This window comes from Ceratotherium simum, chromosome 21 (genome assembly GCF_057802395.1).
Source record: "Ceratotherium simum simum isolate JZ-2026a chromosome 21, ASM5780239v1, whole genome shotgun sequence".
NCBI classification, from domain to species: domain Eukaryota; kingdom Metazoa; phylum Chordata; class Mammalia; order Perissodactyla; family Rhinocerotidae; genus Ceratotherium; species Ceratotherium simum.
In genome coordinates this window covers 11786509-11856707 of record NC_141920.1, presented here as the reverse complement: position 1 = coordinate 11856707, position 70199 = coordinate 11786509, and the positions used below count along the sequence as shown (strand labels likewise).

Below are 70199 nucleotides of genomic sequence, written 5' to 3'. Positions count from 1 at the left end.
TTGACACCTCTCTTCCACTGCAGCCCTCTCATCTGGCAGATGGGACGGTCCCCAGAGTCAGAAGTGTAGCTGCTTTGGAGAGGGGTGGATTCTCGGGGGGCGGGGCACCGGGAGGCAGGCGGGGCTTGGCGTCGCCTCTGAAGAAGGGTCAGATTCGGACAAAGAAAGAGGAGAAGGCATTCCAGGAGGCGGGGGCGTGTGAGCGGGGGCGTGGAGGTGGGGATGGGAGACTCTTGTTGCCCGGGAGGGAGATAAGAAGAGATGGGACCGGGAGACGTGATAATGGGGGTGGGGTTGTGCTGGGAAGTGAAGGGGGAGGCCAGACCCAGAGCAGGGCTGGAAAAATCACAGAAGGACTTTAATAACGTTAATAACTCCACTTCCGAAATTGTTTGGCAAGAGCAGCTCATTTATTCTACCACCGACTCTGGGTTCTTGGCCGTCCCCGTGTACATGAGGGGGTGTTCGCCCAACAAGAACATTCTCGCTTGCAGATCATCTTCCAACGACATGAAAATTTTCGTAAATACTATGTTAGCAGTTGAATAGTGAATTGTGAAGTTTGAGTGGATTAATGAAAGATTTATTAATTTCGATTTAGCGGGTTTCTTTAAGTATTTTACAGGCAATAAAGTTCTTTTTCCAAATCTCCCTTGCAAATTTTCCACCTCGCAGCAGCCAAAATTTGAGGTGACGTGCAAAAATAGCTGATGTGTAATGATAGAAAGGGGTAAGTGAGGTTTAGGGAGAGTTCGCTTTCAAGGGGAGGATCAGGGCAGGCTCCCTGGAGGAGGTGGTTTTGAATCCGAGTGGCAAAGGATGGGAGAAATACAGACCAAGCAGGTGGGTTAGGGTGAGTGAGGGCCCTGTGTGAACAAGTACGAAGGTGGGAACAATGAGATAGGAGTTTGGACCCAGGGGGCTGGGCGGGTGCCGTGATGGTTGAAGCCACTGCAAGAACCACAGATGAGGTCCGTTGGGACAGCCAGGCCAAGAGCGCAGAGTGTGAAGAATGCCAAGATGACTTCCTCTGTTCTAATTGCTTGTGGGTGTGGAAGGACAGCAAAGAACGTGGACGCCTCGTCCCTCTGTTCACGGCCCTTTCCCCTCACCCCAGCGCAGTCATCTGTGGTGAAATATGAGAAGAAGCCACCTGTGTTGAGTGCCTACAGAATGCCCGGCCCCGCACAGAGGGCTTCTGGGGCGTCAGCTCATTCATTTCTTCCACCAGTTACAAGAGGGAGGTGTTATTGTGATGCCCCTTTTACAGAGGCGGCGGAGGCCCAGAGAGGTTAAGCAACATGCCTAAGGTCACACAGCCAGCAAGTGGCAGAGTGGGGCTGGAACCCAGACCTGCCTGAGCCCAAAGTCCTCACTCTAACCACTGCTCTGTAATGATACTCCTGTGCTCCCACCAGGCCTGTGACCCGAGTACCATAATCCTCCCGATTTGTCAGAGGGGTAAACTGAGGCTCTGAGCAGTGGAGTCACCTGCGTGAGATCATATAGCCTGAGGAGAGAAGCCACGGTTTGAATCCCCGGGTCCCATTGACCCCGAGCGCACTCTTCTTCCACCAATGACACAGCTGTTTGCCTTCCCGGCCTCTACTTCCTCATCTGAGAAGTGGGGTGAGGACAACGTCCACCCGATGGGTCCATAGGAGGGTCAGGGGAGTGTGTATCCACCACCTTGCTCAGCGCCTTGCACTTGGCAGTTGCTGTAAAAAGGACGGCTGTGATTCCTTGTGTGAGGGTGGCTGCACATTAAATGAGTGGATTACTGGACGGCTTCAGAGCACGCCCTGCGCACAGTAGGTGCTCAGGAAATGCTGTCCGGTGTATTATTATAGGACCTACCACAGGGGACGGCTGAGAGCCTTCCAAACCCGCTTCCTTCCCAGATCACGCCCCTCGTTTCTCCCTCATCCAACAGCTGGCCGTGGAGTCCAGGTTAGGATTTGGGGAGAAACTCCTCCCCATCACTCTGAGAGATGCTGAGAGCACTGGACAATGAGTCAAGATTTCTGAGTTTGAACCCGGGACCCACTGTGCAACCTCTGGCAAGTGCCTTGCCATCTCTGGGCCTCAGTTTCCCCTTTTGTCTGTAGAGCCTGGGCCAGGCTGCCCCGGGAGGCACCAGCCCCACACAAGGCCAGGGCGGTGCCTGCGCCCCCACTGGCCGCCAGTCCCACCTCCTGCCTCGGGAGCTGCAGGCCCGCCCGGCTCGGCCGTGAGGACCAACCAGCCAATCTGTTTACTGAACTGGCTGACCCCTTCCGGGAACTCGGCCCAAGCTTCCCAGAACTCGGATATTAATGACCCAGAGCCACATGACAGAGCATGACACAGCACTTTTGGGTACAAGGCAGGGCCCAGAGGGGCTCGTGGGGGGCCACGGCCCAGCCCCTGAGCCTGGCTGGCGGGTGACTCACCCTGGCCTCCTGCAGCTTCCTGATCCCGGCCATTCGGCTGCCCTGCCCCGTCTCCAGAACATTCTCACAGGCCGGGCCCCCCCGGGACCTCTGAACCTTTGCCCCAGTGACCTAGAAGAGGTCTCGGTGATCAGGGCTGCCCCCTGGGGTTCTAGATGCACTTATTAAGCACGTACTGTGTGCCAGGCACTGGTCAAATTCACATCCTGGTCTCACAACAACCAGATGGGGAAACTGAGGCTCAGAGAGGGGGAACGGGGCCCTGCAGCAGTGTGGGGCAGCCTGGAATCCAAACAGCTCTATGGGCCCTCGGCTGATCTCCTTTCGCTCCCGCCACAGCCCAGCAAGGAGGGGCCGTGTGGTCTGTCTCAGAGCTGGGGAAATCGAGGCACAGAGGGGCCGAGTGCCCCGTCCGGGGTCTCAGCACCGGTCTGCTCCAGGATGCGTGCTCGGCACCAGCGCCTGGCACAGAGCTAGCGCTCGGGTAACATCCGTGGACTGACGGGCGCGGGGCAGAGCGCAGGCTCCGGCTCAGGCAGAGCTGGATTCGAATCCTGACTGCTCTTCTCCGGCTGTCCGGCCTGGGCACGAGGCTGCACCCCGCTGTGCCTGGGTGATTGTGCAGGGTGGCCGTGGGGGTCCTGACCTCCAGGGCCGCCGTGGCGGCTGTGTGTGGTGTGTAAACAGCGCTGGACAAGCGGGATGCGCTCCACACTCACTGCCTCTCCGCGTCTCATCTCCTGGCTCAGGTCTCCGGGGCCCCACGCCCACCTCCTGCACCTTCTGCTGCCCCGGGGCAGAGTGAGGGCGGAGGTTTTTATGGGGCTGGGAACCAGACGGGCTCTGGGGCTCAGAGGGGCACCCGCCAGCGGCGGGAGTGGGGCCTCCTGGTTCCTAGCCCTGGAACTTCGGGCCGGGGGATGGGGGTGGGCAGGGCCAGGCAGCACTGTGACGCTCTTCCCTTCAGTCTACAACTGCTGTTTGAGCACCTACTGTATACCAGACTCCAGGGGACATAGCCCCGGACAAGGTCTCTGCCGGCATTCTGGTGGAGGAGAGGGGAGATCTGTGAGCAGACACAGGAATAGATAAGACAATCTCAGCCAGGGAGAGGCACCGTGACAGGGATAAACAGGGGTGTTTGGGGGCTGCATTGGTCAGGGAGGGCTTCCCCGAGGAGGTGACGTAGACGGACATCTGAAGGAGGAGAAGAAAAGGACGCTAGGGGAAGGGATCTCCAGCAGAGGGAACAGCAAGGGCAAAGGCCCTGGGGTAGGTTTGGGCTTGGAACGTTCCAGGAAATTTAAGGAGGCCAGGTGATTGGGGGCGGTGAGGGAGGGGAAAGTGAGAGAAGATGATGTTGCCGTGGTCAGTGGGGGTCAGATCGTGTAGGGATTGTGGGCCGAGCACCACAGCCAGGCCTTGAGTAGGGAGGGGACTGAGGTGACCCGAATTGATGGACAGCAGGCCGTCACTTACTGTGACATTCAGACTTTCTACCCACCTGACAGATGAGCTAACTCTGGCCCTGGCCCAGTTCCCCCGGAAGGTCAGTGGCAGGGTGGGGACGAAACCGAGGGGGGTCGACAGCCAGGACAACTGCCCCTAAGAAGAGGGAAGGAGGAGCATGGGCTGAGGAGTAGATGGGCCGTGGGTCAGCAGAGTGGAGGTCCCAGGGTCACCCTGCAGCCCCAAGAGCTGCGAGCTTCTTGGCAGAGGAGGTTGGGCAGAGGTGCTGGAAGTGTTCCTGGGAGAGGGAACAGCGTGTAGGGAGGCCCTGAGTAGGAGTGAGAGTAGGGTGTGTTTGGGAAATCCATCATTGCTCAGGAGTCAGGAGAGGGGAGAGGTGACGAGGTGATGTCATCAGGATCCCCATCCTGGGAGGCCTCGGAGCCCAGGGCATGAGACGGGATTTCATTCTGAAGGCCTACTGTGTGCCAGGCCCAGGCTGCACCCTAGGGACACCCAGACAGGCCCATGTTCACCCTCCTGAGCCCCACGGTCCAGAGGCGGGGGCAGCCTGGAGGGGTCAGGGCCGTAGGGGGAGAGCAGAGGGCCGTGAGCTCCCTCGCTCGCTTTTACAAGACACCTGAGCTTCAAATCTCAGTTCTGTGACTTCTTTGCTGTGTGACCTGGGGTCAGTCAGTTCACCTCTCTGAGCCTTGGTTTCCTCATCTGTAGATACCACCTGGAAAGATATTGTTAGCACCCAGTGAGATCATTCTTTCCTTCACTCATTCATTCATTCACCACTTTTTGAGCAGCTACTATGTGCCAGACACTAGACTGGGTGCTGGGGACACAGCAGTGACAAAATCTCCTGCTCTGGTGGCAGAGGTGGTGTGGAGTAGTGAGCAGATGAGAACACCGTCTCTGGAGCCAGAAGGCCTGGGTTAGCTCCTGGCCCACCACGTATCGACTGTGTGACTTTGGGTGAGTTGCTTTACCTCTCTGAGCCTTACCTGTAAGAAGGAATAACTACGGTACCCAGCTTGCACAGTCGTTGTAGGACATACGAGTTAGTACATGTAATCTGTGTAGCACAGAGTCTGTGCACAATAGGCGCTCAATAAATGTTCCCCACGCTTGGGGAGATAGACGATAAGCAGTCAGATGACGGGTCAGTGGACGAGATGGTGTCTGAAGTGGGAAGTGTCAATCCAGCTCTGAGCATCAAGTAGGCATACAGTAGGTGCTCAATAAGTGTTTCTCCTTCTTTGTCTCCTTTTGAGCCCAGCTTGGACTGTGATAGGGGCCTGAGGTTTGGGAGTCCGTGTGGACGACGGGAGGCCATCTCTGCTGATCCAGAAGCCCAGGGCTGAGCTTTGGGGCCAGGGAGGGCAGAGACACCCCCGCCACCCGCTTTGCCCCCATGCTCCCTGCACCCCGTCCTCAGCATTGCTGACAGCCCGGGTGGCTGGGGTGAGCCGGGGCCTGCCCGGCAGGTCCCCCGTAATAACACTCATTACACAGGTGTCTGGCAGCGCAGGGGGAGGCGAGGGCCCCAGGGGCTGCGTTCACATGGCACCCAGCCAGCCCACCCCGGGCCCTTCCTCATCCTTTAGGAGCCTGGTGCCCAGGGCAGGCGGCGGGCGGGGGAGAGAGGCTGGCGCGGGGCCACCTGGTGCCCGGTGCGAGGAGGGGAAGTTGAGGAGTTCGGGTGTCAAGGGCTGGTGTGGAGGACAGGGCAGAGGACACTGGGCAGAGGGGGCGTGTGTGTGCGCCCACGCGAGTGGGCAGGTGTGCACAGGGGCACAGTGAATCTGTATAGCCATCCAGGGCCCCTCCGGCCTGTCCATGTGGAGGTGAGGGTGTGTGTAGACGAAGCATTGGCAGCCTCCAGAGTGGGCTCGAAACCTCCAGCATCCATTTCACTTGTTCATTTAACCTCCGCTGGTAGGCGAGTGCCAGGCGGTGCCTGGCCTGGTCCCGGTGACGTCAGACCCAGTGCTGGGCCAGTCCTGGGCTCTGCTGTCTAAAGCTCCAGATCCGGGGAGAGACAGACGCCACACCAGGGAAGGGGACATGTGAGTGAAGCTTTGGTGGAGGAAAATAAGGCAGGATGATGAGAGAGAGAGAGCAGGATGAGGTCAGGGAGGACCCTTCTGAGGAGGTGACCTTGTGCTGAGGCCTGAAGGATGAGCTGCCATGGCAAGATCTGGAGGAAGAGAGTTCCAGGCAGGAGGAACAGCAAGTGCAAAGGCCCTGAGGCAGCACCAGCTTGGGACGTTTGCAGAGCATCAGGGAGGCCCTGGGTAGGGGAGTGAATAAGGAGAGAGGGTAGGAGACGTGGTCAGGTACGGGCAGGGCCAGCCATCACGGGCCAGGGTCGGGAGTGTGGATCTTACTCTGAGTACAGCGGGAAGCTTGGCACATGGTTGGCACACAGACGGAGGCTCCCTCAGGGCGAATGGGTTTAAAGAGAGTGGGGGCCGGGCGCGTTGGGTGTGGGAACCATCGGCTTTCAGAGCTACAGACAGGAACGTGGGCTGCTCGATTTCTGTTTGAACCTATTCCCCGGTTCAAACCCCCTGGATCCTGGAGCCTGTTATTAAGCTGGCTGCACCCTGGGGCGCCTGCCTTTATCCCCAGACAGGGCCTGGCCTGCCTGTCCCAAGGTCGACCCCGGCCCCCTAGATGGAAGTGGATGGGTGGGACTGGTGAGCCCCTGCCAGGCCCCTCAGCAGGGCCAAATCTACTTCTAAGAGCTGGAAGGAGATTGTGGAGCCATGAGCATCTCCCGTTTACAGACGGGGAGACTGAGGCCAGAGAGGGGAAGGGGATGTCCCGGGCCTCGTGGCAGGGAGCAGACAGCAGCGCCCAGGAAGTCTCTGTCGTAGCTCCTATCTCTTCCCACTCCCCCCTCTGTCCACTGGGCTCCTCGCAGCGTCCCTCTGGCCAGGGGAGCAGCTGGCATCTGGGCAAGGCCAGAGGGAAGAGCGGGGCCCAATCTGGAAGGCTCTCTTAATTGGGCCCACAGGAAGAACTGGCCCACAGTTGAGACCGTGAGTTCCCCGTCACTGGAGGCTTGCAAGCAGGCGCAGAGAACAGCCCTTCATCTGCTTACCAGGTTGCAGAGGGGTTTGGATGAACGAGGGATGACTTCCCTCCAAGCTCTGGGATTCCACAGGACCTTGGCCCAGTCCTTCTCTGTTCAGGCCTCAGTTTCCCAACTCTGACTTTTTTATATAATCAGAGTGACCTTGATAGAAGGACAGACTTGATCATGAGACTCCTGCACTCCGAGCCCTTCCTTGGCTCCTCAGTCCTCAGGAGACGGTCCAACCCTCCCCAGGGCCCGGAAGTCCTGCAGCCCAGGCCCCTGGGGCCTCCCTTTTGCTCTTTCTGCTGCGGTCCCTCGGACTTCCTCACCGGCATTCCAGGTCGCTGCCTTCTCCTGTCTGGGGACTTTGTAGATGCTGTGACCATCGGGTGCCAGGCCAAGTGCTTCCCATAATTTAAATCTCTCACCAGCCCTGTGAGGGAAATCCTATGATGGGACCCATTTTACAGATGAGGAAACTGAGTCTCAGAGAGGTCGAGTCTCTTGCCCAAAGCCACACAGCCCATGAGCAGAGGAGTCAGGATTTGAACTCAGGCCGTCTAGAACTTAACACCACTCTCTTTTCTTCTTTCCTGTGGCACTCACGTTCACCTTCAGAACTTTGCTCCACAGTTCCCTTCTCCAGGAAGCCTTCCCTGACTGCCCTCTGGTCCTTCTCCCGTGCCCTTCCTGGGTTTCACGTTGCTGTGCTGATCATGTTGCCTCACAATCCTCTCTCTCTTTTTACAGCTTTGTTGAGGTCTGACAGCCACGGCACGGATTCTAGTGTGCACATTGATGAATTTTGACACATGTATGCACTCATGGAGCCACCAGTAAACGTGTAAACATACCCATCTCCTTCAAGGTTTCCTTGTGTCATTTGTCCTTCCCGCCCCGCTCCACACTCTCCATCGGCAACTGCCAATTGGCTTTCTATTGCTGTAAATTAGTCTGCGTCTTCTAGAATTTTCAGTGAGTGGAATCATATAGCGTATTCTCCGTTGTTGGGCTTCTTTTCCTCAGCCTGATGATGTTGAGATTCATCTGTGTTATTACAACCGCTATCTTTTTAGGTGTCTGCCCCCCTCCCATCACTGTGAGCTCCGTGGGGCAAGGACTTTGTCTTACGTATCTCCATGTCCCCAGCTCCCAGCACAGGGCTGGGCACACAGGAGGCGCCTAATAAATGCTGGCTGGCTGGCTGGAAAGAGGATGAAGACGAGCCCGCGTAGGGGAAGGACAGGCACAGTTGCGTGGCAGAGAGGGGCCCGCAGACTGAAACAACAGCCCCTGGCAGGATCCGGAGGCCTCGTGGCCCCATCAGATAAGCGCATCCGCTCATCCCCATGGCCATCTCCGTGGCACAGAGATCTGAGTTGCACAAGGGTTGGGCCGGGGCCAAGGAGGCGCTTAGTGGCCCCTTTATCCGGCGTGGGCGTCCTGCTCCAGGTTCTGGGACAGCGCGGCCCACACCTCCCGGCAGGCGACACGGCCGGGGCTGGGGCCGCGGGCGGGGGGGGGGGGCAGGTGGGCGGCGGGCAGGGGAAGTGGCCGCCTGGCCCTCCCCAAACCAGTCAGACTCCTCTGCGGATGCTTCTGGAGGTGCTTCGTTGCTGAGTAAGGGAGAGCGGGAGGCCGAGGTGGGGGGAGGAGGAGGAGGGAGGCCTCCTTCAATTAGCGAGGGTTAGAGGGAATTTCCAGTTCGTGCCCTGTCAGGCCGGGCAGGGGTGCCGCGGATTACTCAGGCGTTTCCAGGTACCGGCCTCGGCCCCGAAGGCTCAGCACAGCCCTGAGGCCTGCGGGTCTCATCACCGACTGGAAACCCAGCGAGCCGGGGTGAGAAAACGGCGGGGTGGACAGAGCTCCACCCCGAGACAGAGCCGGCAACAAAAGCCAAGTGCAAGCACAGGCTTCCTGCTGATTTTATTGCCCATTTCGCAGACTGAAAAACTGAGGCGAGAGCTGTGGAGTTGGCTGAGGTCACACAGCGTCACCAGCGAATGGGGAGAGCTTAAGAACCAGTGGTCATTTTGGAGTGACTCCTTCGACAATAGCAACATTCTTCTGAAAAGTGCTTATTGGACACCTACTGTATGCCAGGCTCCATTCTCAGCTCTGGGGATTAAAAAAACCAGAGTCCTGGGCATATATTGTGTCGATCTTACCTCCAAAGGAAAAAATTTTGAGGGCAGAGACTGTTTGTGGAACTTGGTTTCCTCGTTTGTGGAAAGGAGGAGCTTGGACCAGGCTGGCGTTTCCCACAGTGGTTCTGAAGGACCCAGATGCTCTGGGACAAGAAGAGGAGAGACATGCGGAAAAGGGTTCCATGGTCCAATGAGTTTGGGAATTACTGTGTTTAACCATGTAGTGTTTGCTGCAGGATTTCTCAGAGTCTTTAATGCCTTAACAAGCGGAGTGAGCACCTCGGTGGATGGGTGTTCTCTGAGTCACCTTCTGAGGTTTCTGAGGAAACTTCTTCAGTGTTTTCCAGTCTTTGTGATTCCTGATTTGGATGCCACCTCCTCCAAGGGGCCTTCTCTGAAGCCCCATATGGACCTGAGTCCCCTCCTGTGAAGGCACCTACCTGGAGCTCCCTTTGACCTCTTGATATTCTCCACTTGAGTTGTAACTATCTGTTCCCATCACTAGACTGTGAGCTTCTCAAGGGAGGGACCAGTTATGATTCATCTCTTGGTTCTGGTACAGGGAACAGAATGGGTGGATGGAGAATTTAATGGGTGGAAGGATGAGTGATGATTTGATGAATGGGTGGATGGTCGAATTGAAGATTTAATGGCTGGGTACATGGGTGGATGGATGAGGGAACTGTTTATGGATGGATGAAATGGATGAAGAGATAGATAAATGAAATAATAGATGAATCAATGAATGAAATGATGAACAACTGAAATAATGGATGGATGGATGGATGGATGGATGGATAAAAAAATTAGTGGATAAATGGATAGATGGATGATGGATGGATGTTGAATAAATAAATGGATGATGGATGATAAATTATGAGATGGATGGTGTGGATGATTTCATGGTTGAATACTGTGAATTACTGATGGATGAATGAACAGATAAACATATAATTATATGAGTAAATAGATTAATAAATGAAATGATGGATGAATTAATAGATGGCTAAATGAATAAACACATAAAGGGATAAATGGATAGATGGATTGGTGATTTCATAAGTGAATGGATGGGTGGATGGATGGATGAGTGGATGGATGGATGGATGGATGGGTAGATGGGTGGGTGGATGGATGGATGAGTGGATGGATGGATGGATGGATGGGTGTATGGACGGATGGATGGATGGGTGGATGGACGGGTGGATGGATGGGTGGATGGATGGATGGACGGATGGATGGATGGGTGGGTGGATGAGTGAGTGGATGAGTGAGTGGATGGATGGGTAGGTGAGTGGATGGCTGCATGAGCAAACGCATGCAATATCATAAGGTCTGAACTGAGGTCAAGATGGGGGAAAGAAACCTCATCCCTCCCTGATGCGGCAGTTTGTCAAGTTTTTGGAGTTTGAAAGTTTAATGAAAGCAATGAACCATATCTCCAGAAAATTGCACATAGACATAGAACGCTGTCATCTGTTGTAAGAGGGTGGTGGTCATCAGGCTTAGAAGCCCCCTACAGGCCCCTCAGAGTCCTAGTGCAGAGCAGTTAGTTTCTCTTTATTCTTCAAGCCCTGACCTTGGAGAGGAGCCCAGGCCCAGAGGGATGACGGCAGCTGGGATGGGGACGTGGGTGTCCCAATGGGAAGGGCACTGGTGTATTATTTGTTCGTTGCACAGCATGGCTGTGACTTTTTCGGAAGCCTGTGAGAAGATCCCTGTGAGAAGACAAAGCTGCCTCTCACAGAGGCAAGTGTTTGGAGCTTGAAGTCAAACAGATTTCATCTTTAATCTCGTCTCTAACACTTACTGGCTGGGTGACCTTAGGAAAAGTACCTCACCCTCTGGGCGTCCTCTTCACCTACAAAACAGGGGCAGCAATAATCCCTCCCCTGTCGGGTTGTCAGTATGTAAACAGGTGTGTGAAGCACACGGCCTGGTGCGCAGGGCAGAGGGAGCGCTCCGTAGACGCTGGTGGTGGGGTATCCAAGACGCTGTCCTGTCCCTTAAAGAGCTCACAGTCTGCTAGGAAAGACAGAGAAGTGAACAGAGGGTGCCTTCCTCCACACAGGCTGGCTGGGGCCGTGGTGGGACCCCGAGACATCACGTCAGTGTCCGCTGGCGCTCAGCACCCGTTTACATTAAAATCTCCTTCTAGCCAGGGGCTGCAGAGACTGGAAAGCTACAGGCCGCATTTCCCAGTCTCCTGCGCAGCGAGGGTTCTGTATGCTCCTTCGGTTCCGCCAAGCAGATGCCCTCCCGTGGGATTCGGGAAGCAGGGGCCGTCTAGGTTTTGCCTGGACTCTCTTTCTGCCGATGAACACGGTCACAGACTGCATTTTCTTGCGGCAACATACACGCCTGGTTACCGGTTCCGGGGTCTAGAAGTGGTGGCCTCCCACTCTCCCGAGAGCTGCGACGGTGGCGTGGTCTCAAAGCCAACAGTTCCCGTGGTGGCCTGCGGATTCCCCACCGTCTGACTGGCCGAGGGGGCAGCTCCCGCGCTGGGCCAGTTCTGCATGTTGTTTTGGAGCCCCTCCAGCCCTCGAGTGGCTTTGCGAGCATCAAATTCCCTGCGTTCCATCCTTTCTGCGTAAAATACCTGGGGGGGTTCTAGTTCCTGCAGCTGTAGCTGACTCACACACGAAGGCCCCCAGGGACCTTGGGGGCCAGGGAAGGTTTCTGAAGCCCACGACACCTAAGCCGAGTCCTGAAGGGCCTTTGGGCAGGGTCAGTTAAGAGATGGGGCTGGGGGCGGAAAGAACACTCCAGGCAGAGGAACAGCCTGTGCAGAGGCTCAGAGATGGGAGGGAACACAGGCTATGGGAGACGTGAGGGTAGTTCAGCTGCCTGGAGTGTACAGGGCTCAGGGCGGAGGACATTGGACCCAGCAGGGCTTTGCAGGCTGGCCGAGGTGCTGGACTTGCTTCTGGAGGTGACGGGGAGCGAGACCTGCCAGCCGCAGGGGCAGTGAATGTGGTACACTGGATTTGGGGGTGAGGGAGGTACACTGGATTTGGGGGTGAGGGAGGTACACTGGATTTGGGGGTGAGGGAGGCCAGTGCAGCATAACCGGGAAGGAGGCAAGAGCAGTCACCAGGGCAGAGGTGAGAGGCAGATGGAGGTGAAGGACACTGAGGACGAGACTTCCCAGCCCTGGTGACCAGCTGGGTGGAGGGTGTGGAGGGGGAGGCATTATGGACGATGCTCGGGCTTCTGGCTTTGGCCATCAGGCAGATGGGGGGCCTCAGGCAGATGGGGGCCTCAGGCAGATGGGCCCTCAGGCAGATGGGGGCCTCAGGCAGATGGGGGACCTCAGGCAGATGGCGGGCCTCTACGAGGAGGGAAACGGATGCAGGGGAGCAGTCTGTGGGAAGCGGCTGAGATCGCTCTGGAAGCGTAGGTGTGGAGGATGCCTGGGGGCCATCCAGGAGTAGGCATCCAGGAGGCTTGCAGACCCGTGGTCAGAGAAACGAGCTGCCAGGGCGGAGACAACAGATTGGATGTGGACAGGGGCACACGACTTTGGGGAAACTAAGATTCCCAAGGAGTGTGTGAAATATTCATTCAACAAACACTGTGGGAGCCTGAGACGAGCCCTGTCTGTTCATTTCTGAGTACTCAGCACCCGGCCGAGGGCCTGGCGCCTGGTAAATAAGCCAAGGGGGAGCACGGGGCTGAGCCCTGGAGGATGGGCTGGGTTCCAGCAGGAAGACATGGGGTGAGGCCCCCATGGTCGACTGTGTGAGGCCTGGGTTTGAGCCCAGCTCCTGTGCATGCTCGTTGTAGTGCCCTGGGCCCGACATTCTCCCTCCCGAGCCTCAGTTTCCTCATCTGAAAATTGGCCCTAAAGGGAAGTGGTGGAGATTCAAAGTGATGCTCGTGGGAGCGTGTAGCTTGGAGCACAGTGGGTGGGCAGCGATGTGAACAGGCTGCTGAGGGCAGGGCTTTGGGGACTACCCGGGGCACAGAAAGAGTCACCTACTTCCCGGTGCTGCACGGACACGGGGAACGGGAGGGAGAATTAGGACCCGCCTGGCGAACATGTCCACAGCTGTGTCCCATGTGAAAGGAGACCTCAGTCCCCACCCAGGCCCCCCCACCCCACAGCCAGCTGGAGCAGGCGGGCGGGGAGCGCATCCGTGGGGTGGAGGAGGGGACCAGATGACAGGAACCTTCTCCACAGGCCCTGGGGCTGCTGGCGCTGAGTCTTGGCCGCCATCCCAACCCTCAGATCCTGACTCAGGATCAGGCTGTGATCTGCTCCTTCTCCGGCTGCTCCATCCGGCCAGGCGGAGGCTACAGACTGGAGGTCCAGGGGACTGAACCTGGCCCTCGGGTGGGTTTTGTTCAGCCCACACAGAATTTTTTAATGAATGAAGCCAACATTTAAAAATCTGTAGATATTACATAAAAACCCATGTTTTTGGCCCCCCTTGGAAAATCAGAGGATCTGAGGATCTGATTTTGCTGGGTCCCCGTTCCCAAGGGGCCACACTCAGCTTTAGACAGGGCACGTGCCCCAGTCCCCACCACTCCCTCTTGTCTCCCCAAAACTGAGACCAATGAATAGTAACTATTTACCATCTTACCCTGGCCCACTTCACCATTTAAAATCCCTGCCCGGCCCCTGGTGGCACTGAGTTTTCAACCCCCGAGTTACTCTCTTTTTCCTCCATCGCCACCAAGGCCTTGGCCCTGGTTCCAGCCCTGGGCCCCTAATCTGCCACCGTGAGCTCCTCAGGGTCACTGTTTGCCTCTCCGCCTGCCCCAGAGGCCAGCACCACGCCCTGGGGGATGGGGGATGGGCGGAGACTTGGCTGGGCCAGCTGGACCCGTGGGAGGCAGGCCCACATCTGCTGAGCTGTGTCAGCTGGGCCTGGTCACACTGCGTGGCTCATCCCTGAGGCATGTGGGACCAGGCGCTATGCTCAGCCCGGCCGGGGATGTGGGCTATGTCAGGGCCGCGCACGCGCAGCAGGCCTAATGTTTCAGCCGCAAACATTGGCTGAAAAGAGGGAAGGGGGAGGGGAGAGAGGCAGAGCCGCTTTAGCAGAAAGTGCCCCAAACACAGAGGCGGAAAGACCTGGCTTCACACCCTTAGTCGCTGTGTGACCTTGGGCAAGTCACTTCCCCTCCCTGAGCCTCCAGCTTGAGGTGGAGCCAAGGAGAGGCCCAGCAGTGGTCATGCGGCCAACGTGGGGCCGCCTGGAATGGAGAAAAAAAATCCCAGGCTTTGGGGTCGGGTCGACCTGCCGCTCGGGAGCCGGGTGACCCTGGGCAGGTCACTTCTCCAGCTGGACCCTGGAGCAAAGGTCATAAGCTCTGTTCTGGCCAAGCCCTCACCAAATTATTCTGAGGGAAAAAAGAATTCATTCAGTCAACAAATATTTACTGAGCACTTCCTGCGTGTCAGGCGCTGGGGACACAGAGGGACACGAGACAGTCAAAGGTCTTTGCCCCCCTGGAGTTCACACTTTTGTGGGGCGAGCAGACAATAAACAAGATAAATAGGTTGTATATTATATTTGAAAGGCTCAGTTCTACGCAAAGAAATGAAGTGGGAGGAGATGGGGTGTGCTGGGGATTTAAATAGTGGGGTCAGGGCAGCCTCGCTGAGCAGGTGACTTCCCAGCAACAATCTGCAGGAGGTGAGGGAGGGAGCTACCAGGGGGAAGAGTTTCCAGGCAGTGGGAACAGCCAGTGCAAAGGCCCTGAGGTGGGGTGCAGCGAGGAGGAGTCCTGTGTGGCTGGAGCAGAGTGAGTCAGGGAGAGTGAGAGGAGGGGAGGGCAGGGAGGGGATGGGGGCGCAACACACAGGGGTCGTTGTAAGGACTTTGGCTTTTTCTCTGCAGCAGGTGGGAGCCATGGAGGGTTCGGAGCAGCGGAGGGACGTGGTCTGACCTGGGTTTTCACAGGATCCCTCTGGCTGCAGGTGGAGAATGGACTGCAGAGGACAGGATGGAAGCAGGGAAGACAGAGGGGGAGGTGGCTGCAATGGTCGGCCCTCTGTTAATGATCATGTTCCCCCCTTGCTCTAAAGCCTCATGGCTCCCCATTGCCCCTGGACAAAGCCCAGACTCCCCGGCATGACATTCAAGGCCCCCATTACAACCCCAGCCTCATTGCTCCCCACCCCCAGCCCGACTAGATATTCCTCCTCGCTGCTCCGTGGGCTGTCCCTCCTCTGCCCGTGCTGTTCCCTCCGCCAGGAACGCCCTGTTGTCCTCCTTTGCGACCCAGCTGACGCGTGGCTCATTCCACCTGAGCTAGGAGTTAGAAAAGTGAGAGCGAGAGAGGAAGGCCTGTTCCCCAGGAGAGGCTGGGGAGGGCGGGGCTTCATCTCCCTCCTCCGCAAATACACCTCGGGGCCTCCGCCAGCAAGGGCGGCTTCAGCTGTGGCCCGCACACGCCTCCTGTGTGACCTTGAGCAAGTCACATGCCCTCTCTGGGCCTTCTGCTCTGTAAAATGGGACGGCGATGAGACTCCTCATAGGTGGTTCAGATGATGGTGCCTGAATTCGGGGGCTGTTGTCACCATGGGAGTGATGGCATCCTCAGAAGATGTGACTGCACAGGGTGGCCCTGAGCTGGTGCCAGGGATATCTCCAGGGAGGGATGCCCTTGGCAGCCCCTGGCATCTCCAACTTGGTCGCCCTTGAGTTGCCTAAGCACCCACTGTGTGTCCAGCCCCAGCTCTGTGCCCGGGTAGGGACAGAGGCCAGAAGGCCTGGGTTCAAGTCCCAGCTCTGCCACTTGGCAGCTGTGCTGTCTGGGCAAGTCAACCCTCAGCTTCCTCATCTGTGAAATGGGGAGAGTTAGTCTTTACCCCCTGGGTGATGAGAGAAGGGGTGAAGTGATGTGGATAATACATCCCACACACGGAGTCAGCAGTGCTGGCCATCACTGTTACTTCCAGTGCTGTTTACCAGCTGTGTGGCCTCGGGCGTTGCTCACCTCCCCGTGCCTCGGTGTCCTCCTCCATGGGATGGGGCGATAACCCTGCCCTCCCGGGTCTCCCTGAGGACTGAGCGAGTCCAGTGTGTATACGTGGTACCTGGACCGGGGCAGGCACTCGTGACATTTTGTAAGATTTCAGAAGTGGAATTGATTTAATTGGCACCGTGGGTCGTCGCTGGTCTGTGAACAGTCCATCTGAAATCCTTTGATTGTCCCTCTGGCCACACAAATGCCCACTTAGTTTAACTGAACTTAACAAAATCAATGAGATGACAAAGAAAATTCCCAGCCTCCCGCCATTCATGGCGACCCATCAGGGGACGAGAGACACAGGCGCATCCGATGAAGAGCACGGGGAGAGCTACGCGGTCATAGTAATGTTTCAGTGACTGTGACCATGCAGCCTGGTGACCTCGGGCAAGTCCCTTCCCTTCCCAAACCTTCACTCTGTTCTTCTCTGCGGTGGGTTTGATAGCCTCCTACCCGCCCTGTCTAGCTCGTAGGATTATAGTTTGGCTCAAATCCATCACGGCTATCACTTATTAAGGGCCTCCTGTATGCAAAGTAATGTTTGTCGTCTCCCTCTCCCTGTCCACCCCTCCCTCCGGGAGGGAAGACTGAGGCTGCCCGTTTCTTAGGGGAGGACAGTGCGGCTGGGGAGGAGGCTGGGGATGCGGCCGAGGGAGGGAAGGAAGTGGGGGGCTGGGGCCGGCCGTGCTGACGCAGCTGTGATGTCAGAGCCAGGCCGCAGGCGGTGGCCGGCCCGGGGCTCATGGTGTGCTCTCTGCTGGCCTGGCCCGGCGCCTGCCTGGGGGGGCCCGCTGCCCCTTAACCCCTTCCCGGCCTCCCTTTCCCAGACAGCCATCCCCCGGGCCCGGCCTTGCCCACAAGATTCCCAGATTTCACAACTGGGGCTGGCGCTGAATCATGTACAGTAAGTCCGGGGAGAGACACTCCTGCTGCCCGGCGTCCCCGGGACAGGACAGCCGCCAGGCTGCCCTCCCTCCCAGCGGGCTGAGCGGCTGCCAGGGAGCCAGGGAGCGGCCCTCGGGTGGCTGACCGGCTGGGGGCGTCAGGCAGGACGCACCACCTCTCTGGGCTGCCCCGGGAGCCGAGGGTAGGGTGGACTCTCGGGGACCTTGAAGCTCTGGGGAGCGGGGGCAGGCCGTGGTGGTCGCTGGTGACCCGGGGCAAGCCCCTCACTCTCTAAGCCGCAGTCTCCTTATCTGGAGAACACGGATGATCATACGACTGGCCTCACCGGGTCACTGCGAGGATTAAGTGAGACGGTCTGTGAGCGGTGCTTAGCACAGTCAGTGCTGGTAAATATTATTATTGTTGTGATGTCGAGCTCCTGCCGATGTTCTTTAAGACCCTGGAGAGGTTGTTCAGTCCTTTGGGTGACATTTCCCATGGAACACCCACCCCTCCCCTCAGGATATCATCTTCATGACATCAACACACACTTGTTGAGCGCCACTGTGTTCCGGGCTCTCCACCTGCTCCTGGAGGCTCAACAGTGAGCGAAACAGAACAAGCCCTCTGTTCTCACAGAGTCCGTGTGGTAGTTGAGGGAATCGGGAAGTTGAGGTCACTGCAGGGTGACCAGCGCTCTGAAGGAAATGAAGCAGAGGGTGTGATGGAGTGGCCGCAGGGCCCCTCTGAGGAGGTGACACTGGCACAGACCCGAAGGTGCCAGCGTGCGGGGGCGGGGCGGTGCCCCAGGCGGGGGAGCTGCAGGTGCAAAGGCTGGCGCCGGGAGCCAGGCGTGTCTGGGGGCTGCTGGGCCAGTGTGGCTGCAGTGGGGGCTGAGGGGCCGAGGGGTTCCAGGGGAGCTTGGAGGCTGCACGGCCCCTGGCCCTGGACCAGCTCTCCAAACCCCCGGCTCTTCCCGAAGGTGGTGCTGTCTGGAGCCTGGCCCGGCCCTGCAGGGCAGCCGCCTGACGAGGACCTGCCTCTTCCCATCTGGGGCCCGGGCCCAGGAGCTGCCTGCCCCCGGGGTCACCGTGCAGGGCTGGCCCCGTGCTGGGGCTGCAGCTGGGCCTCGGGCTCCCTCTGGGAGGTGGGGGTGAGCCCAGAGGGCTCTGGGGCAGGCGGCCTCGGGGAAGCCGAGGGTCAGACCTGCCGTGAGCCTCCCTGCCTCTCGCCTGCTCAGGCTCTGGCCTGTGCAGCTCGGAGCCTCAGTGTCCCCACCTGTGGGATGGGCACGCTGCTGCCTCATGGAGGGGTTAAACGTAGAAGACGGGGCTCCCACTTTAGCATCTGCCACTGCCCGGGGCTGACCCCTGCAAGAGGAGAAACGTCCAGGGGTCCGCAGAGACCAGGCTGTGTGTTCACGCCTGGACCAGGAGCCAGGAGGCGCGTGTGTGTGTGCACGTGGGGCTGGGTGTGGGACTAGATCAGGACCCAGGAGCCACGAAGGAGGGAAGAGGGAAGAGGGGTCTTCCAGGGGTGCGGGGCATTGGAGCCTGGTGCTGGGGCCCAAGAGGGGGCAACATGAGGCCTAATCAATACCCCAGGGGTGTTTTAGAAACCATTTATTTATTTCTAGAAAAGTCCTTCACCATTTCCCGTCAGGTCGTGGAGGCCAGGGTGGCTGACGGCGTGGGCGGCTGTGGCCTGACACGTCCCTGAGACTGAGGCAGCTGAGGAGATGGAGCGGCCGAGATGCACAGTGCCTGTGGGTGTGTGAGGAACAACCACAGGCCCTGCGGAGAGGCCAGGCTCTTGCCCCCACTGGACAGATGAAGAAACTGAGGCCCCGAGAGGGAGGATCATTGCCCAGTCCCCGTGGCCGGGGGAGAGACAGACATGAGACCGGAACCGGGCCCGTCTGGCTTGTGACCACCGACAGCCTCAGCCCCGCCTGGTGCTGGGGTCTTGGGGCCAGGATGGCGGTCAAAGCCAGATGTTTATGGCCTGTTGGGCCCCTACACATCTGGAAAGGAGCCGGCCTGGGGTTGAATCAGAACCAGGTGCGACCCCTCTCCATCCTCCTCCCGGCTGGGAGTGATTACCGGTCAGTAGCGCCCACTTCCTGCCACCTTTCATCAGGCTCCCGGAGCTGCCAGGCCGTCATTAACCCTCACGGCTCCCCTCTGAAGCGGGCACTGCAAGCAGACATGTTATTAAGCCATTTTTAAGGTGGGTAAACTGAGGCAGAGCCCATTGCAGCCTGGAAGCCTGTTGTACCCCATAACTCAGCTGCTGAATCAGCCTCCACTTTCTTCCCACAGGAAGCAGAGGGCTGGCGCCCAGATGCCCTGCAGCCCAAGGGCCAAGCTGCAGGCAGAGAGCTGGCAGGTCCTGGACACCCCTTGTTCCTGCCCTCTCACCTCTCAGAAGCACAGGAGCGTCGGCTTGGGAGCCAGACGGAAGGTGGCTGGGATCTGGCTCTGCTGTGTGACCCTGGGCAAGTCACTGCCCTGCTCTGTGCCTCCATTTCCTCCTTGGTAAAACAGGGATGATCAGGCCCACCTCGTGGGTTTGTCAGAGCAAAAAGCACGGGGCCTACCTCTGATCCATCTCCTCTCCCTCCCTGTGCTCTGGCTACGCTGGCTTCCTCACTGTTCCTTGAACACACCAACCCACTTCCTACCTCAGGACCTTTGCATGTGCAGTGCCATCTGCCTGGAATGTCCTTTCTTCAGATCTCCCCATGGCTGGCTCCCTCTCATCTTTCTCAGCTCAAGTGTCACCTCCTCAACCTAGAGTACCCCCCTCCCACCCCAACTCCTCCCTCTGTTTTATTTTTAATTTTATTTATTTATTTATTTTTCCCCCAGAGCCCCAGTAGACAGTTGTGTGTCATAGCTGCACATCCTTCTAGTTGCTGTATGTGGGACGTGGCCTCAGCATGGCCGGAGAAGCAGTGCGTCGGTGCGCGCCTGGGATCCGAACCTGGGCCGCCAGCAGCAGAGCACGCGCACTTAACCACTAAGCCACGGGGCTGGCCCTCCTCCCTCTGTTTTATTTTCTCAAAGCACTTGTGAAAGTAACTCATTTACCTTGTTTGTTTCCTTGTCGGCTCCACCAGAGCAGGAATTTTGGTCTGTTCCGTTCACAGTGTATTCCCAGAGCTCAGCTCAGTGTCAGGCACACAGTAGGTGCTTAAGAAACGATTGCTTTCTCCACCTCTTTCCTTGCTAGGTCCAAGATCAGCCACGAACTGTGTGACCCTTGGAACCCTTCCCCGGGGGGGGGGGGGGCGTGTGGACTGGGCACCATTCTCTTGAAGGACTCAGGCGGCTTTGAAATTGCCGGGACCTCAGCCTCATGTCTCCGCAGGTAACGGGGGTTGAGATCAAGAAGGTAGGTGAGGGGAGACCAGGGCCCCCCCCCCCGCTGGGTGCAGACGCCCCTCTTTCCTGCAGCTTCGACCCCTCCCCCGGTGCCCCAGGTTTAAGGACTCACTCTGGGCAGATCCCCGTGCCAGCCGCCCCCTCCCTTGGCACGTCTGTCAGTGCCCTTGGGGGAAAGAATTTGGAAAGGGGAAGAAGAGAAAGAAAAGAAGGGGAGTGCGAGGGGACGGTTCCCACACCTGTGTAAATAATTTGTCATCTTAAAACTCGTCAAATATGCTCACCTTTAATGCCCGGTTCTTGGGCTTGTTTTCCTTGGCAAGGCCCCCACGGGAGTGGAATTTCGGCCGAAGGGAGCCCAATTGTCGTCTTCTAAGCGTGTTCCCAGGCCGGGGGCCGGGGAGGGGTCTGGCTGACACTCCACTTCCGTCCCCAGAAGTACCAGAACGTTCCTGGGATTTAGGGAGCAGCTGCCAGTTCTGGAAGATGTCCTAGAGTTCTGGAATGTTGGAATTCAAACGGACTCCTGCCCATTTTCCAGAAGGGGAACGTGAGGCCCAGAGAGGGGAAGGGATTGGCCTGAGGTCACACAGCATGCTAGAATGAGCTAGAGTTGGCCAAGAGAAGGTGAAAAGTCTATAGACAGGTCAGTATCCATCTCCCACTTTTCAGGTAGTAGCACCCCAATTTCCTACTGGGAACTTCCTCTTCCCCCATCTCAGTCATGAGGTTTGGGTGGGATGTCCCAGGGCCCTGTCTCCTGGGGGGACGGGGAGGGGCACGTGACCAGTGATTGGCCCGGGAATGGGCATGTGCCTAAGCCTGCCCAATGAAACTCAGTCTTGGGACTTTGGTTGCTGAGAACTATTTGCGAAGGAGATGCAGGTTTTCTGTTGGATTGAGAGAGAGCAATGAAAGCCTGCAGCATCAGGACGACACAGGGAAAAGCCTGCCTGACAGAGACCAACACGGAGCAGGACAGGGTTTGAACCCCCAGATCCAGCCATACCTGAAATTAGACACCCTTGGGCTTTTCAGTGTCATGAGCTGCTACATTTCCCATTTTTGCCTGAACGCAGTTTGGGCTGGTTTCCTGTCGCTTGCAGACAGAAGGTTCTGACTGGCCCTGGGCCTGGAGGAGGGGCAGGGAAGAGAGTCTGGGCAGAGGACATAGCATGTGTAGTGACCCCAAAGCAGCAATGCCAAGGGACCTGCAGGTGACAGGGAGGAGGAGGAGGAGGCCCCCCAACCCAGGGCAGTTTAGGAGTCGGTCAGGAGGTCAAGGGGGAGAAGGGACGACCCCAGCAGAGGAACAACCAATGCGAAAGCGTGGAGGGGCGACTGTTAGTGAAGGCTGACTACGTGTCAGGCTCGCACTGGGGGCCAAGGGACACAGAGACGAAGAAGGTGAAATTGAATCCAGCTGCTCCGTAACCGCACCGGCTCCTCTGCTGACGGGGCTGAGCCGTCACAGCTCTGCACCCATGTCGCTGCTGTGCCCCACAGCGTGCTGTCGCAGACACTCCCAGTTGGTGACAGGAGCCACTGGGCCACATGACATCCTTTCATAGGGGCAGATAGAGCATCGACTCTCACTGGGTCATGTGGTGAGAGTTATTCCCTTTGGAAACCGTTTATAGTCCTCCCTTTACATCAAGGAGCATCTCTGTTTGGTGCTAACCTGTCTCTAACACCGAATACTCGCTAATCTTTGTGAAAAAGAGCAGGTCTCGGGCTCCGCACCTTCGGCACACAGTTTTGTCTGGCCAGACTATGTATTGGGCTGTGGCACACACAACAGACGGGCTTGGCTTGATGAGCTTCCACAGCCGTGTAATCAGCACCCAAATGAACAGATGGAAGGTCACCCCCCCCAGAGCCCCTCTGTCTCCCCTCCAGTCACCTCCCCCCCTCAGGGGCACCACTATCCTGACTTCTGTCACCATAAGTCAGCATCACATGTTTTTGAACTTTACATCTGATCTGTTTGTTTCTATAAATTTACCTTTTCCAGAACGTCATATAAATGGAATCCTACAGTGCGTTGCCTCTTGAGTCTGGCTTTTTTCACTCAGCAGCATGGTTTTGAGAGGCCTTCATTTCGTTGTGTGTTATCAGGACATCGTCCCTTGTCATTGCTGAATAGTATTCCATCGTATGGATGTGCCACAGCCTGTTTACCCATTCACCAGTGGAGGGATACTTGGGCTGTTTCCAGTTTTTAGTGATTATAAATAAAACCACTGTATACATTTGCAAACAGGTTTTGTGTGAACATAAATTTTTATTTATCTTGGGGAAGTCCCTTGAGTAAAATTGCTGGGTCATACAGTAAAGTGTATATTTGACTTAATCAGAAACTGCCGAACTGTTTTCCTATGAGTCTGTCCCCTTTTGTGTTCCCACCAGCAATGTGTGACAGTTTCGGTTGCTTCCCATCCTCGCCAGTACTTGGTATTGTCAGTTTTTAAAAAAAAAATTTAGCCATTCTCCTAGGTGTATACTGGTGTGTCATTGTGGTGTTAATTTGCGTTTCCCTAATGACTAACGATGTTGAGCATCTTTTTATGTGCTATCTGCCATCTGTATGTTTTCTTTGGTGTCGTAGTGTCTGTTCAAACTTGTTGTCCATTTTAAAAACCAGATTTTTTTTTTTATTAATGGGTTTGGAGAGTTCTTTGTATATTCTGGATGCAAATCCATCCTTTGTCAGATATGTGAGTTGCAAATATTCTCTCCAGTCTGTGGCTTGCCTTTTTGTTCTCTTAACGGGCAGACCCTAATAACATTGTTTTGTTTTCATTGCGGTGATTTTTCTGGTTATCCTTGATTTGTGGCAAGTGTTCTTTGCTTTTCTCAATTCTGGTGATAAAATCAAATGTTCCTTTTTAAAATAAATTTATTTAAATAAAAAGGTACGTCAACTTGAAGAAAAACCTTAAGTAATAGTGGAATTGGAATGCACACTGCACAAAAATCATACAGGCAGTTACTTGGATAACCAAAGCGTGGGCAGCTCCGATTCATTCCATCAACGAGCATCAGTTGAGCACCCACTGTGTGCCAGGCCCTGTCCTCAGTGCTGGGACACAGTGACGAACAAGAGGAACAGTTTCTGCCCTTTGGGTGATGGTTTCTCTCCAGCGAGCTCCTCTTCAACCTTCAAAAGCCCACTTGGATGGCCCTTCCTCTGTCCAGCCCTTCCCTGGAAAACTCAGTGCACCTTATTGCAATTTTCTGTTTGTGTGAGCGTCTTCCTGGGAAGGGGATATGCCTGGCAGCCTCCAGTCAGGTCACAGAGCCTAGTGCCTAGGTTCTCAATAAATAGCACCTCATGACATAGACACCATTATGAGATGCCAGAGACGAGTTTGCTGATTTGATTGATTGAAATCAGCCAGGTCCACCCTGGTGAAGGGGCCCAGAGCCGCTCGCCACTGCATTCTGGGCCCATGCAAAGCAAGGTCATTCTCCTTGGCCTCCCCTCCCACTGACGAAGACACCAAGAGAAGAAGCCTCCAAACCCACCACGAGCAGCTCCCTCCCAGCTCCCCACCCAGTGCCTGCGGATGCCTTCCTCAAGTGCCTCATCGATCCCATAAACACTTACCAGTCTTTCTTCACCCTGACCTGGCCCCGGGGACCGCTTCACTCCAGCCTTCCTCTACCCTTCCTCCTGCTCTCTCCACTCTAGTGCACCAGCCTGCTTCTGCTCCTCCAACACTCCGAGCTCATTCCCACCCCTGGGCCTTTGCACTTGCTGTCCCCTCTATCTGGAACCCTCTTTCTCTAGCTCTTTGTATGGCTGGCTTCTTCTCCACATTCAGTTCCGAGGTTAAATGACCCCTCCTCAGAGGCCCTCCCAGGCCATACTATCCAACACTCCTTCTACTTTTTATCCCATCATTCTGCTTATTTTCTTTGTAGCATCCAAGTCTCTCATTCCAGAGTTTATCTCTATGTTCACTTGTTTCTTGTCTGTGTCCGCATTCGAGTGTCAGTACCATGAGAGATTTTGGTCTGTCCTCTTGGTCTCCCCGGTGCCCAGCCCAGCACACAGTAGGTCCTCGATAGACATTTGTTGAATGAATGACAGAGCGCGTGAGCTCTCCCTTCTCAAGATGCCCTCAAAGCAGAGTTGAGCTACCAGCCCATGTGTCAGGCTCATTGCCCTCTGGGCTCCTTCAGGGTGGGACCCCGTGCCCTCCTCCTAGCCTCATGTGGGGGCCCCTGTGCCCAGCCCCGTGCTGAGTGCTGCCCGCTGGGTCCACCAGGCTTGTGTCCTGCCAGCGTCCCAGCCAGGGGGAGCATTCCTCCATCCTCGGAGCTGGCCTTTCAGAAGTTGTTCTCAGGACCTCACAAGCCATGGGCCGCCATCGGGGCTGGCGATAGCCGTGTGGGGCACAGGGACCCCACACAAAATCCCAGCAGCTCACTCCACGAGAGAGTCACTGCAGCTCCCTTTCTGTCCTGACTGTGCCATGGGGAAGGAGAGGCTCCACTTTGCGCTTGTGCGTCTACACCACCTTCCTCCGACCTGTCCTTTCTTTTCAGGAAACACAGGGTGGCCCCAACGCCAAGCCATCAGCGGCAGTGGAATCTGGCTTTGTTTCACTTCTTAGTATAATTGGCTGAACATCTCCAATTTGCAGCAAGGGCCTTGGGTTGGGTTTAGCTAGAAGCACATCCCTAAGAGAATAATTTGAAAGCAAGTGGTTTCTTTGGGAGGTGACCCAAGAAAACACTGGTTGGGGAGTGGAGAAGTGAGACCAGGAAGCCAGGGCGGCCAATGCAGAGAGTGTCATGGAGCGAGTAACCACTGTGGGCACCGGGGACTCGATCTGCTGCAGGATCTGGGAGATGGTGTAGACGGGGCACTTCTGAGTCACCCACCTGCGGGTGGGGGTGGGGGTGGGGGCGGTGAGGGGGCAGAGGGACGTGTCCACCCACTCCTGCTAGGCTTGGCTGAGGGCAGCTCCCTGGTGTGTTACTTCTCAACACTTCTAGCCTGCCGCAGGGGTCAGAGCCTGCAGGTAAAGAAGGGCAGAATTCACAGAGAAGCTGTCTGGTCCTGGACTTTTGTTTTTTGGGAGGTTTTTGATTACTGTTTCAATCTCTTTACTTGTGATTGATCTATTCAGATTGTCTATTTCTTCTTGATTCAGTTTTTGGAGGTTGCATGAGTCTAACACTTTACCCATTTCTTCTAGGTTATCCAATTTGTTGGCATATAGCTTTTCATAGTATTCTCTTATAATCCTTTGTATTTCTGTGGTGTCTGTTGTGATGTCTCCTCTTTCATTTCTGATTTTATCTATTTGAGCCTTCTCTCTTTTTTTCTTAGTGTGTCTGGCTAAGGGTTTGTCAATTTTGTTTCTCTTTTCAAAGAACCAGCTCTTAGTTTCATTGATCCTTCCTATTGTTTTTTCAGCCTCTATTTCATTTATTTCTGCTCTGATTTTTTTTATTTCCTTCCTTCTACCGACTTTGGGCTTTGTTTGTTCTTCTTTTTCTAGTTCTTTTAGGTATAGTGTTAGATTATTTATTTGAGAATTTTCTTGTTTCTTCAGGTAGGCCTGTATTGCTATAAACTTTCCTCTTAGAACTGCTTTTGCTGCATCCCACAAGTTTTGGTATGTTGTGTTTTCATTTTCATTTGTCTCTAGGTATTTTTTGATTTCTCCTTTGTTTTCTTCATTGATCCAATAGTTGTTCAGTAGCATGTTGTTTAGTCTCCACTGTCTCAGAAAATTAAAGATATAAATACCACATGATCAGGCTATTCCACTTCTGGGTATTTATCCAAAGAACATGAAAACACTAATTTGAAAAGATATATGCACCCCTGTGTTCATTGCAGCATTATTCACAATAGCCAAGACTTGGAAGCAACCCAAGTGCCCATCAACAGAAGAATGGATAAAGAAGATGTGATATATATATTTATATAAAATGGAATATTACTCAGCCATAAAAAAGACGAAATCATGCCATTTGTGACAACATGGGTGGACCTTGAGGGAATTATGCTGAGGTGAAATAAGCCAGACAGAGAAAGACAAATACCATATGATTTCACTCATATGTGGAAGGTAAACAAACAAACACATAAATACAGAGAACAAATTGGTGATTACCAGAGGGGAAAAGGGGAAAGGGACACATGTGCACAGTGATGGTACTGCAATTTTTAAGGGCATTCAAAGCCTTTAACAAGCAGGAACGACTCCTTCATGACCCACCAAGGTGGGTGTCTTGGGGGCAGTGAAAAGGCCACCCCATCCCCCCAGCCTGCCAGCCTCACACCCACCCAATGCTGCCCCGGATTCCTGGGAGTCTTGGAAACAGGCCCTGAAGCTTGAAGCCCTTTGTGACTTGGGGACTGTCACTTCACGTCTCTAGGCCTGTCTGTTAGAAGGGTGCATTCTGAAGTCAAATGAAAGAGAAAATGTGCAAAGAAAATAGCCAAGACAGTTCTGAAAAAGAAGAGCAAAGAGGGAGGACTTGTCCAGACGTTAGAATGGATAACAGAGGGACAGAAAATAAAACAGTATGGTGTTGGCACAGAAGTGGCCAAATACATCAAGAGAATAGAATAGAGAACCCACAAATTAACCAGGCGTCCCCTGTCCTGCCTAACGGACACAAAAGGATTTGAAAAGGGAAGATATCAGTTAGCATGGAGTTCTCTGGATTATGTCCGGGCTGGGGCAGTGGCCTCCCAACAGGCTCCCCATCTTTTTGGCCCTTCCCTCTGATCCACCTGCAAAGGCTCGGGAGAGACCCACCCTAACGGACCACACGCACCCCATGTCTACTCTGGAAATCTCAGAAGCCTCCAACGCAAGATGAGTTGGATAACAGGTGACGTGCAGAAGGACGCCCCCCTTTGTGGTTCTCCTTGATTCTTCTGATGACCCACGGAGAAAGCCTCACTGGTGCCGATGGCCTGACCACCTCTCCAGACCGTGCTCATCTCCTTTAGGAGGCAGAGCCGGCCTCAGCCCGGAGCCCTCAGCAGGCCACAGCATCCAGCCAGAACTTAATAATGTTGCTCCGTGAGCGTTGCTTTTAAGGTTACTTTCCATCGGTAGAAATGAATAACTTCTTTTCTCTTTCTGGTAGTAATACAAATTTTCCTTTAAAAGTCATTTTACTGACACGGTACAACGAGGTTGAACCTCCAAAACGTTATGCTAAGTGAAAGAATTCAGACGGAGAGGGTCACCTATTGCTGATTCCATTTCTCTGAAATATCCAGAATAGATCAATCCATAGAGACAGAAGCAGGCTGGTGGTTGCCAGGGGCTGGGGTCGGGGGGATGGAGAACCAGGAGCAAGTGCACCATGGGTACGGGCCTCTTTTTGGGGAGATAAAAATGTTTGGCAACTAGTTAGAGGCGGTGGTTGCAAAGCATTGTGAATGTACCAAATGCCACTGAATTGTTCGCTTTGAAATGGCTAATCGGATGTTATGTGAATTTTACCTCAATAAATTATTTTTAAAAAACCAACCAAGCAAAAAAACAAAATCAATTTACTTAATAAAAAGTACGAATGGCTTTAAAGATGACTTTTGAGCGAGGTTAGGAGACGCTGGCCAAGAGGATCGTTCTCATCTCCAGGCCTTGGCTCGTGGTTTGCCTGGGCCTGGAATGTCCTCGCCGCTCGCCAACGGGATCCTGCCCATCCCCGCAACCCAGGCCAAGCCTCACCTCTGCAGGAAGCCCTCCTTGATTACATAGGCCCATCGGGCGACCAGAGCCGTCAGGCGGGCCCAGTCCTGCAGCCCTTCAGACCTGGGTGTGAAACCCAGCCCAGCTGCTTACCCGTGGGGAGGAGTCTCGTAATTTTGGACACGTTGCTTAACCTCCGCAAGAGGGCCTCAGCCTCCTCACCTGTAAAGTGGGGGTTCATGAGAGTTCTGATCTCCTGAGGAGGAGTTACGACCTGGCAAGTCTACAGACAGGGCCTGGAGTGAAGCAGACGCCCCTGATGCACACCCGGTGTCTCGCCCGGATCGCAGCGTAATTGCATTGATTTGCCCCCTGTTTCTTGGACTGTGAGCGAGGCCCGGGCCTTCCTGATCTCTGTATCCGCGGTTCCCCCACAGGGCGCACACACAATAGGCCCCCAAGAAGGGCACGCTGACTGAGCCCAAAGGAATCCCAGAATCCCCCCTTCTCTCTACACCCACTGCCCCCACCCTGCCCAGCACCTTCGTCGCTCACCTGGACTGTAGCAGTTGCCTCCGCCCTGGTCTCCTGGCTTCTGTCCTGTAACCCCAACCCCATCAATTCCCCATGCACAGCCAGAGGGGTCTCATTGGAACCTAAGTCAGATCCTATCCCCACCCTGCTCAGAACCTTCCCGGGGCTGAAGTCCTCCCCGTGGCCCACAAGGCCTTGCGTGACCTGCCTCCCCCGCCATCCCCTCTCTGCCCTCATCTCCCCCCACTCTCTCCCTCTTGGCTCCAGCCCTGATCTTCTCTCGCTGTTGCTCTAAAACTCCAGGCCTCCACCTCAGGGATTTTGCACCTGTTCTTCCCTTTGCCGAGGACACTCTTCCCCAGATGTCACCCCCTGCTCACTTCCTCACCTCCTTCAGGCCTTGGTTCAAATATCCCCTGTTCAGGAAGGCTTTCCCTGGCTTCCCAGGTCTCGTTGGACTCCAAAGGTCTTTTCTTCCCCCAGGGAAGGCCGTTGGCTGGGGTCCTGGGCCCCGTTCTCCAGGCCTCTCTCTGGACTTGGGGCCCAGGGTCAGCCGTGGAGGCAGACAGTGCCCAGGCTGCACCTGGTGCAGAGGCCTCTGCCCGCCCCTGGGGGAAGGCGGCCCTGCCTGCTCACTGGCTCCCAGGGTGCAGGTGGGAAAACCCCATCTCCTCCTCCGCTTACCTGACTTACGCTGACTCAGACCCTCACCCCTGGCCAGAGGGAGCCCGCAGTGGCCCCACCCGGCCCCTTGATGGGAAACAGCGCTGCTAGGGCCTGGCTCGGCCAAACACTGACTCACCTCACCCCGCCCAGCCTCTGCCCCTGGAAGTCACACCTCCCTCTGGCCAGAGACGCTCCAGCCCGTCACTCCCAGGGGAGCCCTCCTCTGGGAAAAGCTTTTTCCTTTGCGCCTTTGCCCAAGCTGGGTCTTGGCCCTCACTGCCCATTGCCTGGGAGCCCTTCTGTTCCTTCAAGGCCCAGCCCGAGAGCCATCTCCTTCCAGGAAACGTCAGAGATTCCTCTGGCCAGAAGGGTGAAGGGGTAGTGGGAGAGGTAATAATAATGACAACAAATGCGACGACTGTGCAATATTAATAGTAACTAGCCATGCTTACCATGTGCCAGGCTTATTGGCTTGGCTCATTCAGTCCTCACAATAATCCCATGAGGTGTGGGCTTTGGTTTCCCAAGGCTAAGAGAGGTTAGTAACTCGCCCATGTTACCAGCTGGTGGGTAGGAGAAGAGGGATTTGAACCTGGTCTGGATGTCAAGCTGCCATTCTCACCCCCAGACCTGGAGAACCTGGTGGAGCCCCTGAGGCTGGAACCCAGTCAGCTGGGGAGAGATTCCTGGGGTCTGTCTCAGGGTTCTGCCCCTTTCCTGAGAGGAGTATAGGCCTCCTTGGGGGGGCCCTGCCTCCAGCACAGGCTGGTCCTCAGTCCCTCCATCGAGGTGAATCCTCAGAAGGCAGGGTCTGGGCAATCCACCGACAGTCGCTGAAAGAGCATTGACACATACAGAGCAGTGACCGTGGCCTGGGACTTAACCCATTAACCTCCCCAGCCACCTATGAAGTGGGAACAGTTACCAGCACCCATTTCACAGAGGAGGAGACTAGGGTCCAGAGTAACAGGATTTGCCCAAGGTCACAGAGCCAGGATATGGCAGAGGCTCAGTTCAACCCAGGATTGCTCTGACACCACAAGGCCAGAGTCCCCTCTACTGAGTGGTGACATAGCATCTCAGTGAAGAACAGGACAGGACCCAGATGTCCGGAGAGACTGGAACTTCAGTTCACATTCTCCTCTCCCTCCAGCATTCCACTGACCTCCACCCGCCCAATCATTCCTCTATCCATCCACCCACCCACTCATCCGCCTACCCACCCTCCCCCCACTTGTTTATCCATCCATCCATCCATCCACCCATTCATTCATCTATCCATCCATCCATCCATCTACCCACCCACTTATCTACCTACCCACCCATCCTTCCACTCGTTTATCCATCCATCCATCCACCCACCCATTCATTCATCTATCCATCTATCCATCCATCTACCCACCCACTCATCCACCACCCGTCCGTCCGTTATTCTCTCTCTCCCTTCCGTCTACCCCTCAACCCATCCACCCACATGCCCATCCACCTATCCTTCTATTCATCCACCTGTCCATTTTTCTACCTCTTTCACTTTCTATCTATTTGTCCTTCCTTTCGTCTATATACCCATCAGTTTAAACATCGTCTATCCATCCATCCACCCATACATTTGTCCATCCATCCACCCACCCACCCATTCATCCACACATCTGTCTATCCATCTACACATCCATTCATCCATACATCCCTCAAATGTTTATTTAACTGATGGCTGCCATGCTCAAGCCTTCAGATCTCTGTGCCTTGAGCCAGGAGAAACACTCCTAATTAGGTTTCTGTTTATTTGTTGTTCCAGGAAGGCTAATTGTGGGGTTTGTAAACAGCCCTTTGGTGGCTGGGGAGTTACTTAAGAGGACAGTTAAATAAACAACCGCTGGGTGGAAACAGTCAGTGCTGGTACACAGCGGGCCAGAGTCGTGACCTGCCCTGCACAGTGGGAGGAGGGCTGAGTTCCAGACAGTGCGGAGGCTCTGGGGTCAGAAAGGAAGTCAGAAGGATTGGAGCAGTGGCAATAACATCTAGCGTGTGTTGAATGCCTACTGTGTGTCAGACACTGGGCTAAGCACAACCCTTACAGCCACTCCAGGTGACGGAACCATGATGATCCCAGGTACGGAGGGGGAGACTGCGGCTCAGGGAGGGGGAGCCGTGTGCTCCTGCCACACAGCTGGGACATAGCACAGCCACGACCCCAATCTGTCTGTGTGCAGCAATGACGAAAATAGCAGCGAATAATTATATAGCACTCACTATGTGCCAGGCACTGTTCTAAGAGTCTTCTTTATCTGTATTTACTCACTAAATACTCACACAACACTATGAGCTTGGTAGTATCATCACCCCCATTTTACAGATGAGAAAATTGAGTTTGAGAGGCATAAAGTAACTGAGTAATAAAGATTACTCAGCTAGGAGGCAGCAGAATTTTTTTTTTATAGATTTCTGGACCCAAAGACCTACTCTTAACCATGTTATTGCAGTGGAATGCACCCTCCATGAATTTAACTTAGAAAGACCCAGCCATACATGGCTGGCCAAACATTTCTTTTAAATCATATTTTTCATCTCTCTATTTTATATATCTAAAAATATTATAAAATTATTCATAATAATTAAAATTTAAATTCTGTGTTTTTTATTACTTAGTTCAGGGGGTCAGTAAACTTTTTCTGTAAAGATACCAGATTAGAAATATTCTAGGCTTTGTGGGCTACGGTATGGTCTCTGTTGCAACTGCTCCACTCCGCTGTGGTAGCTGGAAAGGAGCCACAGACAATATGAAATTAACGGGTGTGGCTGTGTGCCAATAAAACTTTATTTACAAAAAACAGGTGGAGGGCCGGATTTGGCCCAAGGGCTGTAGTTGGCCGACCCCTGAGTTTGTGCATTATACTTGTATTTGTATTCATTAGACCATGTTCTCATGTCTTCTTATGAGTCCATAAAGGATTTTTAAGGATAATTGCAACCATTGCCGAGTTTCACCTCCAGGCCATTTGCTTACCACATGCCCCATACACCATTTCCCTATTTGTCCACTATTGACAGCTTCTGAAGGAATTTGCAAATTCCTAGAATTAATCAAATTCCTTTATTCACAAGGTCAGTAAATGAATGACCCCCGTGAGGGGCACTCAGCCTGACTCCCACCAGGGACATTGAGAGTACTAAGGGCCCTGGGAATTACTCTTCTCCACACCAAGTTCTGTAACCTTCTTGAAAAAAAAATCATAAAGTGAAAGTTAAGAAGTCCTATGGCTGGGGCTCTACTACTGTTTCCTTTTGGTGACAAGAACAGGGAAATGAAAGGATGACCGGTACAGAGATTACAAAATGTCCTCGGGGCTAGTGGGAACAAAACGGGGTAAGGTCAGAAAGATCCCCTTTCCTCTTCATCCCCACCCCTTCCCCTCAGTGTCTGTTCTCAGCCTCAGAAAAGCCATGAGCTTGGGGGAACAGCACATGGTCACTCCAAAGTTAAAAGACAAATGACAATCTGGGTAAAAATATTTGCAACATAAATTGTAGACAAATGATTTATTTCCATAATATACAAAGAATCTCTGCAGAATAATAATAAGAAAAACCCTAACCCACTAGAATAATGGGGTAGTGGACAGGAACAGGCAATTTATAAAAAATGAAATACATATGGCAAATAAACATGCAAGATGTTTGACCTTGCTGCTAATCAGGCAAATGCAAATTAAAAAAACGATTAGATAGCACTTTCTACTCCTTGGGTTGACAAAAATAAAAGATTGATAATGTAAAGTGTTAAGGAGACTGTGGGGAAATGGCCACACTCAGATACCGCTGGTGGGAGTGTAAATTGGAACAGCCTCAGGAAGACAATTTTAGAGTACCCAGTAAAGCTGCAAATTCGTATTTTATAGAGCTCAGCAGTTCCATTGTTTGGTGTCTTCCTTAGAGAAACATCCATGCACGGGCACGAGGAGTACTTGCCAAGAGGTCACTGGAAGCAGCGTGAATATCCATTGATTCGGGATGGGTTAAAACCTTTGCAGTGGTCGGGGGACTCCCCATCTTTTGAGGCAGAGCCTGCCCACCCACACCACTGACACTGCACACCTGCTAGATGCTCACTCTTCCCAGCCTCCCTTGCAGCTAGGAGGTGGTCACATGACCCAGGCTCCACCAATCAGACACGCCCACCCAGACTTGGAAGCAGGGACGGGAGGTGGCAGCAGAGATGTCTTACCCGACCCAGTTCTGTGGTGTGATTTGGGGCACCAGCCCTCCCGACCTTGAAACCTGGTTCTCCAACCCTCCCGGGCTCCCCAGATTCCCTACTGTAATTTGAACTTTTCGCTGAAGTATAGCATACAGACAGAAAAACGCACAGGTCATAAGTGATAACTTGACGAATCTTCGTAAGTGAGCACACCTGTGTAGCCAGCCCCCACATCAAGAGACAGGAGATTCCAGTCCCCCAGAAGCTCCCCTTGTGCCCTCTTCTAGTCACGACTTGCCTGAGCGCAACCAAGGGTAGTGTGTCTGTTTCTAGTACTTTACATAAATGGAATAAAACCGTAGGTGTTTGTGTCTGGCCATTTCTCTTCATGTTAATGTCTTCAAGATCCTTCCATGTGGTTGCAGATCATTCATGCTCATTGCTGGGCAATACTGCATTGTCTGAATGTGACTTGTCCATTCATTCCCTCCCCTACTGACGGGCACGTGGGTACTTTCTAGTTCGGGGCTGTTTATGAACAGGGCTGCTGTGAACATCCTTGTACATGTCTGTTGGTGAACAACTGCGTGCATTACTGTTGAGTACAGACTTGTTGCTGGGTCATATGCTAAGTGCATGCCCCACTTTATTAGAAATCGCCAGAGTTTTCCGAAGTCTCCGCACCGTTTTGCGCTCACACTGGTCACGTATCAGAGTTCCAGGTGGATGCCCCACCTCCTCATCGACTCTTGGTATTTTCCATTGTTCTCGTTTTGGCCATCCTGGTGTGTGTACAGTGGTATCGCTTTATGGTTTTCCTTCTCATTTCCCTGATGATCAGTGATGTTAATCTCCTTTGCATGTTCCTGGGTCATTTGGAATCTCCTTTTGCAAATTGCCTGCTCACGTCTTCACTCTTTTTGTCTACCAGATTGATTATCCTTTTTTCCCAAAGTACTTTTAATAGATTGATCCTCTAAGTTACTGTGTCAGCCAGGGTTCTCCAGAGACACAAAATCAGTGGGTTAAGCTCGTCCAGGGTGGAGGGCTCTGAGCGGCCCCAGGGCTCTATCCAGACCACTCTCCAGCAAGCCCTTTATCATTAGGACCAAGCAGTGGACACCCAGCCCCAGGCTTGTGCCGGCCCCGGCCCGCCAGCCAAGGCCAGCAGCACGGCAGAGGGGCATCTGGTCTTCACGCTCTTCACCTCCGAGTTGGAGGGTTGGCAGACTCTACCATCACTGTCTCACCTGAAGATAATAGAACAGCCGCTAGGGAGGCACCCAGAATAGACGCCTTCCCTCACCATCCCATCGACGCCTGCTAAGAGCCCTGTGGGGGGTATTGTTAGTCCCATTTCATGACTGGGAACACTGAGTGTCGGAGAGATGAAATAGCTTGACTCCAGAGCCTGCGTTCTTCACCCGGCAGTCTAGACCCTGCTCCTCTCGATCCCGAGGCTGGAGCAAGGTCATCTTTTTGAAATAACAGAGCCCCAGATAGGAAAGGACAATCCCCCCCAGGCCTTCATTATGCAAGTGGGAACTGAGGTCTGGAGAGGGAAAGGAACCATTCCCTGACTATGCAGAGCTGGAGCCTGTGCTGGGTCTGCCTGCTCCCAGGGCGCTCCCAGCTTTACTCCCTGATTCCCAGCCCCCTTCCCTCCCTTCACAATGACTTGACTGGCCTCTAGGCTGTTGCTCCAACATGCTAATCTCAATCCTGCCTCAGGGCCTTTGCACTTACTGTTCTCCCATCAGATCTGGCCCATCATTTCTTTCTTGCCTTCGTTGACCACTCCATCGATAGTAGCCCTGCATTCACTCTTCCTATCTTGATTTATTTTTCTGCCCAGAACTCCCCACCCTCTGACATTGTATTAGATATTTATATAGTTGTTTATTGTCCAACTCTCTGCCTAGCATATCAGCCCCTTGAGGGCAGGGACTTTATTCACAGCTGTTTCCCCAGTGCCCAACCCAGGGTCTGGCTCCCTATAATGCTCAATATATGCTTGTGGAATGGATGGATGGATGGATGGATAGATAGATGGGTGATGAATGGATGGGTAGGTGGATGGATGGATGGATGGATGGATGAGTGGGTGGGTGGGTGGATGGATGGATGATGGATGGATGAATGGACGGGCAGACGGAAGAATGGATGGACATTTCTCCCAGCATCACTTCCCACCCCTGGGCTCTGGATCCCCCACTTGGCTGTTCTGACTTGCTTCCTCTGGCTTCAAGCCCGAGCAGGCAGCTCTGGGGGCTTCCACAGGATCAGGCAGGAGTCGCTGTTTCTCGTCCTCCTCTGAGGCTGGGCAGACAAAGGCCTTTGTTCTCCCTCCCTGCCTGGCCCCTCTGCAGCCCAGGGCGGGAAGTTGCTGGCAAGTCAGCAGCTTAACTTTGCTGCAACTTAACTGAGGCTTGACCTGTCACGCTGGGTCTGGGGTCTCCTGTGGTCCACAGTGGAGCTGTACATGATGGGAGTGTGTCGGGGCACCGTGGCCTAGGCACAGAGACGATTCCCACCTGGGCGGACCCCGGAGTCTCCCAGAGCAGGCTGTGGTTTTGAAGGTGGGGGGAGCTGTAAGGTGAAGCTGGCCCGGGGCTCTCTACCGTCGGCCTGGGACTCTGTTCCTTCTTGTCCCCCGGTGTCGTCCCCACAGGGCGAGAGGTGCATGAAGGGGCCCTCACTTAGTGCTCACAGCGGTACCGTGAGGATGGTGCCATCACAATCCCCACTGCACGGAGGAGGAAACTGAGGCCCAGGGAGACTAATTAGCGTGCCCAGGGTCACTCAGCAGGGGCGGGAAGGCAGGGTGTGGACCAGGCAGCGTGGCTCAGGAATAACACGTCCCCCGTCCCCTGTGTCCCTGATGACACTCAGCATAAAACCCACAGTCCTTCCCGGACACTTTCCTGCCGGATGAGCCTGGATAGGCCTCTTTCGCTCTCGGGGTCTCGGTTTTCCTGCTCTGTAAAGTCGGAGGCTTGGCTGGGCCTGACTCAGATATTGCGGGATTCTCCCTCCCAGTCCTGCGGTCCCGCCGGGGAGCCCAGGCCCATTAGACAGAGCGGCAGACCGAGGCCCAGACAGGCGCGGGCATCTCCGCAGCCTCCCCGAGCTCGGGGGGATCGTCGCCGCCTCTCCGCCTGCGTCTCGTCTGGAGTTCCAGACGTCTGCTTGCCCCCCGCGGTGGGCACTGGGCAGGAGAGGGGTGTGGAGGAGCGGAATCTCGGGCAGGCACTGCTGAGCACTCAGGGGCGTCCAGGAGTGGAGACTGTGGGATGGGGGCGCTCTGCTTTCTGGGGTGGAGCCTCCCTTGGAAGCCAGACTGGGTGAGCAGCCGTTACCCGGCCGGACTGTCTCGGCCAGCCAAAGACAGCGGCCTTCTGCCAGTCTCCTCCTGCCCTGTCCAGGCCAGAGGTGGATCTCATTCAAATAAACCCCAAGGCCAGTGGGTCGTGGAAGCAACGACTGGAGAACTTGGCACCCTCAGGCCTGCCAACCTCACCAGAACGTCCTTCAGGAATCTGAGCAACGGGCTCATTTCCCTGCCTGCTCTGGAGCCCAGGTCCCACAGCCCGAGCAGGGAACACGGGCCTGGGACCTCGGTGTGGCCGTGGAGGCCGCGGGGCTGCTCCCTGCCTGTGTCTCTGGCGTCTTCAGCCTCCTCTCTCAATTTCACGCTGTGCACCGAGCTCTTGGTGATTCTCTGCACATACCGCGTGCTCTCCTGCCTCTGCCTCTGCCAGTGCTGTCTCCTCCACTGAGGATGCTGTCTCGGGCTGAAGTCTCCCAGAAACAGACCCGGAGACAGAATTCAAGGGCAAGGAGTGTATTTGGGAAGTGATCCAGGGAGCACCCGTGACAGGGTGGGTGAGCGAGACAGGGAAGGAGGCAAATAAGACACGTGTCAGGGGCCAACCTGGAGTCAGTGCCGGGGGAGGGGCTGAGAGATGCGGAGGATGCAGAAATTAGAAATTAGAAGCAATGAACTAGACATACATGCAGCCACATGGCTAGAGCTTAAAAACAAACAGCACTGAGTGAAAAAAGGGAAAAAAGCGGACCCACATTTTATTGCAGTATAATGTAAATTTACTCAGATCCACCATGAGACTGCTGTCCCACAGGTGGGGGTTCTCAAACCTGTCCACCCGGATCACCTGGTAACGGGTGCCCCCAGCCCCGAGGCCACTGCGGCAGGATCTCTGGGGTGGGGCTCAGGAACCAGTATTTAGAAATGTGTAGCCCAGGCTGAGAACCATGGAGCATGGGAGCACAGTGATCTCAATTCTTCATCCCGACGGGTAATTTATCCGGTGATGCTGTTACAAGGGCAATTGTGAGTTGAGGGCTACTGTGCGCCAGGCACTGGGCTGAGAACTTCGCATGCATTGCCTCACTTTAGTCTCAAATAGCCCTCGGTGGTGGGTACTTTTATTAGCCCCATTTCACAGATGGGGAAACTGAGGCACAGAGTGGCGGAGTCAGTGGCTGAGGACTCAGCCGTCTGGCAGCATGGCAGGCTTGTACCGGGCTCTGCGGTCTGACACCGGAGGCCCCACCCGCCCCCTCCTGCCGCCTCCACACTTGCCCTTTCTGGTGCCTTTTGACCTACTCAGTTCAGCAGCCGCAAGGAATGGGCCCACTCAGTTCCACCAGGAATTGTTGTTGATGTTGTTTTTCTCCATAAATCCCTCACAGTCTTTTTTTGTCTTTAACCTCAGCGTACAGACAAACCCACATAAAGGCTGGGCGGCTTCTGGAGGCGAGAGCTCCATTCCATGGGTCACAGCTGCGTGAGCCGTGTTTATTAGGCTTATTTTAAATCACCTCTCAACCCCCGTGAAAGGCAGGAAGTCTTAAAATTACTTCTCCCCAAAACCAGTGCTCAGAGGCGCCACCCTGCCCCGGAAGCTCTCTGACCTGCCTCATGAGGAATTATTAATTATGATTTGTTTTTATAATCGTCCACTTGGAGTGTGGGATGACACAGGCTCAGACTTGTCCGTGCTTTAAAGGAAGGAATCAAAGGTTCATGGAAATCAGTTATACTTAACTAGTGGAATGACTTGAGCTCAGCCCTAGATTTGCTGTGTGACCTTGGGCAAATCCCTTCCCTCTCTGGGCCTCTGTTTTTCTAGTTGTAGAAGGAGGAGTGTGGACTAATTTCAAACACAGGGTTGGAATATATATTTCCCAAACTGTGAATATGCCAGGGATGTATGAAATGGGTTAAAATTGTACATGGATGGACATTTTATAAGTTGTATTTCTTATGTTAACTTTTTAAATTTAACAGAGTTATAGCATTTCACTTATAAATACAGATGCTTTTGGTCGTTGGGGGGGGCCACAGGGAGAAGAAATTCTGCTTCACACAGTCACTCAGGTATCCTGACTGGTGGGGGCTCTGTCGTCTTCAGCAGGTAGCTTCCAAGGTCACCTTGGGGTCAACATCCAGCCGGAGAGAGGAGAGATGGTGGAGAAGGCACCCATCAACCCAGAGTGACACGTATACACAACATTGCCCTTCACATCCCATTGGCCAGAACCAGTCACACGGTTCCACCCAGATACAAAGGCAACTGGGAAATGTAGTCCTCTGGCTGGGTGGCTACTTTTCTGTAACTCTATACCCTAGAGGAGGAGGAGCATGACATCTCTGCTTTGGTATTCTCTTTTTAAATGAACAAGTTGAGGAACAGAGCTTTGCCACCCCACTTATCAGTGAATTAAAATACGATATACAATTTTCTACAAAGTGGAAGGAATAATTCAAGCCAGTGTTAAGGTTTACTACACAGCTAGAGGAATCAAAACTGTGGTACTGGCAGAGAGACAGACACGCAGATGAACGGAACTGAATAGGGAACCCACAAGTAGACCCACCATTTTTTGACAAAGGTGTAAAAGCAATTCAATGGAAGAAGGCTACTTTCTCAATTGGACCTCCATAGACAAAAAAAAAAAAAAAGAACCTTGACCCAAACCTTACACTTTATACAAAAATTAACTCAAAATGGATCATGGACTAACATGTAAAACATAAAACTATAAAACATCTATTTAAAAAAAAGTAGAGAAAATGAATCTTCAGATGTAAGGCTAGGCAAAGAAGTATTAGTCTTGAACACCGATAGCACGATTCAGAAGAGGAAAAATTGATAAATTATACCTCATCAGATTTAAAACCTTTTGCTCTGTGGAAGGCCCTGTTAAGAGGATAAAAAGACAAGCTACAGACTGGGAGAAAATATCCTCAAACCAAAGATCCAACAAAGGACTAGTATCTAGAATGTAGCAAGAGCTCTCACAACTCAGCAATTAAAAAAAATCCAATTGGAAAATGAACAAAGCCAGGAACAGACATTTCATTAAAGAGGATACACAGATGCAAAAAAGCCCATGAAAAGGCCTTCAACGTCATTAGCCGTTGGGGAAATGCAAATCGAGACCACAATGAGCTGTAACTACACCTATCCGAATGACTAAAACCCAAAACGCTGGCGAGGATCGGAGACACGGGATCACTCATGCATTCCTGGTGGGAATGTAAAATGGTACAGCGTTCTGGAAAACAGTTAGGCAATTTCTTAAAAACTACCATATGGCCCAGCAGCTGCACTCCTGGACGTAGAAATGAAAACTCATGTTCACACAAAAACCTGTACACAAGTGTTCATAGTTTGGATTCATAATAGGCAAAAACCACTCAGATGCCCTTCAACAGTGAATACTTAAGACACTGGCGCATCCATACCGTGGAATGCTCCTCAGCAATAAAAAGGAACAAAATATTGATACATGCAGCAATTTGGATGAATCTTTCAGGAATTATGCTGAGCACAAAAGGTCAATCCCAAAGGGTTATATGGCATGTGATTCTGTCTATATGACATCCATGAACTCACATAGTTACAGTCATGCATCACTTAACGACAGGGACATATTCCGAGAAATGCGTCGTTGTGCGAACATCATAGAGTGCACTTGCACAAACCTAGATGCTATAGCCTGCTACACACCTGGCTACATGGTACTTATCTTACGGGACCACCGTCGCTTGTGCAGTCTGTCGTTAATGGCAATGTCGTTATGCAGTGTGTGACTGTACAGAAACGGAGAACAGATGGGTGCTTGCCAGAGTCAAGGACAGAGTTGGGGACGGGAAACGGGTTTGGCTGTGAAAGGGCAAGGTGATGAATCCTTGTGGTGATGAAAATGTTGTGCACCTTGTATGAGCGTCAGCATCCTGGCTGTGATGCTGTGCTGTAGTTTTGAAAGATGTTATCACTGGGGGAAACTGGGTCAACGATACATGGGCTCTCTCTGTTTATGTCTTATAACTGCATGTGAACCTGCAATAATCTCAAAATAAGAAATGTAATAAAGAATACAAATACAAGGGTCGGCCCGGTGGTGTAGTGGTTAAGTGCACGCGCTCCGCTTTGGCAGTGGAGTTCGCAGGTTCGGATCCCGGGAGCAGACCTACGCACTGCTCATCAAGCCATGCTGTGGCAGGCGTCCCACATAAAAAGTAGAGGAAGATGGGCACAGAAGTTAGCCCAGGGCCAATCTCCCTCAGCAAAAAGGTGAGGATTGGCAACAGACACAAGGCTAATCTTCCTCACCAGAAAAAAAAAAAAAAGAATACGAATACAATTTTTTTATACCCAGACTTCTGAATATAATTGTATCTTTGGTAACATGGAGGCACCATCAGAATCTCAAACATTGGATGTCGTGCGGTGGTTAACTGTGTGGCTTGACAAGGGGACAGCCTGTGTTCAAATCTCAGCCGACAAGACCTCTCACCTACCTGAGCCTCGGTTTCCACGCCTGCAAGTGGGTGAGCACCGAGAGGCCCTACCTCGAGGTGTTGCTGCCAAGGCTTGATGAGGTGATCCTCGAAACACACACACACACACACACAGTGCGCATGCGCAGGTGTGCTCAGTAAGTGTAATCGTTACTCCTCAGGCTGTGGCCAGCGGAGGAGCAGACCTCCAGCCCTCCTCCGACAGCTCTGGGGTGGGACGGGGACCCGCCATCCTGTGGTTTGTTTTGACTCCGTTCTCATAGGGGAGTGTGTGCCAAACGGGCTGCATTGAGGGTGGCCTGGGTGGTTCTCGTCTGCCCTCCGGCCCCGGTGCGTTCTCTCATGGCCCTTTCCCAGTGATGAACACTGCTGATTTCTGGGGCCGCTCAGGTGGAGCAACAGCCCAGGGGCTAGCCCCTCTACGGCAGCAAGCAGAAGGAGTGGAACCAACGCTTCCTGCGTACCTACTGTGTGCTGACGATTGACGTGCTCCAACCCAACAATCTTGTGCCATGGGTGTTATGATTATCCTTACTTTGTACAGGAGAAAACCGAGGCTCAGAGAGGTGCATGGACTTCTCCACGGTCGTGCAACGAGTAGATGGGGGAGCTGGGATCTGCGCCCCCTGTCTGACTTAAATCCAGGGTCATTTTCACTGTGAATATTAACCTCACCATTTGTTAAGTGTCTACTCTGGCCCATGACTATGCTTAGCTCTTTATATTCGGGTATCATCTCCCCTCCCCATTTTAGAGAAGAGGAAACGGGGATTAAGAGAGATGAGTTGCCAAGATGGACAACAGTTCTCGAGAAAAGGGTCAACTGGCAGCTCTCCCCCGGGCCCCGGCCCCCACCCTCGGCTCCAGCTGGGCCCAGCCGGGACTGCTCACCCTGAGACCGAAACGCTGAGTCAGCAGACGCGGGTGCCCTGAGCTGCGGTGCCCCGGGCGGGCTGCGGGCATGCGGACTTCAGCTTCAGCGGCCCAGGGTCAGCCAGGACAGCCAGAGCTTCCCCTGGGGGCTTGGTGGGGTCCCTGGGAGCCACGGAGAGAGCTTCTCCCGCCTTGGGCCTGGCAGTGTGGCAGTTGGAAGTGGCTCGAGGTGGCGGTGGTGGGGACAACTTCCTTTTGAGTAATAACATTTACTGAAAAGCAATTCTGCTTTTAGCACCAGAAGTTCACCACCCTCACAAGCAGGCGCCTAAGAATACCTTCATTCAACCACAGTCAGAGAGGCGCACACATCCCCTTCTGCCTCACCTCCCGGAGAGTTTCGCATTTGGTGTTGAAGGGAAACCAGATACCGCAATTATTGGAGGAGGCGGGGGGCGGTGGGGTGCGGAGAGGAGGGTGATGCAAGGGGGGCCAGGTGGCAGCAACCACAGCCCCCAAGGTCTCCACAGGCGGCCTCCGGGCAGCAGCCCAACCCCTGGCTCTTCAGTTACTGGAAAGACATCGACAAGCTCAGAGTGAAACCAAAGGCTGACAATTTCTCTTCCTTTTACAAGAAAAAGAAAGTGGTTGTCCTTGAAGCCAGCACGACTTCGGAGGCCAGGGACTTGCCCTGGCCACTCTGCCAATAAGAGGCAGAGCCACAGCTGCCCGTCACCATTCCATTACTGCTGCGATCCTTTGAATGGCCCCTTTCGTCCATCACTGAAAATCCAGCCTGCACGTGGGAGGGGACGGTCTGAAACGTGGGAGCTCAGCCAGGCCCGGGCCGCTGTCGGACAGCCGAGGGCGAGGGGGAAGGCACGAGTGGGGAGGAGACATGGTGTCAGGCAGAGGCAGGAGGCTGCGAAGAGCAGCTCTAAGAGGTTCCCCGTCTCCCCACTTCTCCTGACTCAACCAGAAGCAGAGGCAGCTGAGGAAATGGAAAGACTCTGGGAGCCACACAGATGTGGTTTCAAATTCCACTCTGCCATTCACTGGCTGTGTGACCGTGGGCAAGTGATTCCCCTCTCTGAGCCTCAATTTCCTCGTCTCTAAGACAGGGATAGTAATAGGAAGTCAGGTCATGACCCTCCTCTGCTCAAAATCCTCACGTGGCTCCCACCTCACTTGGCAGAAAAAATAAAGTCCTTCCCATGGCCTGCCAGGCCTTCCAGGATCTGCCCTTCTGCTTCCCTTACAACCTCATCTCCTCTCATTCTCATTCTCTCTCATTCCGTCCTCTCCAGCCACAATGGGCTCCCTATTGTTCCACCAACATGCTAAATACACCCCTGCCTCAGGGCCTTTGCACTTGCTGTTCCTCTGCCTGCAGCATCCCTCCCCCAGATACCCCTCCTCACCCTATTTGGGTCTCTGTCTAAATGCCCCCAGGATGCCTGCTCTGACCTCTTTTAAATTGCCCCTCATTATTCTTTATCCCTTTATCCTGCATTAATTTTTTCCCACTACTTGACTTTATAATTTTGGGAGCTTATCACTCCCCACCCTCCAGACAATAAGCTCCAAGGAGGCAGAGTTCAGGTTTATGTTATTCTCCATCAAATCTTCAGAGCCTGGCACATAGTGAGTGCTTACCAAATGTTTATTGACTGAACCCGTGCAGGGCTGTGTGGTGAGGATGAGGAGTGATGTGTGTAGATGGCTCAGTTCCAGTGCAGAGTACGTGCTCACTACACGTTTCTTCTTTTTCTCCCTTCCCAGCATCAACCATGTGCCGTGTGCTCATTGACTTCCTGTGACAGAAAGATGCCTTTTACAGCTGCAGAACCAAGACCAGAGAGCCCAAGCGAGCGGCCTCAGGTAGCACAGCGGGGGGGAGGCTTTGAAGTCTGGTCTGTGGGACTCTCGGCTCCTGGATGATGGTGGCAGTGTCTGATGTGAGCTGGGCCTGGGTCTGGCTGAGGGAAATGGCTGGGGGGGCCCTTCAGACCCTTGAGAGGGCCGTGGGTGGGGTAGCGGGTGGGAGGAGCTGGCTCTGCCTTGGAGGGTCTCCAGCCAACACCGGGGCTTGGGACGGGGGTTCATACCCCAGCCCTGCAGTCCCACAGCTCCCACCCAGGGGCCCGGGGTTCCCAGAGAGGGGCTTTTCCAATTTTCAGTTTCTGGAAAGTTCTGTCCCGGGAAGAGCAGACGCTTGAGGAGCTGCTAGATGAGGCTGGAGCCTTGGAGACTAGGAGACCCTGGCTGTCCTCTGTCCCCGGCACCCAGCCAGTTCCCAAAGAAGAGGGACTTTCCAGAGAAGTCCGCCTCTTGGCTCCCTCGGAGCCTGCCCAAGAGACTGCAAGCCAAGGTTCCCCGGAGGCCCAGCCCTGCCTTGGTTTCCCTGTTTTTACTTCTTAGAGAGCGGAGGAGTCTGGGGGTGAACAGCCCTAGCACGAGTGCTGGTCTCCCCGGGCCCAGCGTGTGGGAGTCTTGGAGCCACAGGCTAACCTCTCAAGGGCCGGGGATGAGACCCTCCGCCCGCCCCTCCACCCCGGCCCTGGGCTGAGCTGGGCCTACGGCTGGTCCCGGGTGGGCTGGGCAGTTGCCCATGGGTCTCGCCTGGAGCTGGGGGTTTGCCTCTGCCCATCGGAGTGGCCTCAGCTGTGTGAGGACCCTGCCCACAGCTGCTGCAGCAAAGGGGATGCAAGTGAGACTCCAGGAGGAACTGCGTTCTCGCACGATCACAGGCTGGCATGCAGGTGACCATACCCAGTACGCCCCCAATAGCGGACCTTGCTGACCAGCTGCCCACAGGCCAAATCCAGGCCAGGAATATGTTTGGTTTGGCCCTTGAAGTATTTTTTAAAAATGTGAATTAGTTGCCAACATTTGAAAACCAGGAGATTTCACATAAAATCGATTTCTCTGGCTTTTCTTGAAAAGTGGGAAGATCTGGCTATGCTGTGGCCACATTCCTGCAGGGCCTAGAAAAGCCGGAGTGGGTTCTGGGTGTCCCTTGCAGAGTGGCACACAGTAGGTACTCTCCTCTGCAGCCTGGTCCCTGCTTAGCCTACTTTCCTCATCTACGTTGCCTCCTAGGGTCTTGAAGGGTGAGTAGGAGTTCACCAGGCAAAGGGGTGGAAAATCATCCTAGGGAAGCAGAGCAGCACGTGTCCACGGGATTCATCTGTTGAAGATTCACTCGACAAGTATGCATTGAATGCTTGCTGGGTGCACTGGGGCGTACAGCAGGAAACCGGACGTAAAGATTCCGGCCCTCCTGGAGCTCATGACCTCAGCGGCAGTTCTCAGTTGGGCACTGTTTCATCCCCCGGGGACACTGGGCAGTGTTTGGAGGTATTTGTGGCGTCACAACTGGGCGGGGGAGGGGACACCACTACATCTGGTTGGTGGCAGCCGGGGGGCTGCTGAACTGACGCTGAAGTGCACAGGCCAGCCTCCCAGCAGAGAGAGGCCTGGCCCTGGAAGTCAGGAGCTCGAGAAGCCCTGGTTTGGGGGAGATGACAGCCCGGACGAGCCAAGAAGTACATCACCGGAAGTCGGGGGTGCGGGGAGGTTTCTGATGGAGCTGATCAGAGGGGCCGTGGGGACAGGGAGGTTCCATCTGAGCAGAGACCTAAGGACGGGAAGGAGCGGGTCCTGAAAGGATCGGGGTGCTGCTGGCAGGGCAGCCCCGCATTGTAGTTGCTAGCTGAGCGGCCCTTTCCCTCTTTCTGTCCCTGCTCTGTCCTCAGCACGGCCCTGCTCGTGGAGTAGGGAGCCTGCTCGGACGTCACAGCCTGAGAGGTGGACCCAGGCCACCTGACCACTCTTAGCCCATGTCCTTGGGGCACCTGGAGGTGATGATGGTCTCTGAATTGCCTTCTCTCATTCAGTCAGTCAACAAACATCTATCAGGGGCCCTCTGTGGCCTAGGGAACGAAGCAACTTCTGGGTGAGAGACTTAGCACCAGTCATGGCGCATAGTAGGTACACAGAAAATACTGGTCGAATGAATGAAGAGAGGGAATAAATGAGTAAGCAAGCCCCAGTCCATGTAAGACAATGGTCACGGCCAGCAGTGATTGAGAGCCTACTGTGTGCCAGACCCATTCTGAGCCGGGTATGAGGGTTTCACAGAATGGACATCCTCGGAGGGAGGGACAATGGTTATCCCCGCATCCACGGTGAGAAGGCCGCGGTACAGAGAGGGGTTGTCAGATGTGCAGGGCCTCGTGACAAGGGGGCAGCAGGGCTGGTGCTGGAGCCCAGGCCTCCCGGATCTCCGGCTCACCCGCCGCCTTGGCGTTGTGTATGCTCTGACTCAGCTTATCATCCCCCCAACCCTGTGAGGTAGCCGGTAGCATTATCCCATTTTGTAGATGAGGAAACTGAGGCTCAGAGAGGCAAAGTGACTTGCCCAAGGTCACACAGCGTGTGTGTTTGGGTCTACGTTCCACACTTTTGACCACCCAGCCCTGCCCCCCGGCTGCCCCCTGGGGAGAGTTCATCAGACCCCAGGAGTCAGGGAGGGAAGGCGGGCCAGGGGTTAAGCCCCCGGGGGGCTGCAGGACCAGGCAGGAGGCTCTGGAAGAGGAGGGTCCCAGGTGGGTGGGTGGGAGCAGGTGGGCCTGGGGAGCCGCCAGCCTCCTGCCCCCAGGTGCAGGCACAGCTGCCAGGAGTCTGCTGAGAGGCGGCCCGTGGTGTGCGCCCGGCTGACAATGGCTCCTGTGTCTGCGCAGGTGGGGGGGCATTGTTCCCCGGGACGCCTTCCCGCCAGTGCTGGCTGCGGGCGGGCCTGGCCCGGGACACTTGGCACTGGGCTGTTCCGGGCGCCTGAGGGCGGTGTGTGTGTGCACGTGTGTGTGTGATGCTGGAGTGTGTGTGTGCACATGTGTGCGTGATGCTGGAGTGTATGTGTGCACACGTGTGTGTGTGATGCTGGAGTGTGTGTGTGTGCACGTGTGTGCATGATGCTGGAGTGTGTGCGTGATGCTGCAGTGTGTGCGCGATGCTGGAGTGTGTGTGTGTGCGCGCATGTGTGCATGATGCTGGAGTGTGTGTGTGCTCATGTGTGTGTGTGATGCTGGAGTGTGTGCGCACATGTACGTGTGAGACGCTAGAGTGTGTGTGTGTGTACAGAGGGGTGTGTGTGTCTGACACTGTCTCTGAGTGTGCCCACGCACGTCTTGCACACTCAGTGTGGCGGTACATCTGAGCCAGCTTGTGGCTTTTGGCATCTATTGTGTCTGCCTGCGTGTGTCTCCCTGGGTGTACCTGCGGCTGTTTGTGTATCCACCTCTGTGTGTGTCTCCGTCTCCGTGTACCTCGGGTCGCTTGCTCTAGTGTGTTCATGAGCCGCCCTCGCCCGCCCCTGTCTGTGTCTCCGTCTCCATCCGGCTCTGTCTGTGGGGCATCTTGACAGCAAGGGGACAGCAGAGCCCCGGCTTTGGGGTGAGGGCCGAGTTCTGCCTGTTGCCGACCCGCGAGGAAGGGGTTTCAGGCGGGGGGCCGGCCAGGCAGGGAGGCGGGGCCGGGCTGGGGGATGCGCAGGGGCTGCCAGGAGCCCAGGGCGGCCACAGCAGAGTGAGTGAGGAGACAGGACGTCAGGGCCCCCGTGGGCCGGGCGTGGAGTGGGAACTCCATCTGAGCGAGGTGCGGCCGTCGGAGGGTTTGCGTCGGGAGCGGGTCGACTGCGTCTCCTGGAGCCGCCTCTGGCCGTGGGTGGAGGATGGATGGGGACAGGCGTGAACGCTGTCAGGGGTCACCACGGCCGGTCTCACAAGGCAGTGCCACAGCCAGGACCTCAGAGGCGCCCACTCCAGGCAGGAATCGCAGCTCCCCATTTTGCAGACATGGAAACTGAGGCCCAGGGAGGAGACGTGACTTCCGAGGCTGGAAGTCTGGGAGCTGGTCCCTTGCGAAGCCAGCTCTCACCCTCCTCACCGTGGCTGCCTGCGCCTCCCTGAGTCCTCCCTGTCCCGAGGTGTGGGGGGGCCTGTGCTGAAGACAGAGACCTGGTGTCCTCGTCCACTCAGGAACCAGGGCCCTGGAGCCGGAGGGCTTGGGTTCAAATCCTATCTCCGCCACTTAGCTGTGTGACCTTGTGCACGTCACGCAGCCTCTCTGTGCCCAGTTCCCTCATCTGCAAAATGGGGACAATGATAACACCTCTGAGGTGTGCCACTGAAAATCCTACCCCCGGGATCCCCTCCGCTGTATCTTCCTCCACAACACTTACCCCTCTGAACACACTGCACGTTATATTTATTTGTGGTGGCGCTAGTGTCACTTCCACGAAAGCAGGAAGTGCTGGTGTTTCGCTCACTATTAGTGTCTGGAAGAGTGTCCTGCACGTGGTCGGCGCTCAGTGAATTCTTGCTGAATGAGAGAAACAGGTACTCCGTGTAAAACACCGGCACACGGCCGGCACGCAGCCCGCGGACGTGGGCGTGGCGACCATTGCTGGCTTGCCGGGCGGGCAGCGGGGCTGGCCCAGGGCGGGTCAGCGCGGGCGAGTCAGGGCCCCGTCGCTTCTGCACGCGGTTCCGGCCTTGTGGGCCTGCTCAGCCCTCGCTGGGCCGGTCGCTCCCGTCTGTCTCTGTGGCTCGAGGACAGGCTGGCTCCCACAGGTGCTGCGTGCTGGTGGGGTCAGGCCCCTGCGAGGAGCAGTGACTCAGTTTCCCCACCTCGCCATGGCTCATCCAGCGGCTCTAACGGTCTCCGCTCTCTGAGGAGATTCCCCAGTGTTGGGGCCTGACCACCCCCACTGCCCAGGATCCCCGTCCCCTGTTGACAACAGCACACAGAACCCTGTGTGCTGTTGGGTGGGGACAAATCCAGCCCCCTGCAGCCTGGTCATCGGCCTGGCTCCCCTTGGCACCCCGTGTCCCTGGCTCCCCGAGGAGGGCCGGGAGCTGGGAGGGGGATCGGGCCAGGCAGAGAGCGTGCTTCCTCTGTCCCCTCACTTCCTTCCTCCCTCGCTCGACTCCCAGCCCTGCCCGGACGTGTGCAGTAGACGTGGGGGAGGGGCTGGGGTGGCCAGGGGCCTTCCTCAGGGACCAGCCAGGGCGCCGGGGCTCTGTCCAGGGTGACTGGACAACCTTGGTATTCACCCAGGGCCCCCACCCTCTCCTCGCGCCACTGCTGGGGTCCAGGCCTCTGTCTCCCAGCCCTCCACGCACCCCACATTTATTGAGCATCTACTGTGTGCCTCACCCCCAGGGGACAATGAAAGGGCCTCCAGGAGGGAGTGGCTTGACCTGTTTGCAGGCGGTGAGGAGGCCAGTGTGGCAGGAGTTGAGTGAGCGAGGAGCGAGTCCGGGAGGTGAGGTCAAAGGACTCAGGGGTCAGATGGCGCAGGGCCTCCAGGCCAGGAATTCTGGATTCCCTCCTCTGTGGATAAAGACCCACTGGAGGGCTCCGAGCAGGACAGAGCAAGAACCGCCTTTTTAATTCATGTCACAGAAGGGGCCTTGTCTGCTTAGAGGACCCGCTGGCCGCTCTGGGGAGAGTGACCGGGACGGGCAGCGAGGGCGGGGGCAGGGACCAAGGAGGAGCCACCTGGCCCGGAGGGGCGGGCGTGAGAAGTGGCATTCGGGGTGTATTGTGACAGTGGGAGCCACAGCATTGCCTGCTGGGGGTCATGGGGGAAGAGAGGAGAACGACTCTGGCGTCCCTGGTCGCGTAACTGGGAGGCTGTAGGACCATTTGCTGTGAAGGGATGTGGGGAAGGAGCAGGTGCTGTGCTCAGCTCAGGACACGCTGAGCTGAGGTGTTTTGGAGGCAGGTGAACAGGAAAGCCACTGCCTGCCACCTCCCCACGGCCTTTGTCCCGGTTCAGACGGCCAGCACCTGCCCCAGGACAATTGTGACAGCTGCCCAATTGTCCTCCCAGCTCCCCCTGTTCCAGCCCTTCCTCTTCCACACCTGTCCAGTTCATCTTCAGAAAGCACAACTCTAGATCCTGTGCCTGCTCTGCTCTAGAACCACTGATGGCTCCCCGCTGCCACTAGATCAAGTCCAAACACCTGGGCTGGGTTAGCCTGGTCCTGCATGATGTGCCCTGACCTCTGCAGCCTCCTCCCCAACGTGGCCAAGCAAGAGGATGACCCTTGGTCCCTCAAACACACCCTGTCCTGTCCCAGCTCCGCAGCCTTGCTCAGGCCGCTCCTGCGAGCCTGGTGCCCTTTCGCACCTCACCGCACGGGTGAGTTTAAAGGCCTCCCTCTAATGTCTGTGGCCTTTTGTTTGTTTCTTTCTCCCAGGACATATCACATGGCGCCTTGAATTACCCTGATTTATATCTTTCCTCCGCCCAGAGGGCGGAAGGTGCCAGGTTCATTCTGCGCTTGAAGCCAGGCTCGGAGCAGGTCCCTGTGGGATTTGGTGGGTGAACTAACTGTCGGAGATGCTGCATGTGCAGAGCTCCGGGGCCCCCAGTGCCCACCCCCCCATTCTTCTGGAGAATACACTCTGATTTTCCCCTGCAGGGTTGCCACCCCCTTGGTCTGCGTGGATCAGGTGAGCTGACCCCGTCCCCTGCGGTAGACTCATGAGCCGGGTCCGGCCAGTCAGAACTTCCCAGGCCCCTGGCTTCATCAGTTGATTCAGGATGGGCATGCGATCCAATCAAAGCCAACAGAACCCAATTCTGTGGAATAAAAGATGTCGTTGCCTTGAGGTGGCTGAGCCAGTGGGATGTCAGCCTGGAGCAGCTGTGGTCACTGTGCCACCACGAGGGCAAAACCCGCCTGAGAGTACAGCCGACACAGGGCAAACAGAGCCAAGAGACGGAGACAACCCACGTCCTGAAAACATCGTTGGTGCTCCTGGATCCAGCTGTTGCCTGAAGCAGACGTAGCCCTGAACTTCTCGGTCATATAAGCCAGTAAACTTTTCTCTCTCCTTCTCTCTTTTAAAACCCACTTTGGGTTGCATTTCCATTGCTGGCAGCTACAAGAATTCCTGACAGGTACTTGAGCCCTCTTGCCACCTCACTGCCCATCCCTCCGAGCACGGCCCGGTGTGAAATTCCCTCGTGAGAACTGCTCTGAGTATCTATCCATGGGGCTGAGGTTTGTTTCTTTCCTCACTCGGGGATAACATGAGTATTGATCGCTCGTTCCAGCTGCCTTGAGCAACTTTTGGAACAAGGCCGGAGGCAAATAGACAAACCTAAGGAAGTGAAATGGGCTCAATCTCCTGAGGGCTAAGGCCGGGCCTGCAGGGGAGCTTCTCGATCACCCTCTGGCCGACAGCGTGAGGCAAGGATTTTCAGCCTGGATGTGAAGGGCACTCTGGACTGGACGTGCTCTGTGAAGCCCCCGGCCAGGAGGCCTTCCTCCAGAAACGGTCAGGAGAGGCTTTCTCAACCCCGTGCTCCTGGTGTCTGGGGCAGACCGTTGCTGCTGTGGGGCCGTCCTGGGCACCGCAGGGAGGTTTAGCAGCGTCCCTTGCTTCCCTACCCAATAGATGTGAGCGGCACTCCCTGCCCGGAGTCGTGGTGTCCTCTGACGCTGCTGACTGTCCCCTGCGGGGCAAAACCACCCTCGTTGGGGTCCTCTGGTGTAAGGAAAGTGCGTTGCACGGGGCCTAGCAGATAGTGCTCAATGCACACGAGCAACCATGACGTGGTGATGACTGGGCCGAGGATGGCCTTTTGGAAATTCGAGTGTCTCAGTGAGAGGCAGATCTGGCTAACTTAAGCAGGAGGGAATTTACTGGGGGAACGTGGGGAGCGTACAGAATTTATGAGGAAGGGGGAGAATCAGTCAGAAACGCACAGACGCAGAGGCCGTGCAGAGGGTCCAGACAGCACGAGGCAGAGGTGCTGATACGGGTCCTTGCCAGTGGTCGGTCTAGGCTGCACGCAGAGCGCGATGAGCCTGCTGGGAAATCTGCCGGGGGCTTCTGGGAAAGGTCTCCCTGCTCTTCAAAAGAGACAGGGGTTTATTTCACTTAGCATAATGTGGGATTTCCTTCCTTTTTAAGGCTGACTAATAATCCACTGTATGTGAATACCACATTTTTTTTAATCCATTCATCTGTCGATGGGCATTTAGGTTGTTTCCACATCTTGGCTATTGTGAATAACGCTGCAATGAACATGGGAGTGCAGTTATCTCTTCAAGATCTTGATTTCAATTCTTTTGGATAAATACCCAGAAGCTGGATCATTATGCTGAGTGAAATAAGCCAGTCACAGAAGGACAAATACTGCAAGATTCCACTTACATGAAGTATCTAGAATAGTGAAACTCATAGAGGCAGGGAGTAGGGTGGTTGCCAGGGGCGGGGGGCAGGGGAAATGAGGCGTTACTGTTCAATGGGTATAAAGTTTTAGTTACACAAGATGAATTAAGTTCTAGAGTTGAACTTCTAGAACTTCTAGAACATCATGTCTATAGTTAAAAATATTTTATCATACACTTAAAAATTTTTTAAAAGGATAGATCTCATGTTAAATGCTCTCACTACAATAAAAAAAGAGCGTTTATAAAACAACATTACATGGAGTTCCCAATGATACCGACATTAAAAAATGTTTTATATATGAAAGTTCTTAGATAAAGGGAATAAAAGAAACAGGCTCTTCTCTCTCTAGAGTTGTTGGGGAGAGATCATGATGTTTGGAGCAGTGGCAGCCATCTTGAGCCAAAGAGGAGAGACAGTTGGAGGGCAACTGAGTCCCAGGACCTGGGTCCTTGCTGATGTCACTAAGCTGCTGAACTAGCCAATCCCCGATTCCTCATCACTTCCAGCAGTGTGTGAGACAATAAGTTTCCTGATTTTTAAAGCCTCTTTAGATTGGGTTTTTATTCCTTACAGCCGAGAGCATTAGACCACTGAGCCAAATCCCACGGATACATTGTTGCTTCCAAATTGCCCTTGACATTTCCCACCCGCCTTCTGAGTGATGCCGAGGGACTCACTTTCACTGCTGTGGGGGTGGGATGCCCGGGTCCTCTTCTGGCTGCCAGACATATGCTGCAGCCTGGAGATGTACTCCCAGGAGAGCACCTGCCGGCTCCTCGGTAAAGTTCAGACTCTGCATCTCTGGGCCTCGGTTTCCCACTCTGTGAACCAGGGGTGGTAATGGGGCCACCCATTTCATAGAGTGTTATGAGGATTAAACGGGTTATTTCTTGTAAAGTAATAATGCCAGCACATGGTAAGTTCTCAACAAATGTCAGCTACTATTATTACTGCCATCGTTGTTATTACTTGATGAGAGGGATGAAGGAACTTGGCCTGACGCGCAGAATGAGACTGGCAGCCTCAAGAGGTGAGGCTGGGGTGGAAATCAAGGATTCAGCCAGAGCAGCAAAAGAAGCTGTGACGAGAAGAGCGAGCCCCTGAGAATCTCCCGAGGGGAGGGGGAGGCGCCAGGGTCCCCATCCCGAGAGGGAAGAGCCTTTCTCCTTGAAAGTGAAAGGGGAGGGGCCCCAGGAAGGCGGGAGGCTGGACACCCGGCATTGAGCCAGAGACAGCCGAGTTAGCGTTCATGCCTCCTCCTTCCAAAGACCCCACAGTGTCACCAAGTCGGGGGGAGGGGGGCCTCCAGCTCGAGGCCATGGGTATCCTCCTGCCCCAGCACCTCCACTCTGTGCCCTGAGCACCCTCCTGGCCCCCAGGACCCGTACCCGGCTCCCCAGGGAACCCCAGGGCCTCGCTGTCACCCTGGTCCCCAGGACACGTACCTGGCTCCCCAGGGAACCCGAGGGCCTCGCAGTCACCGGATGGATTGTGCAACTCAGGCGAGTGTGCGTTTTCCAGTTCACGCTAACCACCACTCATCCACTTCCCCTCTCGCTCATCAGCCTGTTGGTTCCTTGTCATTTCTCAGGGAACACCGTGACCCTTCCTGTGAACCCTCCATGATGCAGCCCGGAACCTGAGTCACCGTGAGATAGCACCTCCATCCACCTTGGTCCTGAAGCCCCTGGCCTGATGAGGATGGTGATGATGGTGATGAGGATGAGGATGAGGATGGTGACAACAGCCACCAGTTCTAACAGCGCCCTGAGCGCTGACACATACTAACCTCGAGGTGGGTGCCACGCTCATCCCGTATTCTACACCATGACCACGAGGCCCCGAGAGGATGAGTAACAGCTAACAAGTGAAGGGGCCACCATGTGAACCCAAGCGTCTGGTATAGAAATTCAACCACGGTTAGTCAGACATTTAACAAAGCACCTTTGTACACAAAAAAAGTTAGGAAGAAAAACATTGGAAATTCTATTTTAAAACGTGTCATCAGGGGCCGGCCAGGTGGTGTAGCAGTTAAGTTCCCGTGCTCCGCTTCGGCAGCCCGAGGTTTGCAGGTTCAAATCCTGGGCACGGACCTGCACATCACTTATCAGGCCACGCTGGGGCGGCGTCCCACATACAAAATAGAGGAAGATGGGCACGCATGTTAGCTCAGGGCCAACCTTCCTCAAAAAAAAGTGTCATCAGTTCATTCGTTCGTGGACTGGATGTTTCTGTAGCAGACGCTGTGTGTCAGCAGGTGCTTTGCACAGGGGACGTGGACGTGAACAGGCCAGGTCCTGCCCCCTGGAGCCGCAGTCCAGTGAGGACTCGGTCAGTCGAGGATTTGAACCCGTGGAATCGAGGCTGCGTGTGCCTGTGAGATTCTGAGGTGGGAGCAATGTGGCCTTTCTAGGCTTTTTTGCTCAAATACAATTCTTTCAAGAAAGAGATCCTAACCCAGGGCCTCCCCCTGCAGAGCTAGGATGTTAGGATGTGAGCAGAGAGGCCAGAGGACCTCGAGGGGCCTCGTGGCATCACGGGGACACAGGGCTGTGGGGTCAGACCGCTGGCCCCGAATCCCAGCCCTGACTCTCTCTCACCAGAGCGTGACCCCGTGCAGGCCCTGTCCCCTCTCCTCTGAAGCCTCAGTTTCCTCCTCTGGAGATAGGGAGGATGAATCCTTCCGGGACCATCGTGAGGATACAACGCGTCGTGTGGAACACGGTGAGTTAGAACGCATTCACAGTTCACCTCCTGGTCGGCCAGAGGGGAGAGGATTCCAGAAAGACCAACGGTGAAGGTTCATAGTCGTGCAAACCTCGGCTGGGCTCAGATGAGTGATCAGACCCGGCTGGCAGAGCCCGTGGTCCTTTCAACGCGGGAGGAGGCTGGACGAGGACTGTGTGGACCTGGAGGGCGGCCGTGACTCAGCTTCTGTGGGGAACCCGCCCCAGTCCTGCCAGAAAGCCATTGTCCTCAAGACAAGTCACAAATCCAGATTTTTATATCAATTCTCCCATCTTTTAAATGTTTCTGACTAAGTAAGAAAAAACATTGGCCTACCACCTCACACCTTCCAGGATGGCTGTGATCGAGAAAGGTGGACGGTAACGTGTGTGGCGAGGACGTGGAGGAGTTGGAACCCACACACTGCGGGTGGATTGTAAAGTGACACGGCCGCTTGGGGAAACAGTCTGGCAGCTCCCCGAAAGGTTAAACACAGAGAGACCATATGACCCAGCGATTCCACTCCTGGGTGGACACCCCAAGAGGACTGAACACCTGTGTCCACACAAGACCCACATGTGAATGTTCACGGCAGCATTGTTTTTTTTGTTTGAGGAAGACTGGCCCTGAGCTAACATCTGTTGCCAATCTTCCTCTTTTTTTCTTTTCTCTCCCCAAAGCCCCCAGTACACAGTTGTATGTCCTAGTTGTAGGTCCTTCTAGTTCTTCTATGTGGGACACTGCCTCAGCATGGTTTGATGAGCAGTGAGTAGGTCCGCACCTGGGATCCGAACCCACGAACCCCGGGCCACTGAAGCCGAATGCGAGAACTTAACCACTACACTACCAGGCCAGCCCCCGTGGCAGCGTTCTTCAGAAGAGCCAAAAAGTGGAAACAACCCAGATGTCCATGGACTGAGGGGTGGATCAACAGATGTGGTGTAGCTGTACGATGGAACAGTATTTAGCAATAAAAAGGGGTGAAATACTGATTCATGCGACAACGCGAATGAACCTTGAAAACATTGTAAGTGAAAGAAACCAGACGTAAAAGGCCGTATATTATATGATTCCACTTATATGAAACGTCCAGAACGGGCAAATCTACAGACACAGAAAGTAGATCAGCGGTTGCCAGGGGCCGGGGTCAGCGGAGACGGGAAGTGACTACTAATGGGTTTGGGGTATTTGGGACGTAAAACCGTAAAACCGATCGTGGGGATGGTCACACCACTCTGTGAATATACTCAAGACCATTGACTCGGGCCCTTTAAATGGGTAATGGGATGGCGTGTGAATTACAGCTCAAGAAAGCTGTTCAAATAAAAGCTCATCCTCAGGGCTCCCCTCGGCCGGTCTGTCACCCTCGCCCACTTCCTCCTCTGCTGGCGGCGCAGGTGGCCCTCGGTTATCCAGACACCCGGCTCCCGGGGCCACGTCCCGAGGAGCTGCGGGGCTGCCCCAGGAGGCGGCACTCCCCCGGGGGGCTCAGCACGGCAGAACAACGCCCGTGGGCCCGGGGGCCACGCTTCCTTTTTTGCTCCTTTCCAAAATAAATGACTCAGTAGGAGCAGAGAAGGGTGCTGTGTGTTCACTTCCAGCCCCAACAGGAAGGAAGTGGAACGGGTGAGCCTGTGGCTCAGGGCAGCTCGAGTCCCACAGCGCAGGCCCAGCATCCTCCACTGCGTCTGTCTGTGAAGGTTCTGGAATCCGGCGCCTGCGTGTGGCAGTGTGGAGGCTGCTGTCCCGGCCTCCCCTCTCCCTGCCGCTCCTCTGTGGGCAAAGGGAAGAGGAGGCAGGAGCCTTGAGCATAGGCAAGACGGTGGTGGGCCAAGAGGGGAGGCCTGGGGGCCGTCGCCCTCGGCCCCGGGACCTGAGGGAATGAAACCCCCCACACCGTCAGGCCTGGACTGCGGGGCCAGGAAGGACACTGAGCCCCCAGGACAAAGTCTGAACCTTTTCCGAGGGCAGGACAGGGGGCCTCAGGGTCAGGGAGGGGCTGTGGGGAGAAGACAGTGGGGAGACCAGGGGAGGCCCCAGAGGAGATTCGCCGAGGCAGAGGCTGGCCTGCGTCCTGGCTCATAATCCTTCACCCCTCCACCACTGGCTGGAACCTCCTCTGCGCCAGCACTGTGCCAGGTGGTGGGGGGAGGTGGTTTCTGCAGTCATGGAGCTGAAGTTCTGGTGGGAGAGACGGGTGGGGGGCCAATAGGCAGTACACCCGGCGCAGAAGGCCTCAGGGGGAGAGTCTTGAGGACATCGAGGCAGGACGAGACACTGGAGTGAATCAGGGGTGGTGTTTCAGGCCAGTGGTCAGCGAAGACCTCTTGGGGAGGCGACACTTCAGCTGAGACTTGAGTGAAGTCATAGCTGAGGCAGAGGAACTGTAAGTGCAAAGGCCCTGAGGCCTGTGGAGGCCACTGAGGCTGGGCAGGGGAGGGAGGAGGGTGAGGTCAGGGAGACCAGGCAGGGCCTTGTGGGCTGCCGTGAGGACTTTGGCTCCACTCCGAGTGAGGTGGGAGCCATGGAGGTTCCCAGCAGAGGAGGCCCTGATCCGATCTAGGTTCTAACAGGATCCCTCTGGCCCAGGGCAGAGAATGGACCGTGGGGAGGGGAAGAGGCGGAAGCAGGGAAGCCAGGGAGAGGGGACTGCAGCCGTCCAGAGAGGAGGGGACAGCGGCCCAGGGCAGGAGCCTTAGAGGTGGGAAGAAGTGGTCGTGTTCTCTCTCATTGCACAACCTGCCTGCTGCCCGGCAAGACAGGACGTGGAAACCAAGGAGATTGTACACACATACGAGACACACACACACTCTCACACACACTCTACGTGCACACAGATTCTATACACACACACACATATATATTCTACATATAGACCCTACACGTGTATTACAGAGACGTACACATATATTCTATGTTCATACAGATTCTATACACACACACACACACACACACACACCTTCTACATTCTCCCAGTTCTGCATATATACCATACACACATGCAGAGCCCACACACGTTACACACACACATTCTACACACGTATGGTTTCCACGCCTATGTGATACCTACATATATGTATTCTCCATGCGTATAGATTCAACACATGAATGACAAGCCGAGATAACCCCGGGGTTCCAGCGCCCGGGTCAGGGGCCTCGGGTCCCGCAGGGCCGGCTCTGGAGTTGGGGGGTGCAGGCTCTGCCGCTCAGGAGCTGTGTGACTCAGGCCCTGTTTCTCTGATCCTCGTTTTCCCCGTCTTTGAAATGGGGTGACAATGCCTGCCTCGCGGGGTTGTCGGGAGGACGGGGTGAGATCACTGTGTATGCAAAGCACCTGGCCTGGTGCAGGTGCCGGGACTGTTTATTACCAGTCATCACACTAATAACGAGGTCTGTTTTGGGGCCAAGCAACCCCCACGGAGCATCTTCCTGGAACAAGGGTGTGCACACATACCCGCACGCCCACTCTCCCCCCTGGGGCGCATGGGAAAGGGGGCAGACCCACGGCCGCTGTATGGGCAGGATTGACCAAGAGCTACAGTGGAAACCCGTGAGTCAGAGACAGGCATAAAACAGTTAATGGGCGTGCCGCCGCGGCTACAGTAACGATGGAGAGATAGAAGCTCAGATAATGTCCGGAAGGCAGGTGGATTAGTCAAGACTCTCTCGGTTCCTAGGGACAGAAACCCAATTCAAACCAGTTTAAGCAAAAGGGAATTCATTGAGTCATATAAAAAAGAAAATATCCAAGGGTGTTCTAGTTCCAGGCATAGCTGGATCCAGGTGCTCAAATGATATCATCAGTTTTCCATGTCTTTCTGGAAGATTAATTGAGTTAATTAATATATGTGAAGCACTAAACAGCACCTAACCTAATGCTCCATAATAGTAATTATTATTTTATTACTACTATTACTATTAGTGCTGCTATTGTTACCTTATCAGCCAAGCAACCCAGAAAAACTGAGTGCTGTCTCTCAGCTATTCCTATACAAGTCTCAGAACTGGTTCTCGTTGGCTTAGGTTGGGTTGCGTGGCCATCTCTGAACAAAACCCTGTGGCCGATGGCCGGGTTCCGTGACCATCAGGTTCTGTGACAAGGTTCATGGAGGTGGGGTCAGCGCCACTTAAACCCCATGGCCAGAGGATGGTGCAGGGGGGATCCTCAGTGGCAGTGGGGGCCGGCCAGGACAGCCATCCCCCATGGGGGCTGTGACGCCCTTGTCTCCGATGCCTGCCTCCCCGGGGAGAGGCCCTGGACTCTATTGTCACTGGTCTTCCATTACCTGGGCGTCCTGAGGCCTAGATTTCCCCAGCATTACCCTCTTGGCACAAGGGCGGCCTTCAGAGTGGGACAGACATGGGTTGATAGGCCCATTGCTTAATCAGCTTCCCCTGCCTGTGTCTCAGGTTCCCCGTCTGTGAAATGGGACAATTATCGCACCTCCGTTACTCAGCAGCTATCTAATGGAACACTAGATCTGCTGTTCGTTGGGTACCACTAGCCGCCATACTTGCTTGTATAACTCATTTCCCCCTCGCAAGAGTCACCCTGGAAGTTAAGAACAACCATCCCGTGTTTACAGACAAGAAAAGTGAGGCACAGACAGGCAGTCGCTCATCTCAGGTCACCCAGCCAGGGAGTGGCAGAGATGTAACCCGGGTGGCCTGCCTGTAGAGCCCAGAACCGTGGGTGACAAGCTAAGGCTCAGTGGCCGTCGGGTAGCAGGTGCTTCCCACGTGGAGGCTGGCCCGGGAGGGTCCGTCCCCTGTCAGCTGCCTCAGCCTCTCTCATCTGTAAAATGGCCTCACCGCTGTGGAACAGAGAGTAAAGGGGACAAGGTGACACAGGGGCCTTTGTTTATTTAATAAACACTTATTGAGCACCTACTGTGCGCTGGGCAGTGAGCTAGGACTGTGGACACAGCAGTGACTGTAACAAACTCCCTGTCCCCTGGAAGCTGACATTCCAGGGCTGGGCCACAGGTGAGTCAGCACAGAGACAAACGAGATGCTTTCAGATGGCGAGCACTCTGGGGAAAAAGACGGTGACAGGATGGTGGGGGGGCCTCCAGGAGGGGGAGGCAGCTGAGCTGTGTCCTGAAGGAGGAGAAGGGCTGCCCTGGGAAGACTGAGGTGCGGGAAGCACCTTCCAGGCGGGGAGAACCACAAGTGCAAAGGCCCTGCGGTGGGAACTGGTGAGACACAACCGTCAAGCTCTGCTCTTGCTGCTGGCTTGGAAACCAAGGCCCAAAGAGAGGAGGGCAGACCCAGGGCCACACAGCGGCCAGTGGTGGAGCTGGGAATGTACGGAGAAGGCACACGGGGGCCAGCCCCCTGCAGTCTTCGTGCCCCCACACCCCAGCCAGCACTTTCCAGGCTGCTAGAGGGGCAGCCTCCCCGCCCTGAGCTGGCCCAGCCGCTGCGGGGGCCACGGTCCTGGATCTCCTGTTTACAAACAATGCTTTTCTCCCTCACATATGCAACAGACGCCCGTGGATCTGCCACCATCTGGCCCCACTTCCTGGCCTGGGACAACGGCCGGTGACGGTCCTCCAGGGCTGAGGGGCACCTCGGCTGGGAGGGTCAAGCTTGGGCCCTCTGTCTCGTCTGCAGCGGGAGGACAATTAAGGGTTGGTTTGAGGGTCTGTGGGACGATAGTGACGAGCGCCTGGCTGGAGTGGCCCTCAGCTCTCAGAGGGGCGGGGACTCCATCCCCAGGAGGCAGGTGACACCTCCTGTGTCCCGAGTCGGCAGAGGGGGTGCAGTTCCGCTCCCGGCAGTCTGTGCGGGGGGTCAGAGCTCCCGTGGTGGAGGGGAGACTGAGGGTCACAGAGGCCGGGGACTTTGGTTAAATGAAGGGGGGTTCGGGGCCCCGGAGCTCCACAGCCCTCCCCTTCCCACGCCCGTGCCTTGACGACAGTGACAGGGGCGTCCCCGTGGTTCCCTCCCCGGGCCCTTCGCGTGGGGCTCTACCCGCGGGCCTGTGTCGCTCCAGCGTCCCAACCCGGCCCTTCCAGCTGGGGCGGGAGCTAAAGGGAATTATTTTCTGTCCGGATAATAATAATACAGTAACAACAATGTTCGCTGACGAGAGGCGAACGCTGTGGCCGGGTGCCAGGGACGTCCCCCGCGGCGTCTTGTCTTAGAATTCACCCGACCTTCCGGAAGGCTCTGTGGTGCTCACGGGACTGGTGAGGGCCCAGGTCGCACAGCGGGCGGTGGCGGAGGCGGGATTGGAGCCCGGGCCCAGCGACAGCAGCCGGCCGCGCCCGACGGAGCCGGAGGGGGGCCAAGTCCCCCTGCAGGGGCAGCGCACCGGGGCGGAGGCCCGGAGACCCCAGGGCTGAGGGGTGGCGGGCGCCCACTCAGGGCCTCGGCCCGCAGGAGCATGATGGGGAAAGAAACGCCCGGGGACCCGTGTCGGGCCCCTCAGCAAGCTAGAAGCTTCGGAGCAGCCCTCCATCACCCCGCCTCCCGGCCCGTCACCTGGCGCCACACCTCCTGAATGGCTCGCTCTGTCTCCCCGCCTCCCCCGGGCCCGGCCCCAGCCCTGCTCGCCTGACCGTGGCGGTAATCTCCTCCTGGGTCTCCCTGCTTCTGTCCTCGCCCCCGTGATCCGTTCAGAGGGATCCTGTTAGATCCTGAGGCAGATCACGTCCCTTCGCTCTTAGACTAACCCCCGATTCTTGTCACAGTCTCTGAGGCCCCGCGTGGCATCCCTCGGTAATGTCCGTACTTATTCACCCTGGCCTCCTCTGCATTTCCAGAACCCGCTCAGCTGGTTCCCACCGAAGGGCCTTTGCACTTGCTGTGCCCTTTGCCTAGATTTCTCAGCCCCCAGATCAGACAACTGCCTCATTCTCAGCTCAAATGTCACCGCCTCCGGGAGGGCCTCCCTAACTCCCCCGAGCTAACGTACAACCTGTCTTTCCCACATGGCACCCCGGCACCCCTAGAGTCCAGTCCTTGCTACAGTCAGAGGTGGCTTTCTGAACGCTGAATCTCAGCAAAGTCCTCCCTTGCCTCAGTCCTCTCTTTGGCTGAACCCCACGCCGGTCCCGGAATCCAAAGCCCTGGATGGGGCCGCGGCAGCCCGGACGTCTTTCCAGCCTCCCTCTCGCCGAGCTCTCCTGGCATCCTCGCTCCAGCCGGACTCCAGTTCTTCTGGGTCCCCAGGGGCCGGCTCTGGGCCAGGGCTGCTCCAGCTCGGCCGGGTCAGTGTCTGTGGTGGGCGGTCCTGAGTGCCGTGGGGTGCTGGGCAGCCTCCCTGGTCTCCACCCGCTAGGGGCCAGGAGCAGCCCCCTCCCCAGCGGTGACAACCAAAGACGTCTCTAGACACGGCCGAATGCCCCGGGGAGAGTGAAGTCGCCCTGGTGGGGAACCAGCGGGCTCGCTGTTCTCTTTGGGGAACACTCCCCACTCGCCCTCTGCCTCCCCCCTTCACTCCTCTCTGGACTTCAGCTCCCCTTCGACGCCGCCCACGAGGAGCCTTCCCAGCCCCAGGCGGGGTCGGGAGTCTTCTAGGTGGTCCCACGATCCACTGTCAGAGAGCTAATGGTGCCATCTTGTCATGTCAGTCGCTTGTTTGTCCTCGTTCCCTCCCAGAGTGTCAGATCCACAAGGACGGGCACAGTGTCTGCTCCGTCGACCGCTGTGTCCCTGGCACCAGGCACAGGGCCTGGCATGGAGTAGGGGCTCAGCCCACATTTCACACTGCCTCCCCCCTCCTCTGTCCCCATTCATCCTGACAGTTGGTTAGTCACTCAACAAACATGGCCCACATCCATATAATGTGCAGGTGCCAGAGATACTGAAAAGTCAGACGTGGTCCCTGCCCCCAGCCAGCTGCCTCTCTGGTGGGAGACACAGACACATCAAGAGGCAAATACAACACTTTGGGGTCCATGCTACATAGGGGAAACACAGAGAGGCATCTAACCCAAAATATGGGAGGGTGGGGTCAAGATGGGCTTCCCGGGGGAGGTGATATCCAGACGACTAAAAGGATGAAAAGGTCCATCAGCAGAAGCATCATCAGAATGATGGTTGCACAATACTGTAAACGTACTAAATGTCACTGAGTCGTTCACTTTAATGCTTAATTTCATGCCACGTGAATTTCACTGCAATTAAAAAAAAAAGAAAAGGAAAAAAAGTAGTGCAAACAGGATTCCAGGTAGAGGGAATGGAATGTGCGAAAGTCTGGAGGCTGGACAGAGCGTGAGGCATTAAGGAATTGCGAGCTGTTTCCTCTGGCTGGAGCCACAGGCCAGAGCGGGCAGGCATTGGTGTGGACGGTGGGAAGGAGGCAGGAGGCTGGGAGGGGGCCTGTGGCCGCAGCGAGGAGTCTGTATTTTTTCCTGAGTGAGTTGAGAGCCATGGAAGGTTGTAGGCAGAGGGAGGACAGGCTAGGCGCTGGGTTCCATCAGGATCCCTCTGGCAGCATGTGAAGAGGAGACTGCCCGTGGGGGAGGGGGAATAAGGGAGAGCAGGGAGGAGGTGACTGTCACCGTCCAGGTGGGACCGGATGGTGGCCTGGCCAGGGTGGCCCTGGAGGTGAGGAGACGTGGTCCTACTTGAGACATGTTTAGGGCATAAAACTGGCAGCTATGCTGGTGTGCATGTGGGAGGAAGGGAGCATCGAAGACAGTGAGCCAGTAGTCTCGGTCAGGACTCCCTCCGCCTCCCCCAGAGGCTCCAGGGGGCCAGGGCGGCACCGGCTCTGCCCCCGGGGCCTCTCCTCCCCCTCCTGGCTCTCTCGGGTGTGGCCATGGCTTTCCCGATCTCCCTGGGTGACCCCCGGCCCATTTCTCAGCCTCTCTGGGCCGTTCCCGGAGCACCTACGTGTCCTCCTCTCCAGGAAGCGCATGCGGTGCGGGGAGCCACCGGCCGGGCGGAGGGCCTGGAAGAGCCTGTCCTGCCAGCCCCGCCGCCCCTCCCAGGCACCCGAGGCGGAGCGGGCACCGGCGGCATGGCCTGCGCGGGAGGACTGCCCAGCCCGGCACAGCCTGCGGGGCGCCAGCCCTCTGCCCAGCCGAGGCCCCGGGCTGCGAAGCTCCCGCCGCAGGGGCTGCCACCCCAGGCGCAGCGCGGTCCGAGCCCCCCGCTCCGGCAGAGGCTGCCCCGGCCCCGGGGAGGCACAGCCCCCCTGAGCCGCGTGTCTTGGTGGTCAAGGGCGTGGGGGCTGGAGCCAGGGCCCGAATGCAAATCCCGGCTCTGCTCCTTCCTGCTCTGCAGCCCCAGGCAAGTCACGCAACCTCTCTGATGCCCAAGGAAAGAGGCCTGGCCAGGAGGTCACAGACACACAAGCGGGGCATTTGAATGCGGTGGGTGTGTGTCCCAGTTCACAGATGTACGGGGCTTTTTTTGGTTTGTTTGGTTTGTTTTTTGCAAATTGAACTGAATTTCCCTTTCGTGCCGTCCTTCTCTCTGCCAGGCTGGTGGAAAGCGCCCGGTGGTGGACTCCCACCTCTCCCGCGACCCGGCCCGCTTCTCCTGAGCTCCTGGGCTTCTGTGAGGCTGAGGTGCCGGGGACAGGAGCGAGAGCAGGGACACGGGTCTGGGGAGGGCTGGGCCCACCCGTGAGGCCCCGCGTGGCCCTGTGGCTGTCCCTTCCCCATCGCCTGTGACCGGGGGGCCTTTCGCTCTTTCCCGGCCGCTCCCAGGGGCTGGCTGGGGGCTGCCTTCCCAGGATCCTACCTGTGGGACCGGCCTCTTTGGGCCAGCCCAGGCCACCCCGGCCCTCCCCTCTCTGCCCCGCCCTGGGACCTGCGTCTGGCTCTGGACGGCGGAGCCTTGCCCTCTGCAGGATGCTTTTCCTCAAATATGAGATCTCTCTGCCCCCCTTGGTTTTGACACTCCAAAGCCAGGAAGCTCCCCGGGTCCCCGCACGTGGTGTCCCCTCCGTCCCTGGTGGCCTCAAGTGCGGAGGGGCCTGCCCGCCTTACATGGCGGGGGGTGGGGGGGGCGGGCAGGGGGTGAGAAGAGAGAGGACATCTCCGCGAAGGCAGCATCCCCAGCATTTTGGTCCAAAACTGCTGAAGGTCCCAAGGAAATTTGTTTGTGTGGATTATATCAATCGATACTCGTATTAGAAATTAAAACTAAGAAATTTATAAAATCTTTATTTTATTCACTTAAAAATAATGATAAATCCAGTCTGTGTTAATATAATATTTTTGTAAGAAATAACCCTATATTTCAAAACAAAAAGATGGAGTTGGAAAGTGGCTTTAGTGGCACTGTTGACATTTTGGCAGCTCTCTCAAACGGCTGGCCTAACGAGAGACATCTGGACCCTCGGATCCGCTTCTGTCTTCGGTCTGCTGTGATGTTTTGTTTCAATGAAGCATCTTTGTGAAGGCACGTAGTTGGAAAGGGGGATGTTGTCATATCATGGACATTCCTCTTTACTGCTGCCCCCAACACACCACTGGTCCTTTCTTAAAGTTTAGTTGGAATATAGAATCTAAATGCCTATCGATGAACTTTTCAATCTCTTTACACTCATGTGAGAATGAGAGTGAAAAAGGCAAATAATCTTGTGACTCCCTGAAAGGGGACCCCAGGGATCGTTGGACCACACTCTGAGAACCCCTGAGTTCTCAAAGAAGAAAAATGTCCCATCGGACAGAAAGCTGCTGGTTGACTCCCAGGATTAAGACCAGGAGTTCAGTTCCCATTTCCACTGCCTCCTGGCTGTGTGTCCTTGGGGAGGTCACTTGGCTTCTCTGTGCTTCAGTTTTCTCATCTATAAAATGGGATAACAAGACCTACCTGATAGCATGATAACAGTACATGCTTGCTGCCAGGACCCGTGAAAAGCACAGTGTAAATGAGAAAGATGGAGCCCTTCATACTCACACACTCCTCCCTGCCACAGGGCCTTTGCACATGCTGTTCCCTCTGCCTAAAACCCCTTCCTCCTTGGCTTTGCCAAGGGAACTCTTCCTCACACTTCAGCTCTCAGCTCAAGTGCCACCTCCTCCAGGAAGCCTTCCCTGACCTCCCTGGAACGTCAGACGCCTCTATCAGAGGACCCTGGAGCACGGCTGAAGTTGATATTTATGAGAATCGCTAGGTGATTATGCATCTCCCACCAGGCCATGAGCCCAGGTTGATCTTTGCCCTCCGCCGTGTAGTGCTGCTGCGGAATGAGTGTTGCTGAAAGAATATTAGTCACAAAGCGTCATCTTGACCGATACCTTGGACTTGCCATCCTTGGGCTGGAAAAGCTGGGCTTTGACAAGCCCCCCCCCCCACCTCCTCCGCCCACACTGGATCGGTCCGCGGGACAGGGGAGGCAAGGGGCCGTGTCCAAAGCTGCACGGCTCTCTCTGGGGACCCAGGCCTTTCTGCAGGGCCCCTGAAGTCCTCTGGGGTCATGCCTTCCCTCCCCGCCAGCTCTTCCCTTCCTTCAGGGGGTCCCCTGCCCCGAGCCCCCGGCGATCTCTCAGTGTCCGGTGAACACGCTGCCCCGTGTCCAAGCATCCTGCTCCCTCTCCCCATCTCCCTTCAGGACTGGCTCAGGCAGCACTTCCCCTCCCTGCCCCACGCGTGTTCCCCTGTCCCCTCAGGCAGGTCACATTGCCTGTGTGTTGTCCTCTCTCCATCCCCCTCGCCCCACCAGGCAGCACGTTCGTCAGGGAAGGGACTATGCCATCTCTGCCCTTCCAGGATCAGGCACTGGGTCTGGCGTCCAGCAAGTGCCCAATGCATATTTGCTGAAATGACATGAAAGCAGAAGTTTGGGAGGGATTTCTCTCATCAAAGAGGGTTGTGTCAGTTAGTTTTGGGCTGCAAGCAATAGAAACTCAGCTCTAACTGACTTAGCCAAAAAGGAGATTTATTGGCTCTCATAAACAAAAAGCCAGCAGAAGGGTGAGCTTCAGGCTTGGCTTGATCTGGGCTCCAGCTCTTTTCCTCTGTGTTTCACCCAGCTCTGACCGCTTCTGTGTGTTGATTTTTATCTCTGGCTAGTTTTCTTCATGGTGTTAAAATGGGTACAGCAATTCCAGGCCTCGCTCTGTTCAGATGCAGAAGGTCTCTGAGGCACTTCTGAGAGAACTTAGAATGAATCTTTTCCAGAAGCCTGCAGCACTGAGTCCCCTCTAGACTCAATGGACCAAACTGATTGCATGTCCATCTTTGAGCCAGTAGCCACGGCCAGAGGGTGAGATTTAGAAAATTGGCTTAAGTTTGGGGCCAGGAGGACAGTCAGCTCCCCTCAAAAGGGGTGCCACATGAGAAGAGTATGGCTACCCCCCAAAATTGGAGCCGTCACCAAGAGAAGAGAGAAGGGGCAAAGAGTGAAAACATCCGCTTCGGGAGTTTAATTATAGTATTAAAATCTGGAGGAAAAAATGTTGTTCTTTGAGCAAAGACCAATCCAGGGAAAACTTTGCCAAATGCCTGGATGTTTCACCAGAACCTCGTATCAAACGCAAAAAGATAACAGATTTCTCTGCTCTCTGATTGAATTCCATTGACGGAACCCACAGCCAATTCGCAAAGCCACAAATGACTTTACTGAATATTTTCTTAATGTGTTTGTTTTTCTGATTATGATAACAATACATGCTTGTTGTTAAAATATTTAAATAATGCAGGAAAGTATTTAAAACAGAGGTTCTCAACGGAGGGTGGTTTTGTCCCCCAGGAGATGTGTGGCGAAGTCTGGACACATTTTTGGTTGTTATGATCGGGAGTGGGGATGCTACTGGCGTCTGGTGGGCGGAGGCCAAGGATGCTGTTAAACATCCTACAACGCACACGACAGTCCCTTAACAGATTATCTGTTCCCAGTATCAGTAGTGCCGAGGTTGAGAAACTGACTTAAAGGAAAGCAAAATTACTGAAAATCCGTCCACCCAGAAATCAACACTGCTGACATTCTGGTAAACATCCTTGAGAATACTCTCTTTAATATACATGCATATGCACACGACTTAGTACAAATTAGATCAGACACGTGAAAATGTTTGTCTCTAAAATATGCCGTGGCGGGCTGGCCCTGTGGCTTAGTGGTTAAGTGCACACGCTCTGCTGCTGGCGACCCGGGTTCGGATCCTGGGCGCGCACTGACGCACTGCTTCTCCCGCCATGCTGAGGCCGAGTCCCACATACAGCAACTGGAGGGATGTGCAACTATGACATACAACTATCTACTGGTGCTTTGGGGGAAAAAATAAATAAATAAATAAAATTAAAATATGCCGTGGCCATGTCTCTATATTGCCATTTTTAATTAGTATTTTTAATATAATTTTTATATTTAATTCAATTTAGATTTTAATATAGTATTTCATTATGTAAGTTTACCGTTGTTTACTCAATGAATTCTCTGTAGTTTGGTATTTCAAGTTTTTTCCCCAGTTTTTCTCTATTATAAACAATGCTGCAATGAACACCCTTGTCTATAGAGAATATTCGGCCTATTATATGCTTAGGATAAATGCCCCAGAGTTAAATTTCTAGGTTGCTTTAAAATTTCTTCCCATTGCATACCACGGTGCACACCGCCATTCTTCTCCAAGAGATCCGTCAGCAGAGTAGGACAGTCTGACATTTCCCTACACCCTCTGAGACACTGAGTATTGCCAGTCTTTTTTAAGTCTTTGCCAATCTGATAGGCGAAAAATGACATATCATTGTAACTTTTATTTGCATTTCCTTGATGACTGGCAGGGTGGATCTTGTCTTCATACCTCCGCCCACCTTTTGTGCTTCTTTGTGAGCGGTCAATTTATAATAAGGGGTTTACCTTTTCCTATTGTTTTGCAAGAACTCTTTGCATATTAAGGATATTAACCCTTTCAAGGGTTCCGTAATTGACTTTGGAAGCTTCTTTCTCATTCTTTCTTTTTTAGTTCCTTTGTGCTTTCGAAGGATGTGCCTAATGTTCCGGCAAGAGTTTCGTGAATTACATTAGAAAATAACTTTTGTAACAGACCCATTTAACAACCGTTCTTTGTTGCCTCCTCCTGATAATGCTCAGAGCCGCAGCGGCAGCCTTTGCCCAGCTCAGTGTCATTAACCCTTGATCTTTTCCTGCTGAAGAGCAGATTGCTTTCCGGAGCTGGAAACACAGTTTCATTTTCACCTTCCTGCTGATGGAGTTGCCGCTGACTCTGTGCCAGACGGCTGTTTACATAAGAAATGATTTGATTATATTGTACAACCAATGGCCGCCTTTCTCAGAATGAAGAAGCCAGAAACATATAATCAAAACCATTAACTGTGTACAGAGAAACGCAGCCCACTCTAAATTTCCCACCAACCATAATAACAGTTTTCCAGGGAAAAATAAGACAGGGCTATGGTTTCCTGCTAGAAACGTGTTAAGGGAAAGACTTCTAAAGGAGATTGTGGCTTTAGCCCAGCTGCATTCTCGAATCAGACCAGCCTTGACTCGGATCCCAGCTGGGTAACTTACTATCTTTGTGACCTTGGAAAAGTCGCTTACCTGCCCTGAGCCTCCGTTTATTCCCGTATAAAATGGGAAATGTATAATGGTAATAATCTCAGAGGCTAATTGAAAGGATTAAATGAGATAATGCAAATGAAGCGCTTTCTTAGACAGAATGTGTACAGCAGCAAGGAATAGAAAATTGACTAAAGGCTGCAAAAAAAGGGAAGGGCATGCACATTTCCTTGCCTATCTTTATGTCGAGAGAAAAGATATTTCTGATGTGCTAAAGAAATCTTTGGAGGTAAATTAGCAGCATGACTCATTCAGCCATTGTTGTCAATCACCTTCAGACAAGTGAAAAAAAAAAGGAAGGGGGGGATTCATAATTTCATCTGATACGGTTGTTTAATATGAAGGCATGAAGATGTAAACAAAAACTCACATTCTTTCCATTTTCCTCCTCTGCTGTTCTCAGCAATTTACGGATACCTTTCCTCATGGTTTTAACATGGCTGCTGCAGCTCCCGGCATCACACATAGATGCGATAACATTAAGTAAAGAAGAGGAGGGGTGTCTCCCTGCCATGTGTCTCCTTTTATGAGGGAGAAAATTGTTCCCAGAAGCCCCCCCTGAAGAT

The 70199-nt window shown here is 54.8% G+C and overlaps 3 long non-coding RNA genes and 1 other non-coding gene across 4 annotated transcripts; 3 read left to right on the top strand and 1 right to left on the bottom strand.

Moving 5' to 3' along the window:
- The first annotated feature begins 18968 nt into the window (after nucleotides 1-18968).
- LOC147914192 (uncharacterized) lies at nucleotides 18969-20143 on the top strand. The gene is made up of 3 exons (XR_015555557.1): nucleotides 18969-19057; nucleotides 19137-19226; nucleotides 19319-20143. It is a non-coding gene; the product is annotated as an uncharacterized LOC147914192 (long non-coding RNA).
- Nucleotides 20144-31166: 11023 nt separating this feature from the next.
- LOC147914190 (uncharacterized) lies at nucleotides 31167-55832 on the top strand. Its single transcript, XR_015555556.1, has 4 exons — nucleotides 31167-31369; nucleotides 43944-44042; nucleotides 54013-54216; nucleotides 55025-55832. It is a non-coding gene; the product is annotated as an uncharacterized LOC147914190 (long non-coding RNA).
- LOC147914191 (uncharacterized) lies at nucleotides 37523-42993 on the bottom strand. The gene is made up of 2 exons (XR_015555555.1): nucleotides 42180-42993; nucleotides 37523-38912 (listed from the first exon to the last, which is right to left on the bottom strand). It is a non-coding gene; the product is annotated as an uncharacterized LOC147914191 (long non-coding RNA).
- A 13959-nt stretch (nucleotides 55833-69791) lies between the features above and the next one.
- LOC147914189 (small nucleolar RNA SNORA19) lies at nucleotides 69792-69917 on the top strand. The gene has a single exon (XR_015555696.1). It is a non-coding gene; the product is annotated as a small nucleolar RNA SNORA19 (small nucleolar RNA).
- The last annotated feature ends 282 nt before the right edge of the window (nucleotides 69918-70199 follow it).